The sequence below is a fragment of the Balaenoptera borealis genome (assembly GCF_965194805.1).
Source record: "Balaenoptera borealis genome assembly, chromosome: 1".
NCBI classification, from domain to species: domain Eukaryota; kingdom Metazoa; phylum Chordata; class Mammalia; order Artiodactyla; family Balaenopteridae; genus Balaenoptera; species Balaenoptera borealis.
Genome location: NC_138860.1, coordinates 65535917 through 65607572, shown reverse-complemented (window position 1 = coordinate 65607572; position 71656 = coordinate 65535917). Strand labels below are relative to the sequence as shown.

Sequence of the window (71656 nt, the reverse complement as noted above, 5' to 3'; positions counted from 1 at the left end):
GCAGGCGGATTCGTAACCACTGCGCCACCAGGGAAGGCCAAGAAGGTGTTTTTTAACGTGTAATTTGAGCAAGTGGTTCCGTGTTATTAACATGCCCGGGGCGGGGTGGGGGGTCGGTGTGACAGGCCTGCCCTCCTCTGCAGGTCTAGTTCCAGTCTCTGAAAGGCATTGAGGATTCTGTTTGAGGATTCTGTCTTCCTTTGTGTTTTCTGCTCCCCACGCTCCCTCCTGTAACCCCTTTCTGCCATCCCCACTCCCCCCACCCCCCCAGTCACACGTTGCAAACCCCAGACCCGTTTTTTCCGTTGTGATTAAACCGTCACCTGAAGCCGCCTCCAGGAGCCTCTGATCTGAACCCCCTAGTGGCATTAACGTGGCCCTTGTGCTATTAACTTCAGCCTCACAGACTTTCCCCGCTGAGAACAGCTTTGCTGGGCACTGAGGGTCTGTGACTTTTATCTCAGTTAGTCCGTTAAAAAACTGAAACATGGTTTAGATAAATAAATAACTCCTCCTTCCCTTCCTCCTGGCTCTGAGCTTGGAGCTGGTGAGCTGTCTGGGGAGAAGGTCACGGGATGGGGGCTGGGGGATGGGGAGAGAGGACAAGGTAACCGTGCCTGACACGGATCTGTAACTACACGTGGACAGAGCTCTATACTGAACGTGTCTGGTCCCTCCTTTGCTCCGAGGCGTTCCCGTTTTCTGGTTGGTGTGAGGGGTGGGGCAGAGTGGAAGGTGGACCAAGGTTGCAGTAGCTTTGTCTGACTCTAGGTCTGTGACATCCCCCTTCAAGCACATCCCTCTTCCCCACTGTCTCCCCATCTCTTCCCTCCGCCCCTTTCCGTGACTGTCTCCCTGTGTTTCCACCTTGTTGCTTTTCTGTGGTCCCTCTGTTTCTCTTTCACCCTCTACCTGTCTCCGCCTTTTGTCTCCTTCCGAACCTTCCAGCATCCCCTGTGCTGCGGTTGGCGCATGGTTTGGGGGATCGCCCTCCAACGCGGGCTGCAGGCGACTTGTCAGACTGCTTTGTGAAACCAAAAAATGTAGAAATCTTTCATTTCCTTGGCCTCTGAGGCTTCGCTGGGGTGGCGGGCAATTGGCAGGCCTGTCGGCTACACCCCACACTGGTCGTTGTTTCATATTCTTAGCTATAAAAGTGGGGATACAAATGGTACCTGCTTCATAAGGCCGTAGTGAGGATCCAGCAGGAAGTGGATGCGAAGCCCTGAGCACAGTGATTGATTCTCAGCAGATGCTCAATGAATGAAATCTCTTAAATGAAATCGTTTATTATAAAAATGTTTAGTCCGGGGTAAAAGTGGACCAGAACAATGAGCCCCCATGCATATACATCAGCCAGATTCGGTATGTTTCAACATTTTGTGTACCTGCTTTGTCCATCCCCTCTTCTTGTGGTTGCCGGAATATTTTAAAGCAATTAGCAAACCCCTCGTAGCATTTCAGCCCTATGTGCGTCTCTAAAAAATCTGAATGTTTTCTCATACAACCTTAAGACCTTTATGCCAACCAATGAAAATGATGATTCTTACTTTAATACTGAGTCCATATTCAGGTTTTTCTGATTAACTTTAAAATGTCCTTTTACTCTTGTGTTTTTTGAATCAGGATCCAAATATTGTTCTTGTATTGTAATTGGTAATAACATCCCATTAATCCAGAACAGCCCCCCACCCCACCCCCACCCCCACCCCCAGGTAATTGACGTATTGAAGAAACTGGGCCGGCTGTAGAGTGTTCCACATTCTGGATTTCTCTGTTTGCTTTTTCGTGGTGTCATTTAAATTGCACTTCTGCTTCCTAAATTTCCTATGAGCTGAAAGCCAGCTCCAACAGCTGGATTAGCGTGTTAGGTTCGGACTTTGTAGCAAGAGGCACATGACACGTAGGGGCCGCTCTGCCGTCCGTCACTTCTCTAAAGTGGGCTCAGGTGCGCTCAGCTCTCCGGCTCCTCACTCAGCTGTCATCTGCCATTCGTTTCATTTTCACTGACGATCTCTGCATAAATCGATTATTTTATTAGGAAGTTAGGAAGCGGTGAGTTTGCTAATCATGCCATTCCTTCCACGTTGACTGCTTTTTACTCATCCACTTGCGCTATATATTTGCCTGTAAAGACAGTCAGGTGCGGTTGGCAGATTTCTGCGACGTCTCCCGTGACTTTTAAAAGCCTCCAGGGGTTACTCCCAGGGGTAACCCGCTGAAAGAGATTTTGCAGATATAATTAAGGTTGTGTTCTGGGTGGGTTGAATTTGCTCACACCAGCCCTTTAAAAGCAGAGAATGTCCTCAGGCCGGCAGCAGAAGTCAGAGAGATTGAAGCAGGAGAAAGGTGGGACGCACCCTTGGCAACTTTGCAGGTGGAGGGGGCCCCATGAGAAGGATTGTGAGTGTGTCGAGGAGCTGAGGGTGACCCCTCCTCCTTGGCAGGCAGCAAGGGAACGGGGACCTCAGTCCTACAGCCCTCGGAACTGCATTCTGCCAACAGCATGAATGAGTTTGGGAGCAGATTCCTCCCTGGAGCCTCTAGATAAGAACCCAGGTTGCCAGCACCTTGATTCTGGCTTTGTGAGCCCCTAGGCAGAAAACCCAGCAGAGCCAGCCAGGACTTCTGACCTCCAGAACTGGGAGGTATTTATTAGCGGTGTTTTTAAGTCACTGAGTTTGTGGATGTTTGTTACACAGCAATAGAAGACTAATAGAGCAGGATCAATGCTTAACTTCTTTGTTTTTAATTGCCGGTTTCCAGAATAAAAAAGGTTAAGTAAATGACAGCTGCCTTTATCTTCCTCATCCTTACATAGAAACCATACGTCTTAACGGACATCAATGAAGTGGATTCCTAATTTGCTGTCAGTAAAACTTACTCATTTAGAGATTGACAAGTGTCCTGGGTTTGGCTCATTGAAAGAATGGTTTTAAAGGGATACTGGTTATCAAATAGACAGTAAAATCAATTTGTCGGTTAAAATCAATTTGTGTGGTTAAGATGTTTTGCTACCATTTTCTTCTGTGATATACTGAAATAATTTCATCATATGCAAGTGGGGCACATAACATTTGATAAATTCCATCTGTCTGTTGACAATCTACTCACTTCTCTGACTGCATACCCTCTCCTGTTAGAGAAGGATGTTTCCGATTATAAGGAGACTCCAAAATAGATGCTTAATTCATAAAGTATGCAAATGTTACTCTCATATATAAAGAACATCATGGTTAAAGTACTATGACGTCACATCATTATTGCCATGGAAGACATTTCATTTTCTCACACTGACTTCAGAGCTTAATCCAGAGTCTGAATATTGATCTTTTTGAATTCGTGTGAGAATTGGTGTCTTTGAAACATGGTTTTGGTCAAAACAAAATTTTGCAACTTTTACTCTTTGAAAAACAGCTTTATCGAGGCATGCTATTACATGTTATAAAATTCACTCACTATGAGTGTAAATTTGATGAGTTTTAGTAAACTCTGAGTTGTGCAGCCAGCACCACAGTCTAATTTTAAAACATTTCCATGTGTCAAAGAGACCCCCTGTGCCCACTTGTAGTCACTTCCTGCTCCCATCCCCAGGCAACCAATAATCTGCTTTCTGTCTCTATAGTAATTTTCCTTTTCTGAACATTTCATATGAGTGGAATCTTACAGGTTGTAGACTGTTTGTCTTTTGCACATGGCTTCTTTCATTTAACACCAGGTTTTGGAGGTTGATCCACGTTGTGTGTTCCGGTCTCTCGTTCCCTTTTGTTGCTGAATAATATTCCATTACGTGGATAGACCACATTTTGTTTATCCCTTCGCCAGTTGATGGACATTTGAATTATTCCCACTTTTGGTCTATTACAAACGATGCTGCTGTGTTCACATTCACGTACAAGTGTGGATGTATGTTTTCATTTCTCCTGGGTATGTAACTAGGAGTGGAATTGCTGGGCTGTATGGTGAATTCATGTTTAACTTTCTAAGGAATCACTAGTTGCTTTCTAAATTATACTACATTTACATTCTCACCATCATTTTATGAGAGTTCCGGGTTTGCCATAGCCTCATCAACACTTGCTGTTGTCTTTGATTCTAGCCTTCCTAGTGGGTGTGAAGTGGTGCTTCATTGGGGTCTTGATTTGCATTTCCCTAACAGTTAGTGATATTGGACATGTTTGTGGTGATTAGCCATTCTTATATCTTCTTTGGTGAAATATCTATTTAAATCTTATGCCCATTTAAAAAATTGATTGTCTTTATTTATGTTATTTATCATGTGTATAATTCACAAATACTTCCTCCCAGTCAGTGGCTTCTTTTTCATTTTCTTCATAGTGACTTTTGAAGTACAGAAGGTTTTAATTTTGAAGTCCAGTTTACAACTTTTTGGAATGAATTTTAGTGTCTTATCTAAGAACTTTTTGCCTAACTGAATTCCCCAAAGATTTTTTTCTCTTTTTCTTCTAGAAGTGTTTTAGCATTTTAGCTCTTAGGTCTTTGTTTGATTTTTGAGTTGTCATGTATAACGTGAGGTAAGGGTCTAAATTCATCTTTTTTTGCATGTGGCTATCTAGTTGTCTGAAAAATGTTTGTTTTTTTGTTTGAAGATAAAAACGTTTTCTTCCCCCGTTGGATTGTCTTGGCACCTTTGTTGAAAATTGATTGACCATAAACTTAAGGACTTATTTCTGGACTCTTAGTTTTGTTCTGTGGATGTATATGTCTGTCCTTATGCTGGTCCCACAGTGTCTTGATTACTGTAGCTTTATAGTAAGTTTTGAAATCAGGAAATAAAAATCTTCTCACTTTATTCTTTTCTTTCTTTTTTTTTTTTCAAACTTGTGTTTGGCTCTTCTGGATCCTTTGCATTTCCATATGAATTTTAGCATCAGTTTTTCAATTTCTGCCCCCCCTCAAAAAAAAGCCTACTCAGATTTTGGTAGGGATTTTGTTGAATGTATAGATTTGGAGACAACTGTCATTTTAACAACATTAAGTCTTCCAATCCATGAATGAAATGTCTCTACAGTTGTTTACGTCGTCCCTAATTTCTCTCAGCAGTGCTTTGTAGTTTTCAGTCTTATGTGTCTTCTTAAATTTATTCACAAATATTTTAATGTTTTTGATGCTATTATGGATGAAATTGTTTCTTTAATTTCATTTTTGGTTGTTCATTGCTAGTACATGGAAATAGAATTGGATTTTGTATGGTGATCTTGTATCCTACAATCTTGCTGAACTAATTTATTAGTTCTAGTAGATTTGTGTATGTGTGTATGTGTGTGAGTTCTTCAGGATTTTCTACATGTAAGATCCTGTCTCTGAATAAAAACAAATGTACTCCTTTCTTTCCAGTCTGGTGCCTTTTCTTTTCGATTTTTACTTTTCACTTTAATTTCTTAAATATTTATTAACGTTGGTCTCAAACATATTTAGCATGCTTTCAAAGAACATTCGGGTTGAAAGAATGCATAAATTATATTTGGCGTTTGGGGCTAAGGCATAAGAAATATACTTGCCATGGACTTTGAAAAAAAATGTATGTTTCATTATAAAAAGGATACATTGGAAAGACAAATTGCTATCTTACAAAGTTCTTTTTTTTAAAATTATTATTTATTTATTTATTTATTTATTTATTTTTGGCTGTGTTGGGTCTTCGTTTCTGTGCGAGGGCTTCCTCTAGCTGCGGCAAGTGGGAGCCACTCTTCATCGCGGTGCGTGGGCCTCACTATCGTGGCCTTTCGTTGCGGAGCACGGGCTCCAGACGCGCAGGCTCAGTAGTTGTGGCTCACGGGCCTAGTTGCTCCGCGGCATGCGGGATCTTCCCAGACCAGGGCTCGAACCCGTGTCCCCTGCATTGGCAGGCAGAGTCTCAACCACTGCGCCACCAGGGAAGCCCCAAAGTTCTTTTTAAAAGGATTTTCTAAGCAGGCCTGTAGAAAGAAAGATGGACACAGACATGACATAGAGACCTCTTTTTTTAATTTGGTAATTATATGCAAAATACAGGACCACAGAAGTACTGAAAAAAAAATAAGCGACACAGAGGAAAACATTTTAGGTTTACTTTTTTGTCAGTTTCAAGGAACAAAGTTACCAGCCTATTTTATGATTATAAAATTATTGCTCGAAGTGCTTTGTGCTTCAAAACATGGTAGGTGGCTAAAATCTGCAAATACTTAACCTCTGTGCAACTTCTGACTTGAAGAGCAGAGTTAAATGATAGAACATCGAGCCCTTTTGCTTGTGGTCGTAGAGAGGGAAATCTTAACCTGGGAACCCCCCTTCAGGCTTTGTTTTCTCTTTTGTTTCCACCTTTGTTTGGAAGAGTTTGTTTGTGTCCCTGTGCAGGGCCTTCCCCAGACAAACAGCCTCCCTGATTGACAGTCACAGATGGCCGCCGTCCCACCCTGTCTGACGTGTAAAACTTCCTCCAGCTGAGAGCCACCAGCCCCAAAAGGGAAGAAAACCTGAGGCCCCATTCAACCCTGCATCAATTATCCATGGCTTTGTGGAGACTTCTAGTGAGGGAAAGAGTTAAAGATCCATTTAAACTTTCAAACAGCAGAGGTAAACACTTGGCTAAGCACAGCTGATTGGATTTTCAATTGAAGAGGCCAGGCAGCCACAGGCAACGGGTGGTGAGGAACCCACAGAAATGATGGACACAGATTCTGCACTTTCAACTTGCATCTCTAGACAGAAATGCCGCCTAGAGAGGAAAGACACTGAAGAAGAGGGAAAGGCTGTGAGTCCAAACCCCACTGGTAGGCAGTCCTTTGGGCTGACTCCTTATCTGTGTTGGCTCCCACAAGCCTGGGTATTGGCGCCCCAGGTTGGAGACGCCACCTGCCCTGCCACGCAGCCTCTGCGGCTCTGAAAACTGGGGACATCTGAGAAAATTGTGGCAGCTTTCAAAGAGAGTAAAAAGGCTTAAACCAGTCCTATGAGAAATTTCGTTGTCTTTTTTGTTCGTTTATTTTAAACCAGTTTATTTGGGCCGGTTTTCCTCTTACAAGACATCATTCAGGTTCTAAGATCAGCCATGATTATCTCTTCCCAGAAAAATTCAGAAGAGCTACACTTCTGCTGGAATGGCACAATCCTTTAACATCTGCTAATCACTAGAACTATAGGAACCCTGGCATGTGACCACCAGACCCCTGATCTGCAGGCTGGCAACTCTCTCTCTGATCTTGTAGGTGGTTGCTATTTAATTTTCCCTGAGCTCTTCTGAGCCCGTGGTTGATGGGAATTACTGTTGGTTTAAGACAGTGATGGCCACCTGTGTACTAAACACAGCACTAGTATTTTCTATGCTAGTTAAAATAATGTGACCAAGTTTGCCCATCCCCCAAAAAGCAGAGCCTGAATAGGAGGTAGGCACTTCACAACTGCTATTTTCCGTCTGTCACCAGGAAAAGTTAGTGGGGAAATGAGCACGCCTCGGGGTTTTTTTTTTTAATTTTTTTCTTTAAATTTATTTATTTATATTTATTTTTGGCTGTGTTGGGTCTTTGTTTCTACGCGAGGGCTTTTCTCCAGTTGTGGCAAGCGGGGGCCACTCTTCATCGCGGTGCGCCGGCCTCTCACTCTCGCGGCCTCTCTTGTTGCGGAGCACAGGCTCCAGACGCGCAGGCTCAGTAGTTGTGGCTCACGGGCCTAGTTGCTCCGCGGCATGTGGGATCTTCCCAGACCAGGGCTCGAACCCGTGTCCCCTGCATTGGCAGGCAGATTCTCAACCACTGCGCCACCAGGGAAGCCCTGGGTTTTTTTTTAATTGAAGTATAGTTGATAGAATGTTGTGTTAGTTTCAGGTGTACAGCAAAGTGATTCAGCTATACATATATATATTGTTTTTCAGATTCTTTTCCATTATAGGTTATTACAAGATACTGAATGTAGTTCCCTGTGCCATACAGTAGGTCCTTGTGTTTATCTATTTTATATATAATGGTGTGTATCTGTTAATCCCAAACTCCTAATTTATCCCTCCCCACGTTTCTCCTTCGGTAGCCATAAGTTTGTTTTCTATGTCTGTGAGTCTATTTCTGTTTTGTAAATCAGTTCATTTGTATCATTTTTTTAGATTCCATGTATAAGTGATACCATGTAATATTTGTCTTTCTCTGTCTGACTCACTTCACTTAGTATGATCATCTCTAGGTCCGTCCATGTTGCTGCAAATGGCATTATTTCATTCTTTTTTATGGCTGCATAATATACCATTGTGTATATATTGATATATACCACATCATCTTTATCCATTCATCTGTGGACGGACATTTAGGCTGCTTCCATGTCTTGGCTATTGTAAGTAGTGCTGGAGTTTGTTTTTTAAAAAAGCATATAAACTATACAATTCCTAGTTAATATATCATGATACTAAAATCCAGAATTTGGGGGCAGTGCACAGGTCTCTGCTTTATGTGCTTTGTTGAATGAGACATTGAGAATCTAATATATATGAAGTGCTCCACTGGAAATGTCTTATTAAACAAAACAGCACATAGGGGAGACTAGAACAGCGTCAGGCCACAGAGGACTTTCCACCTGACACCAGCTCACTCTGCAAAAGGATGGATGTGAAACCCACAGACCTCTGGCATGCCAGTATCAGACAGCTGTAAGGAGTGTTTACTACTGCCCAGAAGTCTCCAAAATTCTTGGAAGGGGCTACTGGTGATGTTTCAGAGCCATGAGTTTAGATCCCACGGCAAGTGTGGGGAAACCACTCTTAGCCAAAAGGAAAGTCTAGCCAATCAGCCAACATCTGCAACTGACTCAACTTTGTAGCTGTCTCGTTGCCTGGGTCCACATAATTAAGGGAAAATGCTACATGCTCTAGCAATATTAGCAAAGCTGGGGTCTTAATATATATTCCTAGAGAGTTCTAAGGACCCAGGAAACATCACCTCTACTGGAAAAGTTGACCGTCAGCTTTTTGAACTGACAGTAGAGGGATGATTGGGCGGGTTTAGGACTTTAGGAGCCCCAAACGCCTGAAATTCCAGGTGGCAGTGCACTGTCATTAATATCCCCTGGTTTTAGCTCTTTGGGAGATACCTTTTCTGAGGGTTTTATACATTATTTTTGATTTATTTTAGTATTCCTACTTCTAGTCAAAGTCAAGACCAGGAAATGTAGAGATATGCTATGAGGTGGTTCTCGGGCTTTGTTTGAAATCTACTAAAAATTCCGTCATTCGTTCAGTGACTTTCACTGTGTACCATGCATCCGTGAGTAGTACTGCTATGGGTGCCCCTATGGAGCTGACATTCTTTGTTTAATATATTTATTTAATTATTTATTTGGCTGCGCTGGGTCTTAGTTGTGGCACGTGGGATCTTTTAGTTGCAGCATGCGAACTCTTAGTTGTGGCATGTGGGATCTAGTGCCCTGACCAGGGATCGAACCCGGGCCCCCCTGCACTTAGCCACTGGACCACCAGGGAAGTCCCTGGAGCTAACATTCTACCGGGGGGTTGGGGGGGGGGCGGGAGACAGACCAACGAATACACACTGTCCGCACAGTAGTAAATGTTGTGGAGAATTGTAGAGGCCAGAGGGGGGCAGGGCTTGCCGGTATGTGCGGCAGTTTCAAAAGGGTGTTTGGAGAAGGCACCACTTATAAAGGGACGGTTGAACAGCGTCCTGGGGAGGTGTGAGGGCTGAGCCCCTGTGTACTGGGGGGAAGTGGGTCCAGGCAGAGGGCTCAGCAGGGCAGAGACCCTAAGACTGGAACCACGTGGTGGAGGAAGAGCAAGGTGGCTGCAGCCAAGGGGCTGAGTGCGAGGGACCGCGAGACAGGTGGGGGGTGGTTGGCGAGGCTTTTTAGGCAATCACGAGGATCTCCACTTTTACTGGTCCTGGGATGGGGCACAGGAAAGTTTGAGCACTGGGGCGGCACACCCTGACTCAAGTGCTCATGCAGCATCGTCTCGGTGCTGTGGAAGCAAGAAGCAGGAGATGCTGCAGCGCTCAGCAAGAGATGATCCCGGCTTTGGGACCAGCGGCCAGCAGTGGAGGTGGTGAGAAGTCATCTGAAGATGGGAGGATAGATTTGCAGTGAATTGTGCTGTGGTACAAAAGCGGGTGGGAGGCACAGGGGCTTGCAGGGTACCATGTGCTTGGGTTCAGCTGGGGTCAGAAGGTGAAAGAAAGGCTCAGGCAAGAGCCTGAGGGTGTAGGGCGATGACTGTGTTCATGCATCTCGGAATTAAGGTGACTTGCTTGCTTTGCACAGTGGGCCGTCTGCTGAAGAGTATTGTCACACCCGCTCTGTGTTCTGCGTGATGCTTTTAGGTCAGCCTTAGAGTTCAGAGCTTTGTCCCAACTCTGCTCGCTGATGAACAGAGAAGATTCTTGTGATTTGGTGGTTTCCAAGAGAAATCCCAGCAAAGTGTGGATGGAGGTGGGGGCAGAGAGAATTGCTTTAGTCCCTCAAAGAGACTGTTTATAACAGTAGAACACAGTGAGAGCAACTAGGACAGCTTCTTCAAGAAGCACATATTCTTTCTTCCCTTGTAAGAGGCACTTACTCTCCAAAGAAATCTTTTTTTTTTTTCCTTACTGGAAATATTTCACTGCTTTGATTTTATTTTTTAATTCATTGTCTTCAAAGTTTGCTCTTTCAGAATTCATTTGCTTACCATATAATCTATGACTATTTCAGAAGATTGAAATTAGGTTTGTTTTGTGGCTTCTACTTTTAAACCAAGAAGTGGGTTCAGAATTGGTGATGGAAGAGAACTTGAAATAGGATAGCTTATTGGGAACATTGATTTGGGCCCTTTTCTTCTAGTGTTACTTTTTAGCTTATCTCTTTCAGAATATGCCTGATTTCCTTCTCGTGAGATACCACATGTCTAAGGATCCAGTTGTTACTTAATTTTTCTTTGTTTACTGATAAATATGCTGTATGCTTTTGTTCTTTTAAAAAGCAATTTTATTGAGGTATAAAACACTCACAATAAAATACATCCAATTTAAGTATAGAGTTTGAGTTTTGACAAAAGTGTGCACCCGCGTACCTGTTACCACGATCCATATATGGACCATTTCCATCACTTTAAAAAGTACACTCTGGGCCCGTTTCTAAATAGCTCATCCCACCCAGCCCCAGGCAAACACTGATCTGCTTCTGCTTCCAGTCACAATAGATTATATTTGCCTTTTCTAGAACATCCTATCAATAGAATCAAATCCTATGCACTCTTTTGGGTCTGGCCCCTTTGCCTCAGCACCATGTTCTTCCTTGAGGTTCATTATCATGTTGCTTGTGTTGGGATTTTTGTTTCTTTTATTGCTGAATAGTATTCCAATGTATGGACTTATTAACACACTTCACTTTTCATGGACATCGGGTTGTTTCCAGTTCAGGGAAATTATGAGTAAAGCTGCTATGGATATTTTTCATCAAGTCTTGTTGTGAACAAATGCTGTCATTTCTCTTTGGTAAGTGCCTAGGAGAGGCATTGTTGCATCTCCTGTGATAGGTACACACGGTATTTTTTTGTTTTTTGGTCGTACCATGCAGCTTGCGGGATCTTAGTCCCCCGACCAGAGATTGAACCTGTGCCCCCTGCAGTGGAAGCATGGACCCCTAACCACTTACCGCCAGGGAATTCCCAGTACACACACATTATGATTGTTATGTCATCTTGATGAATCTACCACTTTTATCATGATGAGAAGTCTGTCCTGGTAATAATATATTTGTTCTGACGTCTACTTTGTCTAATATTGTTATAATCACTCGAGCTTTCTTGATATTAGTGTTTGCATGGTATGTCTATTCTCTGACCTCTGCCTTGTAATTAGACTATTTAGACCATTTACACTTGAATAATTACCAATTTAGTTGGATTTAAATCTCGTATGTATTATTTGTTTCCTTGTTGCTTTTTTCTTCTCCAGTCTTCTTTTGGATTGAGTATATCCTAGTAAGTTGTCATCACCACTGGCTTATAATAGCTATATAGCTCTTCATTTCATTTATTTTTCTGGTGTTTCCAGGCACCTCGTCTTCCGTGAACTCCTGGTGCCTTTGCCTCGGCAGGACCACCATGGTCTGCTTGGGTCCCCCTCCCAGCACCACATTTCAGAAAGTGCCTCCAGGCGAAGAGCTGACGCAGCCTGGGGTCCTCCTAGTTTGCTTCCCTTCTTTCAGGGACTCTAGCCCCTTCTGTGTCTGAAAACAGTTACTTCATATACTTTGTCCAGTTTTCTGGTTGTTATTGTGGGAGCTTAGGTTCGGCTCTGGTTACCATATTATGTTCTGAAGTGTAATTTTATTTTTGAAATAAAGTATTTGGTTCTTGGCAGGGGAATGTGTTAAATATGTGAAATTGGGACTGCCTGTAAAACCCTAGATGCATAACACCATTGTTATGACTTCACAAAGTGATGTAAAGATGGTGATGATCAGTTTCCGGCTTACGCATAGCAGCACGTGTAAACCTCAGAAGCAGAAGCTTTGAAAAGTTCTGTATCAGTCCCGTTTGAATGATAACAGCCCATAATCGAGCCCTTAGGTGCTCAGTGTTCTACATACAGATCTTTTTTAAAAAAATCATCTTACGTGTGTGTTTTTTAAATTATTTATTTATTTATTTATTTATTTTTGGCTGCGTTGAGTCTTCGTTGCTGTGCACGGGTTTTCTCTAGTTGCGGCGAGCGGGGGCTGCTCTTCGTTGTGGTGTGAGGGCTTCTCACTGTGGTAGCTTCTCTTGTTGCAGAGCACGGGCTGTAGCACGCGGGCTTCAGTAGTTGTGGTGCGTGGGCTTCAGTAGTTGTGGCTCACCGGCTCTAGAGCGCAGGCTCAGTAGTTGTAGTGCACGGGCTTAGTTGCTCCGAGGCATGTGGGATCTTCCCGGACCAGGGCTTAAACCCGTGTCCCCTGCATTGACAGGCGGATTCTTAACCACTGTGCCACCAGGGAAGCCCCTGAGGTTTTAATTTAATTTTAATTCATTTAAATTGAAATAGCCCCATGTGGCTAGTGGCTGCCGTATTAGACAGCAAAACTCCAGGTAGCAAGGGAGCAGGGGTAGAAAGACAGCCCTGTGATGGAGCAGTCAGGGGAGCCTCCCAGCAAAAGACTGACCAGCCTCTTGCCTCACTGTGGCAGGGGAAGCCCCAGGCTGGAAATGGCAAATACTTGGCACAGGCACCACTCCGAACCATTCCTGCGCCCATGGCAGACATTGCTAGTCAATCACCACACACTTTCTTGCTAGTTCAGCCATAGCTCAGGATCCTTCTCAATACAACACTCCAGGCAGTCCCCAACTACAGATCAGTAGATGCTAGCATTTGAGAGAAATATTACTGGTCATCCCTAGGCCAGGAGGCCCATCTGGGAGGTCCAGGATCTCACCAGGCTGTAAGGTGGCTGGCAAGGGACGTGTGGCCAACCTGGGTCAGTGAGGCAACCACAAATATGGAGAGTGGAGAGGCAATGTGCTGGAGGAGCCAAGATTTTTCTATTTCTTCAAGAAACACTCAGAGCATGATTTAGGGAGAGAGGAAGGGGGTGGGGGGAGAGGTGAAGACTTGTCAAAGCCAGCTGATGTGCAAAGCATTTGGAGATTTTTATTGAGCTGGGTGCAATATTGTGATTTATGAAGAAAAATACATATTTGGTCATTCGGACCAAAAATATATATTTGGCCATCTCCCACGTGGCCCAAACCTTAAAATATTTACATTTTCGCCCTTTTTGGAAAAAAAAAATTTGCTGACCCTTATTCTAGAGAGGGTTCTGAATTGCCCACAAAAGTGGACTTGCTGGATTAAAGGAAATATGCATTGAAAATTTCAGCAGATGCTGCCCTTCATACTTGCACTAGCTAGCAGTGTATGAGATTGCCTGTTCCCCAGTATCCTCACCAACACAGAGTAATATCAAACTTTTCCATGTGGCCAATTGGATAGGTGAAAATGGTATTTCACTATCGTTTTAATTGTACTTACCTTATTAGCAGTAAGATTTAGTATTAGGCAGTAGGTATAATAAAATATATATTTGGTCTTTGTCCCTCATTCCTGGCACAAAACTTCTAAACCCCGTGGAATTTCCAGATAGGAGTGTCTTTTGATATTCATAACAAAACCCTTTCAACCACACCTGAGTTTGTGTTAATGAGGTGACTTTTGGAAAGCCCCTAAGGAAGGGGCTGGTTGCCAGGGGAACCAACCAGAATTAGAGGATTGGAACTTTCAGTCTCTTCCACCCTCCCCCCCACCCCCTTGAAGGGGAGAGGGGCTTGAGGTTGAATCAGTTAATCCTGTCTACATAACGAAGCTTCAGTGAAATTAAAAGAATGGAGTTTGGGGCTTCCCTGGTGGCGCAGTGGTTGAGAGTCTGCCTGCCAATGCAGGGGACGCGGGCTCGAGCCCTGGTCTGGGAAGATGCCACATGACACGGAGCAAGTGGGCCCGTGAGCCACAACTGCTGAGCCTGCGCGTCTGGAGCCTGTGCTCCGCAACAAGAGAGGCCGCGATGGTGAGAGACCCGCGCATCGCGATGAAGAGTGGCCCCCGCTTGCCACAACTAGAGAAAGCCCTTGCACAGAAACGAAGACCCAACACAACTAAAATAAATAAATAAATAAATAATTTTTAAAAAAAGTTCTTCAAAATTATTAAAAAAAAAAAAAAAAAGAATGGAGTTTGGAGAGCTTCTGGATTGGTGTACCCAGGGAGGTGCCAGGTGGGACAGCATGGAAGCTTTGCACCCCTTTCCCCATACCTTGCCCTGTGCGTCTCTTCCATATGGCTGTTCCTGAGTTAGATCTTTTTATAATAAACTGGTAATCTAGAAAGGAAAAAAAATATTATATATATATATATATTTGGTCATCTCATATATATTTGGCTTTCCAAAAGTCACCTCATTAACATAACAAAAGGCACCTTTTTAAAAAAATTAATTTTATTTGAGCGTAGTTCTGCTGTACAGCAAAGTGAATCAGCTATACATATACATATATCCCCTCTTTTTTGGATTTCCTTCCCATTTAGGTCACCACAGAGCATTGAGTAGAGTTCCCTGTGCTATACAGTAGGTTCTCATTAGCCTGGAAGGGCGACGCTGCACTCTCCCCTCCGTTGCCAGGCAGGCTGTGCTTCTGTTACTGCAGCCCAAGGCCCCGAGAGCCTGCTCTGGTTCCTTAGGGGCCCCTGGGAGGGGTGTTTGTCACAGGTCTCTCCGCAAGCCCAGTTCTCTCGACCGTGACTGTCCTCGATTGCGGCGTCTGCTACACGGCCTGGGTCAAAGAGCCTAAAAGTGCGGGGATTGGGACCCAACCTGGTAGGAGGAACTTGAGTCCCGTGATCCCCCTAAGCCCCTGTAACCCTGCGGTGGGCGTGGGTCCCCCTCAAGTCACGCTGCCTCCCACACCCACAGCTTCCTTCTGTCTTTGGCTGAGTCCCCTCTGGTTCCTCAAATGGCCACCAGGTGGGAGCAGAGACCTGCGGTGAGGCTGGGACTGAGGCCTCCTTGAAGATGGGCTAGGAGGGCTCCAGGCAGGGCTGGGGGCCTCTCTCACTGGGGGTCTGGGCTTGCCGGGTGGCTGGGAGCTGGGTGCGTGCCTGGGGGTGCAGGCCTCTTTTGGGGTGAGTGTGCTGTGACTGCGTGGGGTGTAGATGGGCACACCTGTGTGCAGAGGCCTCTGCAGCTGTTGGGTGCGTGTGCCCTTGAGCATGCCCGTGTGCAAGCATGCAGGGGGTACCTGTGTGTGACTGTGGGACCTGGGTCTGCAGAATCCTCCCTGTTCCCCTGCAGGCCTGAGAAGGCTGACGATTGGGATAGCCTGGCCCTTGAACTTTATGTTTCCAAAGCGGCAGGTGGCTCCGAGGCTCGGACCTCAGGACCCCCTGCCCGCTGCGTTCCCTTAGGCTGTGTCCAGCCAGTGTGGCGGCTTGTCCTACTTTGCCAGGTTTGGGGTCCTGCTGAGCCTTTTTTATTTATTTATTTATTTTAACATCTTTATTGGAGTATACTTGCTTTACAATGGTGTGTTAGTTTCTGCTGTGTAACAAAGTGAATCAGTTATACATATACGTATGTTCCCATATCTCTTCCCTCTTGCATCTCCCTCCCTCCCACCCTCCCTATCCCACCCCTCTAGGTGGTCACAAAGCACCAAGCTGATCTCCCTGTGCTCTGCGGCTGCTTCCCACTAGCTCTCTATTTGACGTTTGATAGTGTATATATGTCCATGCCACTGTCTCACTTTGTCACATCTTACCCTTCCCCCTCCCCATATCCTCAGGTCCATTCTCTAGTAGGTCTGTGAGCCTTTTGATTTGTGTCAGGATGGGGACTCATTGCTGTTCCTGGGGGCCTCGGGGTAGGAAAGGCCAACAGTGCACTGGGGGTGCTCCTTAGCCCCAGGCTGGGGGTTCGGGGAGGGGGAGGGCCGCCACACCGGAGTTTGTGCCCCTGGTCCTGCCAAGCCACTGGGAGGGTGGATGCTAGCCCACTTGTCACCCGCTTAGCATCCTGGGCTTCCAAGGTCCTCCTCCAGCCAGGCCCGTTTCCCTGCTCCCTTTGGTGCCTTTCTACTGCCCTCACTACCTCCACCGCCCTCTTCCGTTCTCCCTGAAAACCACGCTAAGCAGACATTTGTCAAGGTCACAGTGACCTCCATGCTGCCAAGCCCAGTGGACAATTCTCCGGCCTCCTCTGACTTGACCCTCAGCAGCACTTCAGGGGCTGGTCCTTCCCTCCTCCTGCCATCACTCCCTTCCGCAGCTCAGGAATTCCGCTCTCCTGGTTTTCCTTCTGTCCCGCTGGCCCTCCCTCTCAGCCTCCTTTGCTGGTCCCTGATCTCTCCAAGTCTGGGTGCCCCATCCCTACACCTCTTCTGTCTCCCTCTTTAAACGCCCACTTCCTTGGTGATCTCATCCAAGCTCATGGCTTTCAAATGACTCCTGTTCAGTATAATTTAATTAGTTGGTTTTTTATCATCTGTCTTCTCCCAAAGGAAAGCAAGCTCTACAGGCAGGGCTTTTTTTGTCTTAAGTCAGGTTTATTAAGGTATAATTTACATACAGTTAATGTCACCCTTTTTAGTGTTCACTTCTGTAAGTTTTTGACAAACACGTATAGTTGTGAAACTGTCTCTGCCGTCAATTACAGGACAGTTCCCATCACCCCCAAAAGTTCTCCATACCCTTGTGGTCATCCCCTCCCCCATGTCCCGCCCTGGGCAGCCACTAATCTGTTCTTTTGTCCCTTTTCCCTAGTTGTGCCTTTTCTGAAAAGTCATATAAATGGGATTGTACTGCGTGTAACCTTTGGAATCGGCTTCTTCCACTTATCACAATGCACAGCGCATTTGAGATTCACCCATATTGTTGCAGCTGTGAGCCGTTAGTTCTTTTATTCTATTGTATTTTATTGCACAGCTTTGTTTATCTGTTCGGAGGGGGACCAGTTGTCCTGGTTTCCGTGGGAGGGAATGGTTTTTCTGGGACATGGGACTTTCAGTGCTAAAACCAGGGTGGTTGGTTATCTTAGTTCTTTAGTTGAGGGACATTTGGGTTGTTTCTAGGTTGTTGATGATTTTGAATACCTACTCAATATAACCAGTGACAGAGGGTTTTTTGGTGAACACAAATGTCCATTTCTCTTGGGTAAATACCTAGGAGTGGGGTTGCTCAGTTGGATGACGAGTGTACGTATCACTGTAAAAGAGGCTGCCAAGCTGTTCTCCAGAGTGGCTGTATTGTGTAGCATTGTGGGAGAATTCCACTTGCTCTGCATCTTAACCAGAACTTGGTAGTGTGTCAAAAAAAATTAAAAACCGGTTTTTTAGCCATCTTAATAGGTGTATAATGATATCTCCTCACGGTTGGCAGAGATTTCCTTTATTCGCCTTGAGTAGTGTTGTGCCCCCAGTGCCTGGGTTAGTGCCTGCTATGTAGTAGACACTCAATGAATTTTTTTTTTTTTACTGAGTGAATGGATGTATGGATGGATGAATGAATGAAGTCAAAGGGGCTTCCGGTATCTAAATCTGTTATAGCAAATACATAGCACACGTACCGCCAATTCCCCCATGCCCCATTCTGTTTCCATGGCAGACGTCACTCATCAATTGAGCCATTTTATCCACCTGCTTCATTTCAGACAGGTACGATCCAGTCCTTTGTGTAGCAAGTGAGATGAGCCCCATGAGCTAATGCAGCTTTAGTTCAAGCCTCTCATTGGCTGAAGAAGAGGCCAGGTTCAGAGCAGGGTCCAAGGCTGCCCAAGGACTCACAGCGAGCCAGTGGCAGGACTAGATCTCCAGGCTGGGCTCTCCCCAGAAAAATGCACGACGTCTCTGACAAGGCTGGAGTAGGATGGGAGGCATGGACGTGGATCTGGGCCTGAGGCCGGGTTGGAGCATTGTGGAGTGCTCCCTGGGCCCCGGCTGGGTGGGAAGGCTGATGCCGGCGCTCTTCCTGCAGGTGCCCAGGAGCTGCTGGGATGGCCTACCCGCCCACGTTGGCTCCCTGGCCCAGCGGGCGTACTGGGCTCTGCTGAGCCAGCAGAGGGACCAGAGCATCGTGGCCCTGGGCCAGAGCGGTGCTGGCAAGACCACCTGCTGCGAGCAGGTCCTGGAGCACCTGGTGGGGATGGCAGGCAGTGTGGATGGCAGGGTCTCAGGTACAGTGGTCTCCAGGTGACGTGCAGCTGGGACGTGGTGGGGGCGGTGGCGTGGGGGAAGGGAAGGGAGAGTCAGAGGGGGTGCTGGGCGGCTCTTTCTTATATCTGCTCAGCTAGCGTTCACTGAGCACCTGTGTGCAGACCCTGTGCTGGCTTCTGGGCAGGGCCACCCCTAGTCTGTTGGGTACTTTTGTGTGAATTAGAAACAGGTACTCCTTGCCTAAGACACTCACTGCCACATGTGGAACCGTCGTCACGCATTGACATTGTTAGAACCAAACACTTGACCACCACGTTCTGGGCCATCATCCTAATAAGTATACAGGCCTATGGCTATCTGATATAAATGCTGTGCCCTTAGGTGTGGTGTCCTTGTGCAGCGCACAGCCCACTGGACTGTGCAGAGGACCCGATAAGTAAAAACAAAGACAAGGAGGCACTGACAGCCGGAAGGGAGACTCAGCTGCACATCTGTGCCAGACTCCAGTGCTCTGCACCGCTTGCTGGCCGAGCTGGGGAGGGGAGAGGCGGAGGGAGCACAGAGAAGGGGCCGGGGGGCTTCCTTGAGGAAATGATGTTTGAGCTGGGCATTAAAGAAAGAGTTTCAACATTGTAAATCAACTATACTTCAATAAAAAATAGTGTCAGTTGGTGATAATAATTACAATATTGATGGGGATCGTGGTAAATGCTTGCTGAGGACTTACGCGCCAGGCTCTATTCCAAGCAGGTTAACTTATTTATTATTTAAAACATCCCTATAAGGTAGACATTATTATTATTTGAATTTTATAGATGAGGCCATTAAAACGCAGGGAGGTTAACCAGCTTGCCCAAGGCCACACAGCTCATACATCCTAGCACCGAGATTCAAACACAGACAGTTTGGCTCCAGAGCTGTTACCCCTGGGCCAGTGTTCTCAATGTATTGTTGCCCCTCTGAGGAGCCTTTTTAGTTGTTCTTTCTCCTAATCGTCTCCCACCATGAAAAGTTAATGCCATAGATTCACCATATATTTGTTTATGCAGTGTGTGTGTATGTGTGTATATATATACAGACACACACAGACGTGTGTGTGTGTGTGTGTGTGTGTGTGTGTATCTGTGCTCTATTCTATACATAAGAAAGGAAAACTGCCCCCATCCTCAAGAATCAGTTTCTGCCCTCTTGGGGGCAGTATTCCCCCTGCTGAGAATATATGGCCCAGGCAGTATTGCTTTTCTAATAATAACAAACAATACTAACACCACCACATTTGGAGCATGTTCTGAGCACTTTACATTATTAAAGCTTTTAGTCTTTGTGGCAACCACATGAGGTAAGTAAGTACTATTATTACCCCCATCTTATAGATGGGGTATCTGAGGCACAGGGGGGTTAATTTATTCGCTCCAAATCAGGTGACTAACAACGGGGAGAGGCCATATTCAAGCTTGTTTAACCATTGTACTATCCTGCTTCTCCACTGGGCTTATTCCAATGCTTTATTGATCACCTGTTCTGCACCTGGCCCAGGTTAGAGCCCTGTGAGGAGCTGGGGATACAGCAAGGAGAGGCCCTCCCAGAATGTAGATCTGCTGAAAGTGTGTGTTGGGGGAGTGGGAGTCAGGCTAGGCTGTATCCAGGTGCCTAGCACATAGTGGGTGCTTGTTAAATAGTTATGTTAAAAAGCTTGGGACTGCTGGGCTTTTTGAGCTGGCTGTGATGGGCGTTCCCCGACAGCAGGTCCAAGAATGTTAATGCTCTGCCCTCCTCCTAGACTCCACCAGGCCCAGGAGGCCCTAGGGCAGCCCTTGTCACTCAGATCGTACCAATCCTAGGTGTGTGTATCTCCCCTTCTGGGCTCACTCTTGCTCACCCCGCGCCCCTGCTTGCAGCACAGGGCCAGCCCAGCAGCGGAAGAGGTGTGGCTTAGAGCTGAGTTGGGGGAGTGGAGGGGCCCCTGCTGGGGCCTGGGGCCAGAATGGGGTCCTGTGAGAGGTGGGGGTGGCAGCACCTGGGCCACGGGTGATGCCCTGTCTGTGCCCCACCAGTGGAGAAGATTCAAGCCACCTTCACTGTCCTCCGGGCCTTTGGCTCCGTGTTCACCGGCCACAGCCGCCGTGCCACCCGGTGCTCCATGGTGATGTCACTGGACTTGAACGCCACAGGCCGAGTCACGGCCGCCCAGCTCCAGGTGAGGCCTCTGGGTGGGAGGGAGAGGGGGCTCTTTAGGGCTGCAGTAGCCTCAGCCCCACTCAGCAGGGCCCACGCCTCCAGCTGGGACCCTGGAATGTGTCTAAATGGTCATCGCTCCCCAGGCCAAGGCCAGCTCCTCCCCACCTCACTCAGTGCCCAGACATCTCCTCCTGGAGCAGGCCAGCTCGTCTGTGCCTCGGAGTATCACAGGGATGAAATATTCATGAGTAGATACATAATTCAGCCGCTCATTAGCTGGGTCTTAAAAGCGTAAGCTGAAATTAAACAGGCGCTCGCTGGCCTTCTGCGGCAGCCCGTGTGTGACAGGCACATGGCCTGTTTGTTCCTCTCTCTGAAATCACCTGGCTCCTCCCCTTCCCCCCCCCCCCCCGCCCCCACCAACATTCTGTTTGAACAGAAAACAGGATTAGGTTATTAGAAGGGTTGTTTGTATGTGGAGCTAGGAGAATACCCAGACTCGCTGGTGCACAATAAATCCCTTTCTGTCCCGGCCCTGAAAGTCTACCGTGCATCACCATGTGGGTCAAGTTATTAAGGGCTTCGGTTGCATAAGAGTGTGTTGGAGGGCGGCTCTGGGTTAATTGTTAGTACCCTTGGATTCCTTCATCGGAATGAGCCCGTTGCATTCGTTGATTGCCTGCGTGGACTCTGAATCAGTGAGACAAAGGCCTGGCACGTTTTGATTTGGAGGCGTCCAGCCAAGTTGGGGCCTGAGGTGCTGCCTCGAAGAGTGGGCCTGGGGGTTGGTGGGGGTGTGCAGGCAGCCTAGCGGGGCCTCGTGCTGACCGGCGCCTGTCCTCTCCCCTGGCAGACGATGCTGTTGGAGAAGAGCCACGTGGCCCCGCAGCTGGAAGGGGAAGGCAATTTCGAGGTTTTCTCCCAGATGCTATCCGGATTGGACCTGGCTCTCAGGTGAGCGACTGGGCTGAGCAGGGACAGCCGAGGGCAGTGAGACAAAGGGCCTCCGCTCTCCAGGGCCCCAGCCCTGCCTCTGCCCAGAGGTGAGAGGCAGTGGAGCCCAGTGGTTAGGAATCTGGCCTCTGATTCTTGCTGCCTGGTACTGCTCCTGGGCTGGGTGAACCTGGCCAGGTGTCACCTGCTCTGAACCTCCGTTTCTTCCTCTGTAAAGTGGAAATAGTACCTTGACTGCTGACCTTACAGGATTAAGTGAGATAATTCACATATGGCTCTTTATACACGCTGGGGGGTGGTGGTGGGTGTCTGCTGTGACGGTGACATTTTGGTACAGGTTCTGACAGCAGCGTGGGAGGTGGGCAAGGAACAGCAGACCCCAAATCTTCCAGAAGCTCCTAAACTCTGTGAGAGCCTTGGGTGCACCTGAGGTAGCTCAGGGCGAGGAGGCACCAGGTGGAACAGCAGAGAAGCCACAAGACTCATCTGGGAGGGCCTTCTGGGGGAGGTGGCCCAGGGAGTCATCTCTGCCCCTCGCTGACTCCTGGGAATTCTTGGACATGTGGCTCCCTGTCTCTGAGCCTTGGTTTCCTCATCTGTTGAACGAATGAGTAAGGTTCTATCTAGTGAAGCTCCAGGGAGTGCTCACCCCAGGCGAGGGGTGATAATTTTCAATTTGCCTCTGCGTCCCCCATCATTTGTCTCCTGCCTTCCACCCCCATCTGAAGGGCAGGCCCAACCTGTCCTGAGCCTCTTGGCTAAGGCCAGAGGGGCACCTTACCCTTTGGAGAGAGGGCAGATTAGGGAGGAAACTCCCAGTTTTCAGAGCAGGGTAACTGAGGAGTAAGGAAGCTTCTGGAAGGCCTTCACTTAAGAAGGGCCCATTGAGGGCAGCAAGTGAGGAATATTCGGGAGGCAGGGCCAGGGCCTGAGGCAGACCCCGGGGCCACCTGGGGCACTCTGTGGAGCCCCGTGCCATGATGCCCACCTGCCCTGCCAGGCCACTGGTGTGGGTGGGTCCTCCCTTACTTCTGGTCCCTTCTCTGTTTCCAGGACAGAACTGTACCTGCACCAGCTGGCAGACAGCAGCTCCTTCGGCATGGGCGTGTGGCCTAAGGTAAAGAGGAGGTCCTTCTGGGTGTGAGTGGGTGTCTGTGTCCCCATGGCCAAGATGGGCGGGTCCCCTGTGTGGCTCGTCCCTCTGCCACTGGGGTAAGTAGTTGGCAAGGGCTGGTCACGTGGGGGAGGCAGGGTTGCCTTTATGGGGCCTGGGCTTGTCAGGGAAATGAGTCTTGTGCTAATAAAGGGAACCAGGAGGTGGTTTGTGTAGAGGTAAGGGCGCGGTCTCCGGGACAGGCTGTCTGGGTTCAAACCCCGGCTCTGACACTTACTGGATATGAGACCTCAGGCATGGACCCTAGCCTCTCTGAATGTCTGTGTCCTCTTTGGTAAAATAACAACAGAACGGGCGGGCAGGCTGAAGGGAGGACAGAGCGTGGCACGGCCTGCCCGCCTGGGCCACGGGGAGAAGGTCGGGGCGCCGCCCGCGCCCTCGTTCCGCTGCCTGGCGTCCTTTGTGGAGGCAGGGCTCCCAAGGAGCTCAAAGGCCAGGGAAGGACACACGGGACGGTCCAGAGCCACCCTACCGCTCCAGTGGTGCAGCACCCTCTCTGAATTCCTACTGCCACCAAAACACATCCCTAAGGCCTTTGGGAAGAATTGCTAGGACCCAGGAAGGCGGCCCCTTGCTGTGGTCCAGACTTCAGCAGCTGCCGATGACCAGAGGGAGCCAGCCAGCCGGCCGTGAGCAGGAGGACAGGACACGGGGACAGGGACAGCCACAGCCGGGCTTCCCGCAGCTGTGCCCACCGCCAGAACCAGCTCCAGCCAGTCACAGCCCCCGAGATGCCAAACAGTGACGGGCGAGAGGCCGGCAGGAAACTGACACCCCCTCACTGGAGAGCCTGCCCGGTCGGGGTGCGGGGCACCATCCCCGTCTGAACTCACCCCACAGCTCAGCCGTCTCCCAGTGACCCAGACGCGTCACCACGGCCCCAGGGCTGATCCCCGACCAAGGTCAGAACTCCCCCCAGTGTGACGGCCCCCATGCCACTCCTGTGGTGGAAGGGACGGCAGGCAGAGACCAGGAGTAGAGTCTTTTTTATTAATGGCTGCGTTTTCAAAGAACCGTTTTGTTACCAGGAAAGCTCCCCAGGAAGGGATTGCATTAGTGCAACAAGGGGGAGCCTTGATGCCAGGCTTTCCAGACACTTCCAGGTGGAGACTTTTGGCCTAGGCCGGCCGCCGGGGACTCGGGGGCTGGGAGGACACACGGCCCCTCCCCCGCCCCGACGGGGCGCTAAGGCACCCGGCCCGCCCGGGGGGGCAAAACCCCGTGCCGTCAGCAGGCCGGCGGCTTGCAGCCCTCAACCTGCAGCCCTTTGCTCAGGAGGAAGGCGTCCTGCATGGGGTCACAACCCAGGAAGAGCTTCACCATGCCCTTGGCATCCTCGGAGCCCCCTGGCCTCAGAATGCAGCTTCTGTAGTCCATGGCAACCTGAGGAGAGGGGGCGGGGCTGCAGGAGGGTGGAGCACCCCCTTCACAGAGGGTGTGGGTGTGGCCACCTCTGCTGTGACTCAACAAAGGGCAGGGGAGCAGGGGGTTCTGGGCAGGGCCCTCAGAGCCTGGCAGGCCCAGGCGGGCGGCACAAGCATCTAGGCCCAGGCCAAGGACCTCCGTGTTGGTCTGCACGGCAGGCCGGCCTCTCACCTTGCCACTCAGGACGCCCTCCTGCTTGAAACGAGTGTGTGGACCGTGTCCGCGGAGTACACCTCGCTGCACAGGTAGCCATAGGACTGGGCGTCGTAGCTTCCTGCCAGGTGGCCGAAGGTCGCAGGCAGGTGGGTCCCTGGGACACACGCGGAGAGGCTCCTGCCCGGCCCCCTGGCCGCTCCGTGCCCCTTCCCCAGAGCCCAGAGCTTGGGGCCTCAAAGCAGCCCTGTCTGAGTCCCCTGCCACTAGAGGGAGTATTGGCCCAACACTTCTAGAAAACGGGGACCTTGCTGGCAACTCAGTGGAGGGACACAATTCAATCTTTGCCGACTTTCTGCTGAAGCTCACGAGGGTTCACCCCTAAGCCTCTTACAGGGACAGCTGCCCGAGGCTCCGAGGGATGAGTCAGGGCTCGCCCTCCAGCACGGGGAGAGCGCGGGTTAAAGCGCTCACGAGGGAGTGAACTGCGTCTCCGCACCGACACGCACGGGCAAACCTCGTCGACGCGTTCCGTCCGGGGTATGAAGCCCTCTCCTGCCTCTTCCAGGCTCTCCAGAAAGCACGTGCAGATAGGCCCAGCCCACCCTCGGACTCCGCGCGCCACAGCTGGAGGGACCAGCCCAGGAACCCAGGCAGGAAGAGGCCAGAGGTCAGCGGGCCTCGACCAGAGCCCGTCAGTCGGTCCCCCTTCACACACCACCAGAGGATCCTCTTGAACTGGGCAGTAGCCGCCAACCGACCGCTAAGGTGGGCCCGGCGTGTGCTTGGCTACCTGGCGTGGCTGGGACCCTGAGGATCTCCTGGCAGAGGCGGGCATTGTCCTAGGCCGGGTCCGAGGGCGTCTGCATGTGCAGGGCCTGGTCCACCTTGGCCAGGACGATCTGGCGCAGGTTGAAGAGGCCTGGAGGGCGGGAGGAAGGAGACGGGGGCGCTGGCACTGTGTCCAGGCCGTGCTTTCCAGCCGGGCGGTCCGGGAGCCCCTTTCCTTTCCCTCGGCCCGGCCGCACGGGGGTTGGCCAGCCGGGACTTGATGAGCTTGTCCAGCAGCTCCTGGGGGACGGCGCTGCCCGTGCCCCGCCGAGACTGGCAGCAGCGCCAGGGCTTCACAGGGCGTGGCGCTCCCGGCCCCAGAGCCTACCCTCTGGTTCTCATCCCCGGCTGTCACCAGAGTCGCAGGCAATGTGCCCTTCTTTTCGTTTGTCTTTTTTCCGGCCCGCAGCCACGCAAAGCTGTGAAGCCCTGCCACTCGCTGCCACGTGGATGCACCCTGAGAACACGATGCTCAGCGAGAGAAGTCAGACACAGAAGGACACACAGGGTGTGACCCCACTGAGGGGAAACGTCCAGAACAGGTAGATCCACAGAGTCAGAGTGGGTTCCTGGTTGTCAGGGACAGGGGAGGGGAGGGAATGATAACTAAGGGCGTGAGGGACCTTTTTGGGGTGAGGGAAATGTTCCAGAACAGGGCAGTAGTGACGGCTGCACAGCTCAGTAAAGTGTCCCCACGCGCTCCGGTTGCAGTCTGTGAGAGCATCGCTCTCAGGACGAAGGGCTGACTGCAGGAAGACTGAACGAGCACTGGGTCCTGGGCCCAGACGCTCATCTGGGGACCCCCCCCACATTGGGAAGTCACTGGGACTTGCTGAGCCTCCACCGAGACTGGCAGCAGCCCCAGGGCCTCACAGGGCGTGGTGCTCCCGGCCCCAGAGCCTAACCTCTGGTTCTCATCACTGCCTGTCACCAGCCTTGCATGCAACGTTCCTTTCTTCTATTTTGTCTTTTTTAAAGGCAACTCTTGAATACCTGTATTTAACATGCAGGGAACCAGTCCTGACTCCTTGATCTGGGACTTCCAGCCTCCAGAGTCTCGAGGACATCCACTTCCGTTGTTTACGTGCCCAGTGCGTGGGGTTTGATGATGGAAACTGACACCGAGAGCGTCTCCTCGTGCGGGGTGACATCAGCGGAAGAATCCCGTGGCGAGGGCCTGCCTGAGGACCACGGGAGAGCCCGGGCCCTCCCCGCCCCCTGCCTTCAGCCCCTCGCCCGCACCCTCCTGGGAGCGGAGCTGGTGCATCGCTTGCCAGAACTCATGGAAGTAGGTCTCCAGCTCATCATGCTGCAACAGGGAGGGCGGGTTGGGCGTAGGCTTGGTGAAGTTGGCCACCATGGCCGCGATGGCAATCTGGCGCCTCCCGTCCTGCTGCAGGCAGCCCAGCTGCAGGCCAAAGCAGGCCATGTGCCCGGACTTCCCTTCCCTGGGGAGGGACGCGGGTGAGGCCCCGCTACCACAGAGGAGCCCCGGCCCACGGCCGACAGGTTCCCCCACGCATGCACCGAGGGTAGAGGTCCAGGTAGAACTTGCTGATGGATGACCTTGCCCGAGGCCGCGTCCCGGACCGTGTAGAGCCTCACATCTTCATCTTCGTGACGCATGTTGGCGCCTTCCTCCAGGTCGAAGGTCAGCCCCAGCAGCTCCTGGGAGATGCCCAGCCGCCCGCGCGTGACCACCTGCATGGGGAAGGACTCATTGAGCAGGTACTGGTCCACGTGGTAGCGCGTCTCCTCCCCCTGGTTCATGTAGTAGCGCAGGTCCTAGACGTTGATGGGCCCATCAAAGTGCAAGCCCCGGCTCTGGCACTCAGCCTTCTTTAGCTCCAGGATCAGGGCCGCTCCTGCTCCCCGAGGGGCTTCAGCTTCTGGGCCAGCTCATCTGCGGGCGGAGGGGAGAGGCTCAGCTATGTCCCTGTGGCAGCCGCCCAGCCGCCCCCCACCCCACGCCCCTCGAGGCAGAATGAAGGGTTGGGGAAGGCGACCCCCAAGGGCTGACACAGTGGGGTCTCAGGCAGCACCACGTCCAGTCAAGGTCCACCTGACCCCCGTCCCCACTGGGACTCGGGGAGGCGGGGTTACCTAGGAAAGTGGCCACCACCTGGCTGGTCTTGGCCATGTTCATCTCCAGCACAGAGTCGGCACGCGTGCTGAATCCCAGCAGGCGGGACTTCTGAGCCTGCAGCCTTACCAGCTCCCCGAGGATCGCGCAGTTCTCCTGGAACCCAGAGACAGCCAGCGCTGGGGACCGTGGGCCACGCCCTCCCCACAGGCCCCGGGCCAGGTCTCTGTGGGTGGGAGGGCTCTCAGGCCACTGGCAGGCACAGCCAAACCCCCTCCCTCCTCCTCCTGGCCTGGATTTCTAGACACTTTGGTGCTGTCCTAACATGTGGTCTTTATGAACACAGGTCCTTTTGGAACCAGAAACGGCGTGAACCATGATGAGCTCTAAGGCCAAGGGCAGGAAGAAATGTGACCAGGCTCTCCAGGAGCCACCCAGGGGCCTCCCCGGGCTCAACAATACAAACTTGGCTGCCGTGCAGACAGCAGCTCATCCCCACGGCGCCCGAACACCCAGCCCCTGGACGGCGAGAGACCTGTTGCTGCAGGTGCCCCGTGGTTGGCTGGTGAGGCCTGGCCCCAGGCGTACGCCACCTTCTCTGGGGCCACCTCTCTGGGTCTGCGGTGGGGTTCTCCTGGGAGCCCCCAGTCACCACAGGACCAACGTGGCCTGTCTGCAGCCCAAGAAGGTGGGGACACAGGTCTGTCCCCCGTGGACATCACCCGCGAGGCCGAGCAAGCACCAGTGGTGTCTGCGGGGAAGATGAAGGGCTCATGCACAGCCCCCATCTACTGAAGATGCTAAACGGGAGAAGCACAGACTGCAGCCACATGCGGTATGGACCAAACGCAAGTGTCCTTGCAGGAACCGATGTCTGAATGTCGAGGCTGTTCCCGGGCCACAGTGAGAAGGCCCAGGCCCCACGCAAGGCACAGAGAGGGGATGGGGGGAACATCTGCGAATCTGAGCTCATCGGGCATCACCCCAGAAGGAGAGGGAGAGAGCCAGAAGGAGATACGGAGGGAGAGGGAGAGAGAGGGAGGTACAGACGTCTCTCCTTTCCCTGGGGGTTCTCTAGTGCAGCCAAGCCTGAAAACCACTGCATTTCGGGAGATGGGTCCTCGTGGAAAAGTTAAATAGTAGCTCATGGCATTATCGACACATATTAAAATGGCCCCAAATCTTGGGGAGTCATGGAGGGGAGCTGGCGGCTGCCTCGTAAACGAGGAGAGATTGGGCGTCAGAGGAGGTGCCTGCCTCCACCACCTCCGCCGCCGCCGCCCCCCCCAGGGCCCCGCAGACTTCATCTCCCAGCTGTGGTCCTGGGCTGGAAGGTAGCGGGGAGGTCAGGCCGTCCCAAGCATCAACGTTGACTTCAGGGCTGATCTGAAAGGCGCCTGGTGTTTGTTGAAGCAGAAAAAAGAGAAAGCAGTGGGCAGAGGATGGGAGGGGGAGGGAGCCCCCATCAGCCCTTCTCCCTGTCTCCCTCTCTGTCTTCGTCTCTGTCTCCCTCCCTCCCTCCCTCCCTCTACCTCCCTGCCTCTCACTCTCCCTCCATCTCTCCCTCTGCCTCTCTCCCTCCCTCTCTCCCTCCCTCTCTCCCTGTCCCTCTTGCCCTGTCCTGTCCCTCTCTCCCTCCCTCCATCCCTGTCTCTCTTTCCCTGTCCCTCTCTCCCTCTCCCTCTATCCGTCCCTCCTCCCTTTCCCCGTTTCCATCTCCCTCTCTGCCTCCCTCTTTCCCTGTCCCTGTTTCCCTGCTCTGCTCTCCCTCTCCCTCTTTCCCTCTCCCTCTCTCCCTGTCCCCCTTTCCCTGTCCCTGTTTTCCTGTTCCGCTCTTCCTATACCTCTTTCCCTCTCCCTCTCTCCCTCTCGTGCTCCCTCTCCCTCCACCTCCTCCCCTCTCCAGAGAGGGAAGGAGGTGGAGGGAGAGGGACAGGGAGCAGGAGAGGGAGGGGGGAGAGGGATAGAGGGAGGGAGAGGGACAGGGAGCAGGAGAGGGAGGGGGGAGAGGGAGAGAGGGATAGAGGGAGGGAGGGAAAGACAAAGACATCTTTCCCTCCCTCCCTCTATCCCTCTCTCCCTCCCTCTCTCCCTCCCTCCCTCCCTCTCTCCCTCTTCCTCGCTCCCTCTCCTCCCTCTCCCTCCGTCTCTCCATCTCCCTCACTCCCTCCCAGAGACAGAGAGACGAAGAGGCAGAGACAAGGGAGAGGGAGAGGGAGAGAGAGGGAGAGAGAGGGAGAGACGGAGAGAGGGAGAGAGAGAGAGGTCTATTCCTCCCTTTCCCTCTCTCCTCCTTCTCTCCCTCTCTCCCCCCTCCCTCTCTCCCCCCTCCCTCTCTCCCTCTCCCCCTCTCCCTCGTCTCTCCCTCTCCCTCCATCTCTCCCTCTCTGGGAGGGAGTGAGGGAGAGGGAGAGACAGAGGGAGGGAGAGGGTGAGACAGAGGGAGAGAGAGGGAGAGAGGAAGGGAAAGGGCGAGGGAGGGAGAGGGAAGGAGGGCGACACGTCTCTCCCTCTCCGTCTCCCTCCCCCTCCCTCTCTCCCTCTCCCTCCCTTCCTCTCCCTCTCCCTCTCCTAGAGGGAGGGAGGGAGAGGGAGAGACAGAGGGAGAGGAGAGGGGGAGTCGGAGAAGGAGGTAGGGAGAGGGAGAAGGCGAGAGGGTGCCTGCTTCCCTCTCTGTCTCCCTCCCTCCCTCCCTCCCTCCCTCCCTCTCCGTGTCCCTGTCTCCCCCCTCTCCCTCTCCCTCTGTCTCTCCCTCTCTGGGAGGGAGAGAGGGAGAGGGAGAAGGAGGGAAAGTGATGGAGGGAGGTAGAGGGAGAGAGGGTGAGGGAGAGAGGGAGAGAAGGAGGAGAGAGGGAGAGGAAGGGAGGAAGAGAGCTCTCCCTCTCTCCCCCCTCTCTCTCCCCCTCCCTCTCTCCCTCTCCCCCTCTCTCTTGTCTTTGCCTCTCCCTCCGTCTCTCCCTCTCGAGAGGGAGTGAGGGAGACGGAGAGACGGAGGGAGAGGGAAAGGGAGGAGAGGGAGGGAGGGAGGGAGAGACGTTTCCTCCCTCCCTTTCCTCCCTCTTCTCCCTCTCCCTCTCACTCTCCGTCTAACTCTCCCGCTCCCTCCATCTCTCCATCTCCCTCACTCCCTCCCAGAGGGAGAGGGGAGGGAGAGAAGGAGAGGGAAAGAGGAGAGGGAAGAGGGAGAGGAAAGAGGCAGAGGAAATAGGCAGAGGGAAGAGGGAGAGAGGGAAGAGGGAGAGAGGGAGAGGGAGAGAGGGAGAGGAAAGAGGGAGAGGGAGGGAGAGGGAGAGAGGGAGGGATAGAGGAAGAGACAGAGAGGGAGAGAGAGGGGGAGTGGGAAAGAGGTAGAGGGAGAGCGGAACAGGGAAAGAGGTACAGGGAGAGAGGGAGGCAGAGAGGGAGGAGAGGAAGCAGGGAGAAAAGAGAGAAAGAACACACCGTCTACATTTCTGTCAAATGACACCGGGGATCCTTACACAACCAGGAGAAAGTAACACAGGGAGGCTCTTTCTCAGCTGGAGCTGGAACTGCAGACGGGGCCAAACACCACCAGGCTGGCCACACGCATCCAGCCACCGCTCCAGCCCCATCAGCCGTGAGTCCGGTCACCAGGGCTCTGAGTGTCTGCTCCAGGGAGCTGGGGTTCACCCTCTCACCCGGGAGGCCGGGCCAAGACAGCAGGGCCCCGGGCTGGACACATAGGGGGAAACGCATCCCCACAGGACAGCTTGTGCGAGCAGATTCAGCTACCAGATTCTAGAGGCCCGGGACCACTCTGTGGCCCGTGAAACCCAGGAGCCACGAGAGTCTTGCAACGTGATTCCTGTCCGTTGGACTGTAAAGTTTATGTAGGGAATCTTGGAAACAGTGGTAACAAGGCTGAATTGGAACGAGCTTTAGGCTATTATGGACCACTCTGAAGTGTGTGGGGTGCTAAAGACCCTCCCGGCTTCGCTCTCGTTGAATGTGAAGATCCCCGAGATGCAGCCGATGCTGTCCGAGAACTAGATGGGAGAACACTATGTGGCTGCCGAGTAAGAGTGGACCTGTCGAATGGGAAAAGAGAAGTCGAAATCGTGACTGCCTCCTTCTTGGGGTCGTCGCCCTCGAGATGATTATGGGAGGAGGAGTCCTCCACCTCCCACACATCTCCAAGATGGAGAGCCTTCTCCGTCAGCCAGAGCAGGTCCCTTTCTAGATATAGGAGAAGAGAGAGATCCCTGTCCCAAGAGAGAAATCACAAGCCGTCCTGATCTTTCTCTAGGTCTCCTAGCCGATCTAGGTCAGATGAAAGGAAATAGAAGACCACTTTGCAAGAGGAGTGGTGTACAGGCAATAACTTCATTTGGCAGGAGTATGTACAGAAAATTCAAGTTCTGTTTGAGACTTCCGAAGCTTGGTGCACTTTTTAAATGTTTTAGTTGTTCACATTTGTTTGTCTCTTGGGAGAGTGACACATAAAGGTGTCATTCTCTATGGTTTGAAATGGGTCCTGTGAGGCATGTAATATGAAGAATTGTTACCTTACAATGTTCCCTTAAGCAAAATTGAACTTGCTTTGAATTTTTGGTCTTGCCTAGACTGATAATAAAACTCTAACTCCTGCCCACCTAAAGTGTGATGTTTACTATTATGGAAACAACACTGGCAAACATTGAAAAGACTTTCTGTAGCTGGGATATGGTATGCAGCTGTAGTTAAGCAAGCAGTCTTTAAAAGGTGCTGTGAACCCAAGCCAGCAGGTAAAAATGAAAGCCGCACCCTTACCCTAGATTAGAGGTTTAAAAATTCCACTAGTCTTCACACCGGACAAGAGGTTGTCCAGGGAGTTTAAAATCTAAGAAGTTTCAAGGAAGTTAGTTTACCTTTGAGTTAGGTCATACATCCCCTCTGTGATTGCTGTACATGAATACATAGCTCTTTGTAATATTTTTTGGAAATTTGAGATTATCAAGATACCAATGTCCTGCCAGATTAAGAGTATATTGTAGAGCTGAACTTTGAGTTACTGTGCAATTTTTTTTTTCATGCTGTCATTTGTAATATGTTTTGTGAGAATCCTTGGGATTAAAGTTTTGGTTGCAAAAGAAAAAAAGAAAAGAAAAGAATCCGCCTGCCAATGCAGGGGACACAGGTTCAAGCCCTGGTCCGGGAAGATCCCAGGTGCCGCAGATCAACTAAGCCCGTGGGCCACAACTACTGAGCCTGCACTCTAGATCCTGGGAGCCAGAACTACTGAAGCCCACACGCAACGAAGACCCAACGCAGCAAGAAAAAAAAGACGATACTGGCCAGGTGATCAAGGGTAAAATCGTTTGTCATAAGTCCCGTTGATGGTGTGTATCCTTGATGTGACCTGAGGAGAATGGCATTTTTATCTCTGTCTGGGTCTTCCGCCCCAAACCCCATAACTCCAGACCAACCATAAGAAAACACCAGAAAACAAACAGACAAACAATTTGAGGGACAAAACACCTGACCAGTCCTCAAAACTTTCAAGGTATCAAAACCCAGCGACGTCTGAGAAATGTCACAGCCCAGAGGAGACTGGGACAGAAAAAGGATGTTAGGGGAACACTAGGGAAATTCTAATAAAGTGTGGACTTTAGTTAATAACAATGTATCCATCTTGGTTCCTTAGTTGGATAAACATCTCGTACTAAGGTACTAACGAGTTGGAAATAGGGGTACTGGGTCAGGGTCCACGGCACACTGTACAGATCTTTGCAACTTTTTTGTAACTCTAAGCTCTTGTAAAATTAAGCGAGTACTGAACAGAGCTAAGAATGTTATTTCCCTGATTTGAACATGCCTGAGTTTCTTTTCATGGTCACATTTTTGCTATTTGGATGTGTCTTGGAATCAGTAGCAAAGGAGAGTTGCCAGCCCCTGGGAAGATGTGGGTGGTTCGCAGGTGGCTTGCTCTGGAGCTGAAGACCACGGTGGGAAGTCTGCAGCCTCGGGCTGCACTTAGAACCATGGGAGGCGATGGGCCAGCTCAGTTAGGGATGGAACCTATAAATAAAACTTTTTTCTTTTCCGTTATGGCTTATCACAGGATACTGAATATAGTTCCCTGTGCTAGACAGTAGGACGTTGTAGTTTATCCATCCTATATTTAATAGTTTGCATCTGCTAACCCCAAACTCCCAATCCAACCCTCCCTCACTGTTTCTCCCCCTTGGCAACCACAAGTCTGTTCTCTATGTCTGTGAGTCTGTTTTTGTTTTGTAGACGAGTTCATTTGTGTCGTATTTTAGATTTCACATATAAGTGAGATCATATGATATTTGTCTTTCTCTTCTGACTTACTTCACTTAGTATGATAATCTCTAGGTCCATCCACGTTGCTGCAAATAGCATTATTTCATTCTTTTTATGGCTGAATAATATTCCATTGTATATATGTACCACATCTTCTTTATCCATTCATCCATCAGTGGACATTTAGGTAGCTTTCATGTCTTGGCTACTGTAAATAGTGCTGCAATGAACGTTGGGGTGCATGTATCTTTCTTTCTTCTTTCCTTCTTCCTTTCTTCCTTTCTTTCTTTCTCTCTCTCTCTTTTTCTTTCTTTCTTTCTTTCTCTCTCTTTCTCTCTTTCTCTCTTTCTTTCTTTCTTTTTTCTTTCTTCTTTTATTGTCACACGGCATGTGAGATCTTAGTTCCCTGACCAGAGATGGAACCCACGCCCCCTGCACTGGAAGCGTGGATTCTTAACCACTGGACCACCAGGGAAATGCCAGGGGTGTATGTATAGTTTTGAATTAGAGTTTTCTCCGGATCTATGCCCGGGAGTGGAATTGTGGGACCCTATGGCAGCTGTATCTGTTCCTGCACGCCTCACATCAACCACCTGCACTCCAATCCTTGCTCTCAACGTCATCTTCGGGGAACCCAACCTGCGACAGGGACCTTGACAAGAAGAAATGGCTCAGGGAAAAGCTACCTGCACGGGGAGGAGATAGAGACCATCGCCCCTGGGGTGCGGAGGGGAGAGTGGGTGCAGAGGTTTGTCATTTCACCCCTGATACTCATCTCAGCCCTCGTGGCTGCCCCACTCTAGGTCACCTCGGGATACAGAGGTGAGCCGGTTAGAGTCCCTGCCTGTGCAGGAATCGGGGCACCAGCGGGTCTGAATAATATTAGTGCAGGGTCTCCCCCGTGGCACTGGGGTTATTCGGGGCGGGTCATCCTCTGCTGAGGGCCCCTCCTGGGCACTGTGTGGGGTTTAGCAGCATCCCTGGCCTCACCCATTTGATTCCAGGGGCCCTCCCTCCCAGTTGTGACAACCACAGATTTTCCCCACACATCACGGAAGAACTGGGTGAGGCGGGGGCAGGATGGCTCTGGGCGAGGACAGCTGTGTTGAAGCAACCAGCCTGGCCCAGGGCAAGGTCTGCCCCAATCCCGTCAGCGCCTGCATTTAGAACTGCCCCTTTCCTCTCCCACCTCCCCTGCCCTGCAGTGGTCTCCGAGACATCATCCCCATGTAATAAATCACACCTTCTCAGTTTACTGTTTGCTGCCCTCGCTAGAACGTGAGCTCTTTGAGGACAGGGATGCTGTTATGTCCCCAGCACCTAGAAGAGTGTCTGCTGTGTAGTAGATGCTTCATAAATACTTGCTGAATAAAGGAGTTGAATAAAGGGATGAGTGGATGAATGAATGAAGGTTACAATGGAAGGAGGGGGGAGATTCCCTTTCTGGCTCTCGGGGGTTGGGAGATCAAGTGAAAGATCTGTCCTAAATAGGCTGACCAGCCTTCTGGGGTTCCCCGGGACTGAGAGTTTCCCCAGAGTTCCAGCGCTCAAACCTGAGCGGTCCTGGGCAAACTGGGGGCGGGTGTTGGTCACCCTATCTAAACACAGTAACAATTCCAGCTGCAATAGCAATGGCCAATGACCTCTACGGTCTTATTGACCATGCACAGTTCTCTACCTGGCGGGGAAGGGTGGGCCGGGATTGGAATTCTGGTGATCCAGGGCGGGTGAGGGCACACTCCGGGCTTGTGGAGGGGAGTCCAGGAAGGTTCTGGAGGAAGTGACAGTGACACAGGAGGGAGGGAGGAGTCTAAGGAAGAACATCCCACATGACAACCTGTGCCAATGGCCCTGGGCCCCAGGTCACACCTGACCAGGGCTTGCTTTTTTTTTTTTTCTAATTTACTTTTCCCCACATGGATATGCAATTGTCCTAATGCCATTTATTGAAAACTCCTTAATTTCCCCACTTTCTATCATATCAAGTTCTCATATATCTGTTTCTGGACCTTTTTTCTATACCATAGAGCTATACGTCCCATCCTTGCACCACTAGGGCTGTTTCATCACTATAACTTTATTTATTCATTTTGTTTTGGCCGTGCTGTGTGGCATGTGGGATCTTATGTCCCTGACCAGGGATCGAACCCGCGTCCCCTGCAGTGGAAGCTCGGAGTCTTAATCACTGGACCTCCAGGGAAGTCCCCAGGGCTTGCTTTGACATCCATGGAATGGTGGCAGGTGGGCACGGGGAGCAGCTGTCTGTGAGCCATCCTGTGTAGAAATGCAGGGTGGAGGGGAGGACAGAGGGAGCTGGAGGGGAAGAAGCGGAGGAGGGAGGGAGGAAGGGAGGGAGGCCGGGGGAGAGACAGACAGAGAGTTTCCGGAGACAATAGCTCTGGCCGTGTCCTAGGGCATGAAAGCTGAAAATAGCTCCTAGTGCCGGGAGCCTTGGAGCCGGAGGCTGGGAGCCAGGGTGACTGGCTCTCCTCCCTGGTGTGCGTGTGTTGCGGGGGGGTGGGTGGCTCTGGGCTTCTCAGGCTGGGAATGGGGTGCACAGAGCAGGAACGGAGCAGGGACCCTTCTCTCTGGAACCTCGTGGGCCATCCTCAGCTCACAAAGCTGAGCCACTCCTTGCCCTACGAGTGGGGGGCTTATCCTCCCTGTCCCCTGGATCATACCCCCTCACACACAACTTCCCCGTGTGTGTTCCCAGCAACCAAGAGAATCTGTTTTTAAAAGATTTGGGGGAGGGGGGTAACCATACAAACAAGAGCAGAATGGATACTTTTTCAGGATATGAATGGCTCTGTGTAAGCCCACCCCCAGGGTAACCACAGTCCTGACCTCTAACACTCTTGACGAGTCAGCCTTGGTCTGGGCTTGCGGACCCACGGAAGCTTCCTCATTCCCTCCTTCAGGTCCCGACTCTCCCTCGGCGTCTTTGTGAGAAGCACCCGGGGAAGTGGGACTGCTAGGCTGTACTGCTGCTAGAACTCCACCTGGGCTCCACCAGGCTCCAGCCCCCCGCCCTGTCCACCTAACTGACCCTGAGGCACCTCAACTGGTAGGAGCAGCATCACCTTCCCTCCTGGGACTCGTGATACTTAAGGGAGACACCGAAAGACAAGCCTTTGGCTCCCTGGCTGGCAAAGAGCAGGTACTCAATTGTCATAAGTGTCCGTATCAGTGAGGGTTCTCCAGACAAACAGAATCCATATGGGGTGTGTGTGTATATACACACACACGTACATATGTACAAGCATACAAAAATATACAGCTGTGTACATATGCAGTATGCATACACACATATACACATATAGTATATACAATACACACATACATATATACACTCATATAAAATGCAGTTTGTATATATACAGTATGTATACACACATACACACACAATATAGACAATACACACATACATATACACTATACATACACACATATAAAATGCATAGTTGGTATGTATACAGTATGTACACATACGTATAACATATGCAATATACACACCTAGGTACATATATAGCATACGTATATACACACATACAAAGATATTTAGGTGTGCATATAGACAGTATACATACATACACATATAATATATGCAATACATACACGTACGTACATATAGACACACATATACACCTACATATAAAAGCATATAGCATAAAAATATATATGTACTGTATATAGAAATTCATCGTATATATACATACATATATCATATATATAAGATATATACACATACATATATACAGTGTGTACACACACACCCCTATATGTAAATATGCGCATGTACATACACATATAAATTCATACGCAAGTGTGTATATAATAGTATATTCATATATACATATAATACCTAGAAACATATTGGGGGGGAGGTGTCACGGTACGTCAAGGGCGGGAGTCGAACCCGCCACCCCAGGCCCCGAGGGGTCTCCCCGGGTCTCCACTTCGGGCCGGTGGGTGTGGCCGGGGGGGCAGCTGAAGACGTGCGTGCGTGCTTGCGTGCGTACGTGCGTGCGTTCGTACGTGCGTGCGTGGGGGCGGGTCCACAGGGCGGGAGGCGCTCGCCGCGAGTGAGTGGTTCAGCTGGGCCCCGGCTCATTGTGCTTGCCTCACGCCGGCCCCAGTTGGCAGCAGCGCTGGAGGCCCCGGGCCTGTGACCACAAAGAGGGAGCCGGGGGCCGGACGGGAGCAGGCCGGCGGCGGCGGCGGCAGCGCCGGCTGAGGCCCAGGCCAGGCTCCCTCCCCTCAGCCTCCCGCCCGCCCGCCCGCCTGTCCCGCCCCCGCCGGCGGCGCCCCGCCCCTCCCCCAACCGCCAGACTAGCCTGGTGCGGGGGCCGCGCGCGAAAACGTGGGGGAGAAGCTGAGGCTGGAGTCGCCCGTGGTGGCCGAGCCCGCCGTCTACCCATGGCTGCTGCTGGTCTACGTGAGTGCCGCCCGTCCCCTCTTCCCGGACCTCCACCTCTCTTCCCCCACGGCGCGCGCTGAGCCCACCGAGTAACGGAGCGACTCGAGTCGCCAGACCCTCTTTGGAGCCCCCCTTCCCGCCCTGCCTGGTTCTCCGCGGCCGTTTCCAGCCCCCGCGCGCAGGGTGGGCAGAGGGGAGCCGGGGCCGGCCGGGGGCACAGACTCGGCCGCGGGGACCCCGCGCTTCCGAGGGGCGCCCGAGCCGGTCTGCCGTTGGCCCTGTAGGGCTGGGGACCCAGGTCCCCCCCTCCCCCGGCCTGGACTGCCGGCGGGCTTGCCCTTCCGTACTTTATGATCTGACACGTCGGGTTTCTTTTTCCTGGCCAGCTTTACCATTACCTGACCAGCTTTCCCAGCATCCCCTGATAATGTGTTAGATATTCAAGTTTTAGGGCCCGGTCCCAGCCCTATGGAATCAGCAACTCTGGTGGGGCTCAGTGATCTCTGTTACAACAGGCCCTCCAGATGATTTTTATTCACCTTAAAGTTTGAAAATATCTGCATTGTCAGCTGGCCGAAGCGTCCACCAGCAGGTGAAGGGGAGTGGCGCCTCGAAAAGATAGGGACTAGCCAAGGTAAGTACAGTAGCATTTGCCATGGTAGTAATGGAGAATGCCTTTTCTCCACTGGTTGGCACAGACTAGTATCTGGGAGCAGTGGCAGGGTTATTTAGGATGCTTTACATTGCAGTGTAGAGTGACCGCTGTCCTGGTTTGCCAGGGACTTCCCCTGTGTGAGCGCTTAAAATCTCATCCTGGCAAACCCCTTAGCCTTGGGTTTGAAAAACTTAGGGAATAACATGAAATTTAGGGGAAACATGATCTAGGTTTTGGGCAAGTCACAAGTGCTAATTAAAGCTAAGCAAGTATGGACAACATCTAGCCTTCTTTACCCCTTTGCGGGGAGGTAAATCTTGATTGGGTGAGAGGACTTATTGTTAAGAAATCTTTGTAGAAACATCCCCTTCTGCTTAGTCCGCTGGTTCTCCGTTCTGGCTAGACATTGGCATCGTCTGAGGAGAGTTAAAATGATTGTATTGGTCTAGCATGACCAACCGTCGGTGTGAGGGTTTTTAAAAAGTGCTTCAGAGGATTCTAATGTGCAGCCAAATTTAGGTGCCACTGCTTAAGCTTTTGAACCGCTGCTACGTATTTTCACCTCATCTTGCTGTGAGAATATCCAACTGTAGTTGAGGTTTGTTGTTTTTCTTTTTCTTTTTTTAACTGTCTTATTATAAGATTTACTGTCTTAAATAAGATTGAATGGACAGAAAATCCTGCTAGTCCATCTGGTATAGCTGGATACCCAGAGTAATATCGTTAAGATATGTACCATTTAAGTATTGTGACTGGCCTTTTAAAAATTAACATATGCATTAAATTAGTATTGATAGTATAGATCTCTTTCGAAGTTGTCATGTTGGGGAGCTATACCTCTAATCTGCTGCCATTGCTAAATATCTGGACACCTCTTATTAGGAATTGCTTTTAAAAATCTTTAGGGATTAAAACCAAGATTGCTGTATTATTTGTACTGGGACCACAAAAACCTCACAAAGTTCCCCCGCTGTACCTTCTACCCCCATCTCTAACCCTTGGCAACTTCTAATCTGTTCTCCATCTCCACAGTTTTGTTATTTTAAGAATAATATGTAAACATAATCATGAATTACTTAATCTTCGGAGATTGGCTTTTAAAAACTTTTCCCTCGGCATCATTCCCTTGAAGTTCATTTCAATTTTTGCATATATTAATAATTTGTTCCTTGTTGTTGCTCGGTAGTATTCTATCATAAGATTTTATCACAATCTGTTTCAACATTCACCCATTGAAAGACATTTGGGGAGTTGCCAGTTTGTGGCTATTAGAAATAAAACTGCTATGAACATTTATGTGTAAGTTTCTGTGGGAACTTCATTAAGTTTTTGTTTCTTTTGGATAAATGCTCAAGAGTACAATTACTGCATTGTAGGGTGAATCTACTTTTAGGATTAAAAGAGACTGTCAAGCTGTTTCTCAGAGTGGCTAAACCATTTTATTTTCCCACCAGTGATGTGATATAATTTTTCTACGTACTCGCTAGCATTTGATGTTGTCACTATACTTTAATTTTAGTTATTCTCTGATATCTCATTATGGTCTTAATTTGCATTTCCCTGATGGCTAACGATGTTGAACATCTTTTCGTGTGCTTCTTTGCCATGTGTATATTCTCTTCCATGAAATGTCTGTTCCTGTCTTCTGCCTATTCTCTAGTTGGATTTTTTTAAGTTGTTTGGAGAGTTCTTTGTATATTATAGATACAAGTCATTTGTCTCCTATGGGATTTTCAAATATGTTTTCCCACTGTGTAATTTGAGTTTTCATCCACTTAAAAGGATCTTCTATGAAGCATTTTAAACTCATTTTGATGAGATCCAATTGATCAGTTTTTGCTTTTATTGATCATACTTTCGGTGTCAAGTCTAAGAATTATTCACCTAGTTGTAGATGCCAAAGATTTTCTCCTATTTTTTTTCTCTAAAAATGTCCTGCTTTTACATTTAAGATTATGATCCACTTTGATTTAATTTTTGTGTAAGATGTGTAAGGTTTAGGTTAAGGTTCATTGTTTGTTTGTTTGTTTTTGTCGAGGGATGTCCAACTGTTTCAGTACCATTTTTTGAAAAGTCTATTCTTCCTTGATAGCTTTTGCACTGCTGTCAAAACCAAGTTAAATGTATTTGTGTCAGTCTATTGCTGGGTTCTCTGTTCTATTCCATTGATCTATGTGTCTACCCTCCATCATTACTGCGAAATCTTGAAATTGGGTAGATTAATTCCTCCCATTTTAATCTTCCTTTACAAATTGTTTTAGCTGTTCTTCAGCCTCTTCCTACCATATAAATCTTAGAATAAGCTTGTCTATATCCACAAAAACCTTGAGGGCATTTTAAGAGTAATTGTGTTAAGCCTCTTAACTTGGGGAGAATTGACAGCTTTATTATGTTGTGTTTTCTAATCTATGAACAAGGTATGTCTCCCTATTTGTTTGGGACTTTTAAAATTTTCTTCATCAGCATTTTGTAATTTTCAGTATAGAGGTCCTATAAATGTCTTATTGGGCTTCTATTTAAGTATTTATTTAGGTCAGTTGTAAATGGCATCACATATTTTTATTTAAGCTTCTACACATTTGTTATTAATATATAATTTGATAAAATTGTGTGGATCTTGTACTCTAAAACATTTACAAACTAATATTATTTCTCAAGCTTTATGTGGATTCCTTGGTATTTTCTCCATTTAGATTATCATCTCATCTTCAGATACAGACAGTTTTAGTTTTCCTTATTCAATATAATAGGATATATTACTATTCAACATTCAGGAGGATATATTCCTTCCTATTCAACATAGTAGGAATAGTTCTTTCATCTTTTAAATAAACTTTTTAAAAATTTAACTTTTAAATTTATCTGTTTATTTATTTTTGCTTTATTTTCTTACTAGAACCTCCAGTAATATATTTAATAAAAGTGGTGAGAGCAGATATCGGTGCCTTGTTTCTGATCTTACAGAGAAAGCGTTCAGTCTTTCACAGTTAAATATAATGTCGGTATAGGTTGTTTGTAGATCATCTTTATGAGTTTCAGTATGTTCCTTTTCTATTCCTAGTTTGCTTGGAGTTTCTTTTCTTCTTTTTTTGAAATCATGAATGGGATTGGATTTTGTCAAATGCTTTCTCTGCATTAATGATTAGGATCACATGACTTTTCCCCCTTAGTCTATTGGATATGGTAGATTACATTGTTTGATTTTCAAATATTTAACCAACTTTGCATAACTGGAATAAATACCACTTGGTCATGGTATATTATTCTTTTTATATATTTCTGGAGTTAATTTGCTCATATTTGGCTGAGGATTTTTACAGCCAATTTCATAAAAAATACTGGCCTGTAGTTTTCTTCTTTCTATACTATCCCAGTCTGGTTTTGGTATCAAGGTAATACTGGCTTCATAAAATTAATTAGGAACTGTTCCCTCTACTTCTGTTTCTTATCAAGTCATGTAAAATTGGTGTTAATTCTTTAAGTCTTGGGTAAAAGTGAAACATCTAAGCCTGAATATTTCTTTTGGGAGTTTTTAAATGAAAAATCAGTGTTTCTCATAGTTACAGGAAAATTGAGATTGTCTCTTTCATCTTGGCTGAGTTTTGGTAGTTTTGGGTGTAGACGCATTGGTCCATTTCATCCACATTTTTGAATTTATAGTGTAGACTTGTTCATAATAACTTGTCCCTTATTAACCTGCAGGATATGTCATGGTATCCCTGGTTGCATTTCTGATATCTGTGATTTGTGCCATCTCTCTTTTTATCTTTATCAGTCTTGCTACATCTTTCTTGATGAGATTGTTTATTTTGAAGAACCAGCCTTTTGTTTCATTGATTTCCTCCCCCCCCATTTTCCTGTTTTCAGTTTCATGGATTTTTGTTTCATCTTTATTATTTCCTTCTTTCTGCTTGTTTAGTGTTTTTTCCTCTTCCGTTTTTACTATTTTAATATAGAAAATTAGACTATTTCTTTGAAATATTTTCTTTCCCAATTTAGTGCTATAAACTTCCCTTTCAGCATTGCTTTCACTTTATTCCACAAATGTTGATCTGTTATATCTCCATTTTCTTTCATTCTATGCATTTAAAAATTTTTCCTTGACTTTTTACCCATGAGTTATTTGGAATTGTGATGTTTAGTTTTCATGTGATTGAAGATTTTCCTGTTGTCTTTCTGTTATTGATTTCTAGTCTGGTTCCATTATGGCTAGAGAACATACTCTCTATGATTTTAATTCTTTTAAATCTGCTAATGTTTTTTTTATCACCCAGTGTATGGTATATGAGTGAATGTTCCATGGACACTTGAATATGTATTCTGCTTTTATTGAGTGTGTTCTTTAAATGTCAGTTATATCCTGTTGATTGATGATGTTTTCAGTTCTTCCATACCCTTGCTGATTTTTGTCTCTGGGAGTTCTATAAATTGCTGTGTTGAAGTCTCAAATAATAATTGTGGATTTGAAATTCTCTCCTTTTACCTTTTTCAGTGTTTGCTTCATGTGTTTTGAAGTTCTGTTGTTTGGTGCACACACATTTAGTATCACTAGGTCATCTAGGTGGATTATTCCTGTTATCTTTATGTAATGACCCTCTTTGCCCCTAATAATTTCCTTTGCTCTGAAATCTACTTTATCTGATATTAATATAGCCATTCCTGCTTTTTCTGATGAATGTTCACATGATATACCTTTTTCATCCTTTTACTTTGAACTACCTATATCATGATGTTTAAAGTAAGCTTCTTATAGACAGTATAGAGTTGGATCATGCTTGTGATTTTTTCATCTACTCTTTCAATCTCTGTCTTTGACTTGGTTATTTAGATCATTTACAGTTAATGTAATTATTGCTATGTTAAAGATTAGGTCTACCATTTTATTTTTTGTTTTGTCTTTTACCTTAGTTTCTCAATCCTGTGTTTCTCTTATTTTGCCTTCTTGTGGGTTACTTAAACATTTTTTGGTAAGTCCATTTTAATCTAATTTATTTATAATCATTTGTGTATACTGTTTGTATAGTTTTCTTAGTGGTTGCTTTTGGCCTTACACTATACATATGTAACTTATCATAGCCTACTGGAATCTGTCTTTTATTACTTCAAGTGAAGTTTCAAAATTTTACTTCCATTTAGGTCTCTTAATAGTCCCCAGTTTTAAAGTATGATTTTCTGTAGTATTTCCTCTATATACATTGAGAACCACATCAGATGGTGTCATAATTTTTGCTTTGACCATCATAGGGAATTTAAGAAACTCATGAGACTAATGATAGTCTCTTATATTTATCCCACTTGTTTTCACCCATTCCATTGTTCGCCTTTTCTTTCTGAAGTTGCCAGTCTTCTGTTATTGTTTTTTATGTTTTCATAACAGTAGGTGATATCTGGGCTTTCCAGTGCCATTGGATATGAGTTTCAGGAAACACTGAGCCTGGCTCACTTAATGCTACTGAGTTGGAGGGTTTGTATACGTTGGGCCTGTTGGCACAGCAGATGCTAGCAGATTAGACTAATGCTGATGGGACTAGTGCCACAGGAGGATGCATTCCCATTCAGGCTATGCTGCTGCTACAGTAGATCAAATCCCCCTCTACCCCAAGTGTGGGGCAGTGACCTGCTGCTGTCACTGCTTCTTTATTAGGCTGCTTTCGCCTCAGGTGTGTGGTGGGATCCCTTGGAAGCTGCTGCTGCTGTGAATCACAGGGTTAAATTCATTTTAGAAATACTTAAATATAAATATATAGCCTGGCTCTTGTAGGACCTCTGTATTTGTTTTTTATTGCTTTCATACGAATTACCACAAATTGAGTGACTCAAAACATCGTAAATTTATTACCTTACAAGTCTGACATTGGTCTCAGTTGAGTAAAGTAAAAGTGTTGGCAGGATCGACAGATGAATGGATAAAGCTGTGGCACATATATACAATGGAATATTACTCAGCCATAAAAAGAAATGAAATTGAGTTATTTGTAGTGAGGTGGATTGACCTAGAGACTGTCATACAGAGTGAAGTAAGTCAGAAAGAGAAAAACAAATACCGTATGCTAACACATATATATGGAATCTAAAAAAAAAGAAAAAATGGTTATGAAGAACCTAGGGGCAGGACAGGAATAAAGACTCAGCCATAGAGAATGGACTTGAGGACACAGGGAGGGGGAAGGGTAATCTGGGATGAAGTGAGAGAGTGGCATGGACATATATACACTACCAAATGTAAACTAGATAGTTAGTGGGAAGCAGCCACAAAGCACAGGGAGTGGAATCCTGCAGTGTTTGCTGATGGGTCATTTTGGAAGAGCTGACTTTCAGTCTGAAGCTCTGCCTGTTTGCATCTGAAGAATCTGCATTTAAGGAGAGGGTGTATGAGGAAGGGGGTGTATGGGACAAAGGTGTCCTGGGTGCAGATGAGCCAGGACCTGACCAGCTGCCTTTTGTGTCCTCTGGTCCCATCTCTTGGTCTGTGCCTCATCTGCATCATCACTGTCCCCGCTGGCACCCCTGGGGTGTTGTTGTCTGAGTGAGATTCCCCTGGTGCCCCTGCTCTCCTCCCCTCCTCCTGCTGGTTGGGGAGGGAACTGCTTATTGTGTGGTCTGTACTCCTGAGGCACGAAGGACCCTGTAGCATGGACCTGCAGAGTGTGGGATGTGGTCCCAAGAGCATGGGGCCCACATAGGACACAACATCGGGGCATGACCAGTATTAGGGCTGCCTCATCACTGACAGGGAATGTTGTCCAGATCCTGCTTGGGAGGGTGTGGTGGGTGGCCTGGGACCCTAGAGGCCCCATTCCTATCCTGGAGCTTGGAAAGTGCATCCCCATGGGCTCCAGATTCACCCCATATCTCAGCCATATCCCTCTGTCCTGTCTTTGAACTCAGGAAAACGAGCTCTCTTGTCCACAACATAGGCCTGGTCCTGTTGGTATTAGGATTCTTTAAGTTAGGCATCCTGGGATAGCTCTTTTTAGGCCTGAGAAGGAACAACTCAGGAGTGTACAACAATTTCAGATGAAACTGATATTCAATGACTATCTCTAACTACTCGGTTGTTGACTTCTATTAGTCATTATTCTCCTGGTTTTAGCTCTGATGTGGGGATTACAGAGGAGTCAACATTTAAATCTTCATAATCTGTGTATTTGTAGCTTCAGTATCATTACTGACCCATAGTTTTTATGGTTTGGGAAGAGTTATTGATTTCATGTGTCATGTAAAGGATTCACAATGATGATAGGGCAATTAAGATTACAATAATGGCTAGTAAATTGTTCACATTTTCTCTACCTGTGCATCTATTCTATGCATATGAGTTAGTTTAGATGTCAATATTAGTGAAATGATATAGAGGACTAGAGAACTTATTTTAAAAATCACTATTAATGTGTGATGATGAAAATGTAAAAGTCCTTCCGTAATCGGTGATGTTGTATCTTGAGAGCCTAGATGAAACTGATATGCCTTAGTGATATACAGGATTTTAGCCTATGATTTAACTTTGACAAAGCTACATCACTTTTTACTTTTATCTCATTTATTGAGAAAGACATAATTGTTATGGTGTTGGCTTGAAACTGGTTGAGAAGGACTTGAGTCCTTCCTTATTTTACATTTACATAGGTAGGATCTTGAAACATAGGATATGGTGGAGGGCATTCGTGTAACCATTCTAGGTTAGGAGTAGCAATTTCCACTGCTAAGACTTCTTGTTTAGACGCAAATGCTTTTCAAAGTATGAAGATTATTAGCATTACTGCTGCTACTGAGATGAATGAGCCTAAAGATAAAATATTTCATGTTGTGTGTGCCTCAGGGTACTCAGACTAATGTAGTGACATCCCTGAGAGGCCAAGAAAGTGCTGCAGGAAGTCATATTTACTACTACAAATATACTTGTGAAGTGAATTTTTGCTCATGCTGAGTTAACTGTATAACCTGAGAATAGTGGGAATCAGTGTAGGAAGCCTCCTATAATAGTGAAGACTGCTCCCATGGACATTAGGTCATGGAAGTGTGCTACTACATAGTATGTATCCTGGAGGACAATGTCTGGGGATGAGTTGGCTAAGATGATTCCTGTCAAACCACCTACTGTAAAAAGAAAAACTAAAGCCTAAAACTCATAGTATAGTGGGAGGTCATATAATATTACCTCCGTGAACAGTTGCTAACCAGGGACTTCCCTGGTGACACAGTGGTTAAGAATTCGCCTGCCAATGCAGGGGACATGGGTTCGAGCCCTCGTCTGGGAAGATTCCGCATGCCGCGGAGCAAAAAGCCCGTGCACCACAACTACTGAGCTGCCCTCTAGAGCCCGCAAGCCACAACTACTGAAGCCCACGCGCCTAGAGGCTGTGCTCTGCAACAAGAGACGCCACTGCAATGAAAAGGCCGTGCACCGCAACCAGAGAAAGCCCACGTGCAGCAACCAAGACCCAACGCAGCCAAAAAAAAAAGAAACGAGAAAGAAAACTTAAATAAAGAGTTGCTAATCAGCTAGATACTTTTACTCCTGTAGGGATAGAAGTAATTACGGTAGCTGATGCAAAGTATGCTCCTGAGTCAACAGCTATCCCTATGGTAAACATATGATGGGCCCACAAGAGAAATCCTAAAAAGCCAGTGGACATGACTCATACTAGTCCCAAATAGCTGAAAGGCACTTTTTGTCCTAAATAGTATGTAATGATATGTGAGATTATAACAAAGCCTGGTAGGCCATGAATACAGACTTCAGGGTGACCAAAGAGTCAAAATAGCTGTTGGTATAGGATTCAGTCTCCTCCTGCAGGGTCAAAGAAAGTAGTGTTTAGATTTCTATCTCTTAACAATATGGCAATTCTGGCTGCTCAGACTGAGAGTGGTAATTATGTAATATGTCTATAGTTGGGAAAGATTAAACAAATACTGGTGTTTGGTATTGGGATATGACTGCTAGTTTTGTATTAAAGACTATAGTAATAAAAGTAATAGCACCAAGAATTGAAGAGACACCTGCTAAATGTAAGGAGAAAATGGTTAGGTCGACAGAGGCTCCTTCATGGGCCAGATTGCAGGCTAGAGCTGAATATAGGGTTCCACTTGTACCAGAACCAGCTTCTACTATTGGTGATATGAGTAGGAGTAAGAATGATGGGGGAAGTAGTCAAAAGTTTATATGATATATTGGGGGAAATGCTACCTCAGGTGCCCCAGTTATTAGTGGCCCAAGTCAGTTTTCAAACCCTGAAATCATAATGGGTACAACTATAAAGAAAATTATTACAAGTGCAGGGACTGTTATGACTACCTTACAGATTTGGGCATCTCCAAGTAGCGCTCCAGGTTAGCATAGCTCAGCCAGGATTAATATACTTAAGGCGCTGCCTGCTACTCCAGCTCAAGCACCAAATAGTAAAGATAAAATGCCGATATCTTTGTGATTTATTGAAGATAATCAGCAGTGTATGAACAGAGGTAAAATGACTGAGCTAGCATTCGACTGTAAATCTAAAGACAGAGATTGAGCCCTCTTTCTGGCAAACCCTGTGGTGAATCAACAGATTGAATTGTAACTTGAGAGAAGCAGCTTCAATTCTGCTGGTGATTTTCCTGCCTTTTTTTTTCTTCTTTTTTCTTTCTCAAAGGCAGGAGAAGTAGATTGAAGCCAGTTGACTAGAGGATTTGCCTGTTAACTAAAATTTCCTGGGGTTAAAACTCATCAATCTCGTAAGGATTTGGCTTAATTACAGTGTTTGCTTTGCATTCAATTGATATAGGAGAAAGTCCTGCAGTCCTTATTTTTAGAAATTAAGTAAATTGTACTTGTTTAGGGTTTTGAAAGCTCTTGGTCTAAACTAACCTAAATTCCTAGTCCAGCACTGATAGGATGGGTGTTATGGGTAGTAACCGTGTGGCTATTATGATGAGTAATGATAGGAAAGTTATTTGTTTTGTATGTTCAAATTGTTGTACTTTTGTGTTGTTTAATGAAGGGAATATAGTTAGTGATGTGGAGTATGTTAGCTGCAAGTAGAAATATATGCTGAGGACTGCTGTGATGGCTATTAGTGTTGGTAGAATGATGTTATCATTTTTGTTATCTCTTGGATAATTATTCATTTGGGTCAAAACCCTGATAATGGTGGGCGACCTCCTAATGACACTATAATGCTGAGGATAAGGATCCTGATGGGAGGTGTTTTATCTCATGTGTGTGATAATGATACCCTTGTAGTACATGCTCTGGGTATAAATAGGAAGAAGATAGTGTTGTTATGATATAAATTAGTATGTTTAGGATTGTTATACTTGGAATATACATTATAATAGCTGTTATTCATCCTATATGGGCAACTGATGAGGAGGCTGTAATTTTTTCCAGGTGAGTATGGCTAAGTCTGCCTCAGCGTCCAACTATGATTTATAATATCACTATGATTAACAGTATGTTTAGGTTGATGGATGGTGACATGTGGTATAAAACTGATAGGGGTGCAATTTTGTCATGTTGATAGCATCAGGCCTGCTGTTCATGGAATGCCTTGAGTTACTTCGGGCACTCAGAAGTGAAATGGGGAATGTCCTACTTTTGTGACAAGGACGATTGTCATGATAGTGGATGCTGCTGGATTAAAGATTTTTGTAATTCATTGTGTTCTTTGACCAGAGTATATTAGATTAATGATAATAGCCATTATAAGTAGTATTGATGTGGTGGATTGTTTTAGAAAATATTTGTTGGATGCTTCTGTAGCTTATGGGTTCATGTTTTTTATTAGAATGGGGATACCATTAACCAGTGTGAGCTTGTTACTACAATTATATTTCCTGAAATAATGGTCAGTAGAATGATAGTAAAAACAATGAGAGTTTATTAGTACAGGAAGGATATACAACAATATTTTGGGGGTATGGGCCTTGAAGCTTTCTTAGAGAACCTTACTATATAGCATTGTGGTGTAATGTGGTAGCATGGAGAATGTAAAATTCTTAGAAATAAGTTCAATTCCAGGAATAAGCGCATTTAAACCTCTATCATTTACTTTATCAAAGTAACTCTTTAGTCAAACATAATTCTTAAGTTTGCTGTGGGTTGCCTGGTATGATGACAGGTAGTGAAAACTCTCATATACATAGGGCTAATGTTAGTAGTAAAAAATATTTTTATAAGAGATGTATACGTTGATCATATCAAAATTGTGGGTAGGATGCTTGAATTCATAGAAAGGAGATTGTTAGATGTGTTTTAATGATGACTTGGGCTGTATATAATTCTGGCACGTAGGGATTGTCAAATGCTCCTAAAAATAGAATGTTGTGAAAATGTTTATTATAAGGAAATTGACATATTCTCTAGGAAGGACGGGGTGAATGGGCCTGCTACATTTTCTACATTGAAGACATATACAGGTTTTGATTCTACTTCTGTTAAATCAAGTGGGGCTTCATTGGATTTCTGCTACTGCGGAGATAATCAAATTCTGGGTAAGGGTCAGGAGAAAATTAGTCATAGGTGTTCTTGTGTAATAATTACTGTTGAAAGTGTAAATGATCCATTTAGCATTAGGACTGAGAATAGAATAACTGCCAGCAAGACTTCATATGAGATTGTCTGTGCTACTGTCCGTAGAGCTCCAGTGAGTGAGTATTTTGAATCTGAAGCTCAACCAGATCAGAGGATGGAATAAATGGCTAGGCTTGATATGGCTAACATAAATAGTATGCCTACATTTATATTAATTAGTGGATAAGATATGGGAAGAGGAATTCATGTTGTGAGAGCCATGGTTAAGGCTAGCATTGGGGCAATAATATATAAATTGATGATGTTGATGGTCATGGTGGTTCTTTAAGAAATAATTTTAATGTCTCAGTAATGGGTTGTAATAATCCATAGGGGCTGATGACTTTTGGCCCTTTCTGGATTTGTATATAGCCTAGGATTCTCCATTTAGTTAATATGAGGACTGCTATGGTGAATTAAATTGGGTACTTTGTGAAAGAATGTTGATTATAAACATATTCTTAGGAAGAGAACTTGAACCACTGCAGATAAATGTTTCAGTTTTACCTAATTACCGGGCTCTGCCACCGTAACAAACCCTGTTCTACAGTAGGGTATGTATAAATTAACTGAATGTAGATTATATCATCATTTGGTTTGAAGACATTTTGTAAAGTAAGCCGTATTGCTCTTGTCCTTTCATACTGGAAGAAATCTGCAATAGACAGAAACCAACCAGGATGACTCCAGTCTGAACTCAGATCACGTGAGACTTTAATCGTTGAACAAACAGACAATTAATAGCAGTTATGCCATTGAAATGTCGTGATCCAGCATCAAGGTCATAAAACATATTGCCGATATGAACTCCAGAATACAATTACTCTGTTATCCCTAGTAAAACTTGTTCCGTTGATCAGTGGTTTAGAAGAACAGGTGATAAAGCATTTTGACTAGCTGGTCTAGATTTTAATCACTCAGAGGCAGTTTTATTCTCCAAAAAATAAATGGCGCACGGGCTCAAGGCACACCATCTTCAGTACTTGTGGCACGCAGGCTCAGTAGTTGTGGCCCACTGGCTTAGTTGCTCCGTGGCACGTGGGAAATTCCCAGACCAGGGATCGAACCGGGTCCCCTGCATTGGCAGGCGAATTCTTAACCACTGCATCACCAGGGAAGTCCCAGAATCGCAGTCTCCCTTTTAATATACCTTAAGCCCAAAGAATCCATGGAAAATTGTTACAGAAAATAAGACAAAAAAATATTGTAAGGACTATAACAGAAGCATATAATACACAGTTCATATAGACACATCCCAAGCAGTTACAAAGTATATTAAAAGGGAGACTGCGATTTTAAAAAAATAAGATAAATTATACCCACAAACTCCTAGTCTTTCCTGAAACATTGCAATCTGAAACCCTATTGTAGGAAGCAGAAGATTCCAGGAGACATTCTACAAATGAAGGACTCTAAACCCTGTGGTTGGAAAAGGAATTCTGGAAGGAAGGTATCCTCACCCAAGGAGAGCAGGTTCCTATACTTCTCTAACATCACACCCCTGTACAATTCCCATTGATCTTGGTCCAGGCATTGTCACTCCTCTTGAGAGAAATCTATGGCCACATCCTGGAATGGCAGCAGTCCCTGAAATTAAAAGTACACATGCCATGTGGCCACGGGAAGAGTTCATAATGTGACCCAAGAAGAAAACAGCAAGTTAAGAGAAGTGCTTTTAATTTAGAAGACTGTCTTCAATTATCCACTAATATATATATATTTACAAAGTAACTTTCTCTACCTTATTTGTAACTACAAGAAAAGAGTATGGCATGTGATCCACAAAACCAGTGTAGAGACTATACTTATCTGGAAAAGAAATGATAAAATGATGGTTTCAACACAGGCATATGCATTTTTGAGTGTTTTATTTATATCAAACTGGATAAAATGTGTGTATTTCTCAGACAGAAAAGACATGTCGAGGTAGAAATGTACCTTTCAACTATTCATGGGTACCCAAGTACACTGGGGAGATTGTAAAAGTGCAGATCGTGATTCAGTAGGTCTGGTGGGCCTGAGTTCTATTTTTTCCTCAAGCTCATTTTTAACTAGTGATGCCACAGTCTCTGATTCATTAACCACAGTTGGGAATAGCAGAGACATAATTAGAAAGGTAAAAATTCGTATTTAACTTTGAACTTAAAGTGTTTTATGGATTTTACACCTTTAATAGAATAGTAAGCACAGCAGCAACAATCATTTGTGAATATTTACTATAGACTGTATCTTTCTTTCTTGTGTAGGATTCCAGGAAAAAGGCCTGGGCTGCGGCCACAGTGGGCGGGGCCCCCAGGCCGGGCCGCCCCTCCAGGACCCCCGGAAGGGCTCCTGGAGGCTCCAGGCGGCTCCTCCCCCGGCGCCGCCCTCCCTCCCGGAAGGCCTGGGGGCAGAGCGGTCCCACCTCCTCGCCCAGAACGATCCCGCGTTTCCGCAGAGCTGGAACTCCCGGCTCGGGGTCTCTTGCCTCCGCCGTCACTAAAGTGCCCCGGAGCCCGAGGGGAGGGCGGCCTCACTGAGGCTGCCGGCTCTGGAGGGGCCCCGGCCGCCAAAGCCGCGACAGTCCTGGGGACCGCGGGCCGGGTAAGTGGGCGCCAACCCTCCTCCTGGTCTGGTGCCCGGGCGTCAGTGCAAGACCAGCTTCTGAGGGGCAGGGGTTCGCTGCCACCCACCGCTGCTGTGCAGAAAGAGCAGCCCCTAGCGTTCTGGTCCCGGGGAACGTCGGTCCCTTCTCTCGCCCCTGCCCTCGGCCTGGCTCGCGGGGCCTGGTGGGCGTGGGGAGTGGGTCGGCCTGAGCGTCCTGAGGGGAAACGGGGAAAGGGAGGCGCAGGGTCCGGTTGGAGCGTCAGCGCCCCTCCTCCTGACTGCGGGGAAAGCGGCTGAAAACGCATCCCCAGGCTCGGAGGTCCCTTGTTCAGCCGAGTCTCTCTGCGCTCCTTCCTCCCTGAGCTAAAGTACTGGGGGGAGGGGACAGGGGAGGGGAATGGCGCAGGTAATGGGGAACATCAAAAGGTGATTGTTAACTAAGGAAAACCAGCTCTCCCAAGGTGAGGAATGTAGCGCTTTTCTTTGTATGGGAAGATGCAAGCGTCTGGGCTCACTGAAATCCTTCCTTTGATATGCACCTCAGCTCTCTGGGGCCAGCATTCTGTATTTGCATATCCTGAGTTCCTCAGGGCCCACCGGCTCACATTGGAGGGCTGCAAGTGCTGATGACTGTGACATCCTTTTTTTACTGATATGGCAAGAAATATTCCATTTCTTACAGGCTTGAGGGGCAGAGAGTGAAAAAGAGTAGGAGAATCTCACTCAGCATGTAATGTGGCATATATATATATATATATATATATATATATAAAATATTTATATTTAACTGTGCTAATAGAGGCTCTCAATTCCAATCAATTTGTACTACTGCCCTCTATGTATTAATTTCATCAATATCATATGATAAATGCCTATAAAGTTGACATAATCCATTTAAACAGGATAATGATTTTTAAAGGAAACATAATAGAAATATAACAACAAAACCCTTACCACCAAAGGCTGTGTGTGGAACAACCTAAATACATGTTCCATTGTTAAAATATTGAAAGATGTATTCAGTAGAAATATCAACAAAATGAAAAATAATAAGGGCAACGGAATGCTGAAATGTTGTATCTTTATCATTAAAGTGGCAGAAAATCATTTATTAGTAGGCAGTGAGGGCAGAGGATGCCTGATTTTTATATCTTTTTCATATTTGTGCAGTTGTTTCAGCAAGTAACTTAAAGACAAAATGGAAAAACAAGGAGGTTTGTGCCTGAGATCATGTTGATGTGAAACCAGGGATGGCCACCTTGTGCCAGGTGCGTGAAGTTTACCTGGCCAGGTAGACCGCAGAGCTCCTGAGAAGCCAGGGTTGGAATTCTTCTGCTGGGTGCCCCTTAGCTTCTGTGACTTGATTGATTTTGAGTCATGTTGGGGGATAGACCTGATCACAGGAAATGGGTGGAAATAGAGTGATTTGGGGAGCAGCTAACGACATTCATCACAGCTCATGGCCTGATTGAATTTTAAAGAAACAGGAAAACAAATGCTTCTTATGGAATCAGAGAATGTGAGGGCTGGACAATCCCAGAAAATGAGAAACACCCATCCCATTTTCCAGATGAGAAAACAGAGGCCCAGCAAGGTGAAATCCCTCACCTAAGTTGCACCTGTCTCTCCTCCCCACTACATGGTTCATGAAAGTAGGACTCTTCCTGTCTTGATCACTGCTGAACTCCAAACAGGGCCAGGCATCTAGCAGCTGCTTCAAAAATTTTGGTTGGGCTTCCCTGGTGGTGCGGTGGTTGAGAATCTGCCTGCCAATGCAGGGGACGCGGGTTCGAGCCCTGGTCTGGGAAGATCCCACATGCCGCGGAGCAACTCGGCCTGTGAGCCACAATTACTGAGCCTGCATGTCTGGAGCCTGTGCTTGGCAACGAGAGGCCACGATCGTGAGAGGCCCGCGCACCGCGATGAAGAGTGGCCCATGCTTGCCACAACTAGAGAAAGCCCTCGCACAGAAACGAGGACCCAACACAGCCATACATACATACATACATACATACATAAAAAGAATGTAAGCAGACAAGAATAGCATTAAAAAAATAAAAAATAAAAAAAAAATTTTGGTTGACTGGATGAACAACGCTATTTCTTTCTTTCTCACTCTTATTCAGGACTGTGCCAAGAACTCCCCAGGTTGCAATGTAATTTGATAAATGTAAATATTAATTGAGTTTTGTTGTGATGAGGGCTTAGGCTTTGAAGGTTACAGACTTGGTTCAGATCCTGGTTCTGCCACTCAATAGCTGTTTGGCTTTGGGAAAATTACTAAACCTCTCTGAGCTTACTTCCTCCTTTGTAAAGTGGGGATAAAACTATCTGAGCCAGCAGAGCACCTGCATCAGGGATGTGCACTAAGTATTGGTCTTTCTCACTCTCCCACTCCTTCCCTCTGTTCTTCCCCAAGAAGATGTATAGAAGGATATAGTAGTTTTTTAAAAAAATTAATTATTTTTGGCTGCGTTTGGTCTTCGTTGCTGCGTGTGGGCTTTCTCTAGTTGCAGTGAGCGGGGGTTACTGTTTGTTGCGGTGCGCGGGCTTCTCATTGTGGTGGATTCTCTTGTTGCGCTTGTTGTGGAGCACCGGCTTTAGGCGCGCAGGCTTCAGTAGTTGTGGCCTCCAGGCTCAGTAGTTGTGGCACATGGGCTTAGCTGCTCCGCAGCATTTGGGATCTTCCCTGACCAGGACTCGAGCCCAGGTCCCCTGCCTTGGCAGGCAGATTCTTAACCACTGCGCCACCAGGGAAGTCCAATATAGTACTTTTTAAAAAGGGGTTTTAATTTATTTCAGAAAATATACATTTTTCTTGTAGAAAAGTTTATTCCCCTATAGAAACATAAACACGCAAACCACTCCAAATGCTGTATTCTATGGGTTAGATATTATCAGTCACATTTTATAAGTAATTGGGCAAATGCCAAAGCACTAGCTACTGGGGAGTAAGAAGACTCAAATCTGGGGTGCCCCCCACCCCAATTTCAAGAGCATGGTGTGTTTTTCAAATCCATGTTTCATCTGGTCTTTGTTTCTCATCCATATTCTGTGTCTGCCTTTCTCCAGAAGGCTCAGATCCTCCTCTTTCACACCCTCCCGGCTGGCTGTGCCCCAGCTCCCGCCCTGGAACCTCTGCATGCCTGGGTGTGCCTGCTCCCCCTGTGCATCACCAGCTTTGCCAGGGAGCTGCTGTATCGTGCACTGCTTGCTGTGCCCAGAGTACCTGGACCCTTCTGGTACATGAAGTACACCCTCATCACCATGTGTGCACGCCCATCCCCTTACCTTATATCCTGCCTCTAAGCCAGGGTTGGGGGTGACTACAGTGTGCATTCAGCTGTGTGAGGTGCTGGGATCAAAGTGAAGTTCCCAACTTTTGAAGTTGCAGGCTTGAGGGGCATACAGTGATTTAAAATCAGGTCACCTGACTTAAAGGGGGGACTGATTGATTTAAAGCCAAGGCAGCTGACTTAAAGCCTGCGTCCCTCAGCTGCAAGACGAGACCAGCTTTGGCGGTGCACGGGTTCGCTCCAAGCCAGGACTGCTGTTCAGGAAGAGCTTCCAGTAGTGCCTTAGTGCAGGGGGACTTGGTCCGTGGTCTTGCCCCTGCCCTCAGAGGGGGGCCACCTGCTCTTCTGGAGAATCAGGGAGGGGGAAGTGCAGAGTCCCAGCTGGAGTTGCGTCACCCTTGTCTGATGGCAAGGAAAGGGGGGCGGGGCTGTGTGGTGTCCTGGGGCTGGACTCACCAGGTTGACTCAGCCTCTCAGCCCCCTAACCTCCCCTCACACACCCCACAAGAGTTTTCAGTAATATGTAATTGCGCCTTAGGTTCTCCGTCTTCAAACTCATACCCAGGCTCCCAGATCCCTTGATTCAGCCTATTCCTCTGTGCTCTTTCTTCTATTACATACAGTCCGAGAGGGAGGGGCTGGGGGATGGGACTGGAGCGATCCCGGCAGCACTGGCCTCAGCTGACTAAAGAGATCCGGGGCCTGCGCTATCACACGTGTGCGAGGACCCTTAAGGCGGAATCGAGGGGGCCAGTTAGAGGCAGTGCTTGCTGCCTCAAGTGAGTATGGATCACCGTCGGGTGGGGAGCACGCTGACCCCTGAGAAGTACTGTTAGGAGGATGTGTTCCTCCTTCGGCTTCAAGGACGTGGGTGGGCTTCAGGGCTCCAGTTCCTCTCCAGGCCTCCAGGTCCGACTGCACCGCAGCGGGCTTGCAGACCTGTCTTCCTGTCCCAGAACTTGCCAGGCTCCAGGAAGAATCCAGACTGCAGAAATGGTGCCTGAGCACTCCAGCGTAAGAAGTGCTGTCCCTGGGGACCCAACAGTGGAGGGAGGAAGGGTGAAGGGACTGGGGGTTAGGGTCGGGAGGGGTGGCTGCCCTGGGAGACATTGAGAGAGAAATATCGCCCCCCACACCCCTGCCCCTGCAACTGACCCATTGATGCCATAGGATCTCAGGGCCTTTTAGTCAGAGATGCCTCTGCTTCTTTACTCCTGTGTTCAAAACTATGCAAAACCAACTCTTCATCCTCTTGCTGCCTTGCCAGGACTTTTAAAGCACTGTTCTTTTGAAGCACTCGTTCCCTAAACTGCAGTTTGGAGCTGTCCCAGCTATTTAAAAGTGTTCTCCTTAAACTGAGACTAAATCCTACTCTTTTGGGAAAATGTCCTTAACTTCATTGGAGATCATCTTTTCTGCCCATTTCTTCCTTCTACTGCCCTCTTAAGAACCCCTGTGCTCAAAGAGCTTGGTGATTTATTTTTTGCTTGATGTCAAAAAGAAACCTTCCCCATGCACCCCAAAAAGCTTTCCTGGATCATAGGTGTTTCACAACCATGACAGTGTTTTGCAGTTAGTATACACTGGGTAGAGTGCCTAGCAATCCCTCCAAGAGCCAGAGGTGAGCAACACCTTTGCTTAGTTGATTGGATGTCCTTCAAGTTTAGGAAGGTACCATTCTTATGACCCAGGAGATAAGACAGAGCCCTGGATGGCTGTGGCTGTGATTAGATAACTTCTGATGATTTTATTTCCCTTACTGAGCTGCTGCTTCTAGGTTAATTTCATTTCATTACCTGTCCATTTTTAAAGAAAGACTGACAAAGTCACTGGAATAGGTCAGGAGTCTGAGCTCAGGGTTGGTCAAAGGTACTCACAGGGAGGAAGGTGGATAAAAATAGGTGGGTAAATAGGAGGGTTGGCAAGTACAGCCAGGACACCCGTGTTCATCGTGCATACTAATAAAGGCCAGAATCTCCTCATTTATCTCTGGTGGGAAGTTCTGATGGTTTCACAGGATCAAATTCAAGTCATATTCAAACTAGGGGCTTTCCCTGAGCATAAAAGGAAGTATCCATCCCTAGCAGGAGTCGCTGCAGAGGAATAAAGACGTAGCTGTAGAGAATGGACTTAAGGACACAGGGAGGGGCAAGGGTAAGCTGGGATGAAGTGAGAGAGTGGCATGGACATATATACACTACCAAAGGTGAAATAGATAGCTATTGGGAAGCAGCTGCATACAGCACAGGGAGATCAGCTCAGTGCTTTGTGACCACCTAGAGGGGTGGGTTAGGGAAGGTGGGAAGGAGACACAAGAGGGAGAGGATATGGGAATATATGTATACGAATAGTTGATTCACTTTGTTATACAGCAGAAGCTAACACAACAAGGTAAAGTAATTATACTCCAAGAAATATGTTAACAATAGCAACAACAAAAAAACCCAAATCTAAGTCAATCAAGCCAACGGAGACATTGTATGTGTTTATAGTTCAAGAAATCCACAAGAGAATCCTTTATTCTGTAGGCAATGAATTGTCCATTCGAAAAGAAAAAAACTTTCTAAAATGTTGTTTTTCCATTTATTGTTCAGAACATCCTTTTTATACCTCTGAATTTCTTACTATTCAAAGCCAAGTCACGTGAGTTACAGGGAAGCAGCTGATTGATTTAAAGTTGGGTCATGTGATTTAAAAACCAGTGGCAGTTGTTTGATTTAAATCCCAGTTAAATGACATGAGGAAGGGGTGCTAGAAACTGCTTTTTCATCTCTGGCTCAGAATATCATATTTACCTTGGTTCTTCTTATGATTTAGAAAACTTGTGCTGTCTCTCCTTGGAATCATCAGGGGAAAAATACAGTATTTCAGGTTCATTCTTGATACCAACTTCTCACAGTTAAGGTGTATTGACTAAAAGATCTTCCTTCTTCAAGAGATTCCAAACTTCTGTAAGACACTTCATTGTAATTGGAGAAAAAAGAAGAATGAAATCAGGCCAGCAGCTGCAGGAGACCAAGGCAGCCCTCATGACTAGGGAAGGAGAAGGAAGGGCTGAGAGTTGGCTTTAGAGCAGACAACCTCCAGAGGGCGCTGAAGCACGGGCAGAGCCCACCTGCCACTCCCAGTTTGGCACTCCAGGGTCAGATTTGGGTTTGGAGATGGGGTTGCTGTAACCCCAAGGAGGTGAGCAGAGAGGAGGAGTTGATTACCTCTGATTATCCTCTGACTCTCTGATTTGATTATCCTCTGACTCTCTGGCCCAAATTGCCTGACGTCACAGGGGGGGGGCAGAGTTTTGCTTTCAGCAACTGATGGGACACTTCCAGGCTGGTCGGGTCGCCCAGTGGCCCGACAGCCTGACAGGCTGACTGCGGTATGATCGCCCTTCTTTTCTCCAGAATCTGTACATCAGGAGGTGCATGGGTGTGGGAGCCCATTCACCGCCACCCCCCACCCCCAGGGGGGATGGCACCTTCCCTGGCTGTACCCTATGATCACCAGGTGCTTGAAATGAATGCAAGATTTTTGACTTCAAGGAAAAGCTCACGTAACCACTTCTGCCTCATAATGTGTGGGATTTACTATAATGGAAGGACATTATAAAGAACAGGTAGAAAACTCACCTGTTGGTCTCCATGTAGGAGTTAATTTTGCATGAATCCCTCCTACATGAGTAGATAGCAGAGGTTTATTTTTGTTCCCGTGTGTGTAGTTGTGTCAGAGGATGTAGGTATGGTGATTTGAAGCCGTCAAAGAAATATTCTCAGAACTCTCAAGACTTCTCTTGATTGGAACCGAAAGAGACCTGGAAAAGGAGGAAAAGAAAAGGAGGAGGGAGAAAGAATGACTGTTTCTCAGTAAATTCACCTTCCTGGTTGATTGTTCTCTCTTCTCATTTCTTTTAACTTCCATGTATGTCTAGTGGAATAATGTAGAAAGGCTGATTTTTATGCTTTAAAAGATTTTACATCACAAAGAAACTAGAAGTGGCTAACAGAACTTATTCAAATCAATTTTACCTAGAGACTTTGATATTAAATTTGTATACTGAAATGGGTTTATCCAAATTTTCTCTTTCTTTTTGAGTGAATATTTGTAACATATTTTTGTAGATAATAATTTATCCTAGATATACAAAATTGTGAGAATGGGTACCATTTTTTACCACTTAAATGATTTCTTTTAAATGAATAGATTGTACACTTTAAATGCCAATGTTGTGTCTTACATGTTGTGTTTTAATTCCTGATTTCCAAAACTTGTGTTTATTTAATTGATTTCTATCTAATAATCTGTCTCCCCTTTATTGTTTCTTACTTTATATTTTATTGATCTATAGTTAATTTACATTATTATATTAGTTTCAGAGGTACAACAGTGATTCATAAATGTTTAGGTTCTTCTCCATTTATAGTTATTATAAAAGAGTGGCTATATTCCCCATGCTATACAGTACACCACTGTAGATTATTGATTTTATACATAGTGGATTGTACCTCAAAATCTCCTACCACTATTTTGCTCCTCCACCCTATCTCTCCCTGCTGGTAACCACTAGTCTGTTCTTTAATCTGTGAGTCTGTTTTTTTGTTGTTGTTGTTTGTGTTGTATTCAAATTTTTAGATGCCACGTGTAAATGATAACATACCATGCTTGTTTTCTCATAACATACCATGCTTTTTTTCTCATAACATACCATGCTTGTTTTCTCTGTGGCTTATTTTACTAAGCATAATACCCTCCAAGTCCATCCATGTTCTTGCAAATGGCAAAATTTCATTTTTTGCTGAAGTCATCATAAAAAATCTTTTTTATCCACTAAGCTATTGATGAACACTTACTTTGACTCTGTATCTTGGCTATGGCAAATAACACTGTTATGAACATTGGGGTGCAGTTATTTTTTTGAAATAGTGTTTTTGTTTTCTTCTGATATACCCAAGAGTGAAACGGCTGGATATTATGGTAGTTCTATTTTTAGTTTTTTGTGGAACCTCCATTCTGCTTTCCACAGTAGCTGCACTAATTCACATTCAAATCAAGAGTGTACAAGAGTTTCCCTTTCTCCACATCCTCACTAACCTTTGTTACTTGTGATCTTTTTGATGACAGCCATTCTGACAAGACTGAGGTGATATATCTCATAGTTTTGATTTGCATTTTACTGCCGATTAGCTATGTTTAGCATCTTTGTGAGTTCTGGCTGTCTATCTGTATATTTTCCTTGGAAAAGTGTCTATTTAGGTCTTCTCATTTAAAAAAAAAGATTTTGGGTGTTTTTTTGATACTGAGTTGTATGTGCTCTTTCTGTAGTTTAGCTATGAACCCTTGCTTAGTCATCTTTTTGGTGTTAACCTCTTATCATGTGCAAATATTTTCTCTCCTTCAGCAGGTTGTCTTTTCATTTTGTCTTTGGTTACCTTTGCTGTGCAAAATCTTTTAAGTTTAGTGAAGTCCCATTTTTTTAGTTTTGCTTTTGTTTCATTTGCCTTAGTAGATTGAACTTAAAACTGTTGCTATCATTTATGTTGAAGAATGTTCTATATTTTCCTCTAGGGGTTTTATGGTTTCTGGTCCTACATTTAGGTGTTTATTCAGTTTTGCATTTATTTTATATATGGTGTTCTAAAATAATCTAATTTTATTCTTTTCCATGTAGCTGACCAGTTTTCCTAGTACCACTTATTGAAGAGACAGTTTTTTCTCCATATTGCCTGCTTTGTCATAAATCAATTAAATATAAGTGTGTGGGCTTATTTCTGGGATCTCTGTTCTCTTCCAGTGATCTTTGTGTCTGTTTTTGCTCTGGTACGATTCTCTCTGATTACTGTCACTTTGCAGTATAGTCTGAAGTCAAGGTGCGTGATGCCTCCAGCTCTGTTCTTTCTCAAGATTGTTTGGCTATTTGGGGCCTTTGTGTTTCTATACAAATTTTAAAATTACTTTTTCAAGTTCTGTGCAAATGCTTTGGTATTCTGATAGGGATTGCATTAAATCTGTTGCATTAAGACTGTCTTTGGTAGTATGGTTATTTTAAGAGTATTAATTCTTCCAGTCCATGCACATGCTATGTTTTTCCATCTTTTTGTGTTGCCTTCAACTTCTTTCACCAATGGCTGATAGATTTCTGAGCACATGTCTTTTTTTTATAGTGATTTCTTTAATTTATTTATTACTTATTTATTATTTATTTTTTGGCTGTGTTGGGTCTTCGTTTCTGTGCGAGGGCTTTCTCCAGCCGCGGCAAGCGGGGGCCACTCTTCATCGCGATGCGTGGGCCTCTCACTATCGTGGCCTCTCCTGTTGCGGAGCACAGGCTCCAGACGCGCAGGCTCAGTAGTTGTGGCTCACGGGCCCAGCTGTTCCGCAGAATGTGGGATCTTCCCAGACCAGGGCTCGAACCCGTGTCCCCTGCATTGGCAGGCAGACTCTCAACCACTGCGCCACCAGGGAAGCCCTGAGCACATGTCTTTTACCTGCTTAGGTGTGTTTATTCCTAGGTATCTTATTCTTTTTGATGTGATTGCATATGGCATAGTTTTCTTAATTTTTCTTTCTGACAGCTTTGGGTTTTGTTTTTTCTTCTTTTTCTAATTCCTTCAGGTGTAGTGTTAGGTTGTTTATTTGATATTTTTCTTGTTTCCTAAGAAAAAGCTTGTATCACTATAACTTCCCCCGTGAACTGCGTTGGCTGTGTCCCATAGATTTTGGATCATTGTGTGTTCATTTTCATTTGTCTTGGGTATTTTTAGAATCCCTCTTTAATTTCTTCAGTGTTCCTTTCTTCCCTGTTTATTCCCTTCATCTGTGACGTGAGGACTATCTTTAATATTATGTTTGGATTTCTTTCAGTTTTGTGTGAGTGTGTATGTGTGTGATTATTTAAGTTGCTGAGCTCTTAATTTCACATGGACACTACCAACCATGCATTGTTACTCTCCTCCCCCACAGTTACTGAATTTGACCTTATATTTTACATCTACTTGTTTTGTGTGTCCCTTAACTTCTTATTGTGAATATAGATGGTTTTATTGCTGTTTTCTTTCATCCTTCCTATTAGCTGTGTACATGGTTGATTTACTACCTTTGTTGAATATTTGCCTTAACCAATGAGGTTTTTCCTTTAGTAAGTTTCCTTTCCTAATTTTTATGTTTCAGTCGTGGCCTTTTCTTTTTCACTTAGAAAAGCCCCCTTAAGATTTCTCATAAAGCTGGTTTGGCGATGCTGAGCTCTTTTAGTTTTGCTTCTCTGTAAAACTTTAGATCTCTCCATCAAATCTGAAGGAGAGCCTTGCTGGGTAGAGTATTTTTGGTTATGGGCTTTTCCCTTTCATGACTTTAAATATACCATGCCACTCCCTTCTGGCATGCAGAGGTTATCCTGAAAAGTCAGCTGATAACTTTATGCAAGTTCCCATGTTTGTAACTTGTTGCTTTTCCTTTGCTCCTTTTAATAGTGTCTTTTTATCTTTATTTTTTTTGCCATTTTAATTACAGTGAGTCTTGGTGTGGTCCTCTTTGGGTTGATCCTGTTTTGGCCTTACTGTGTTTACTGGCCTTGGATGTCTGCTTTCTTTCCCAGGTTACGGAAGTTTTCAGCTCGTATGTCTTCAGGTAGGTTCTACACTGCTTTCTCTTCCCTTTTGCTTCTGGGACCAGTATAATGCAAATATTAGTACACTTGATGTTGTTTCACAAGTCTGTTCAACTTTCCTCATTTCATTTTAATCTATTGTTTTACCGTTCATCTTCAGTGATTGCCAGTACTCTGTCCTTCAGTTTTCTGATTCATTCCTCTGTATCATTTAGTCTACAGTAGTTTCCTTTTAGTGTATTTTTCATTTCAGTTATTGCATTCCTCATCTCTGTTTTGTTGTTCTTTAATGGTCTAACTCTTTTTTAAAAACTTCTAACTTCTTGCTCTGGTCGTCCATTCTTCTCCTGAGTTCTTTGATCATCTTTACCGTCATTACCTTGAACTCTTTCTTGAGTAGATTGGCTATCTCCACTTCACTTAGATCTTCTTCTGAGTTCTTATCTTGTTCCTTCATTTGGATCGTGTTTCTGTGTCACCTCATTTTTCTTAACTTGCTGTTTTTATTGCTATGTATGTAGTAGGTTCGTTACATTTCCTGACCTTGGAGAAGTGGCCTTTTGTAGGAGAGGTCCTATGTGTCCCAGCAACCCAGTGTCCCCTGGTCACTAGAACTATATGTTCTAGGTGTACCCCCTATGTGGGCTGCTTGGGCTCTTCTGTTGTGGTGGGCTGACTACTGTGGGTGGTCTGGTAGGCTTGGCTGCCCCCAGACTGCTCGTTTGCCAGGCTCTGCCTAGTATGGAGGCTGTCTGTGCTGCTTGGTGAGACTAAATCATAAGGCAGCTGGCTGCACAACTCTGGGGGACACCAAATCTAGTGCTGGTTCACTTATGGGTAGAACTGCAGTCCAGGTGATAATCAGGGCTAGTGCCCAGTCACTGGTCCTGGGGCTATGCTGGCTACTGGGAGGAAGAGACAGGTCCTGAGTTCTGGCTGCAGGGCCCAGGAGTCGCAAAGTTGGTGTTGGATCACTGTTCCTGACACAGCTATCTCCAGGGTCTGGGGTATCCCTAATCTTGTGTTGGCATTCTGGTGGGCAGGGTCAGGACCCAGCTGAGTCCATGGCTGCTTCTGGCCTGCAAGTGAGTGTTCTGGTCACACAGGCTGCTGAGCTGTGGTATTCCTGGAGCTGGTGTGTGCCTGTTGGTGTATGAGGCTGATCCCAATGCTAGAGCAGGTTTGCTGTTGGGTAGGTCCAAGCTCCATCCAGTCCCTGTGCAGTTATCACCTGCCGATGGTGAGGCTGACTCCAAGGCCAGAGTAGGCTCACTTGTCAGAGGGGCCAGGGACTCTGGGGCTGGTGCCTGTCCACTGAGGTGTGGAGGCTGGTCCTGGGGCTTTTGGTGGCTGGGCCCATGTCCAGGGGCAGCTGTGCATTGAGAGGGTCTGAAGGCAGCCTGTTTGCCGGTGGGTGGGGCTATGCCCCTGCTCAGTTAGTTGCTTGGCCTGCAGCATCCTAGTACTTGTGTCTCTAGTCTGGTGGAAATGGGTAGGGCTAGGTCTTGAGGCTAAAAAGATAGAGGGAGGATTCTGAAATTATGCTTGCTGGTACCAGTGTCCACGAGGTAGAAGGAGCTCCCCCGAATGGCTGCTGCCAGTGTCTCTGTCCCTGAGGCTGTGCTGTAGTTGCCTCTTGCCTCTCTGGGAGACTCTCCAAGATCAGGAGGTAGGTGTGACCCGGGATCCTTTCAAATGACTGCTTCTGTTCTGATTCTCGGATCATGTGGGATTTTGTGAGCATCTTTTAAGAGTGGAATCTCTATTTCCCACAACCCTCTGGCTCTCTGGAAAATAAGTACTACTGGTCTTCAAAGCCCAACTTTCTAGGAACTCTTCTTTCCAGAACAGGATCCCTGGGCTTGGGAGCCTGATGTTGGCTTCATACCCCTTGCTACCTGGGAGCACCTCTGAAATTGTAATTATTCTCCCATTTGTGGGCCACCCACCTGGTGGTATGGGTCTTGACTCTACTGAGATTTTGCCCTTCCTTCCTGTCTTGTCGAGGTGCCGTCCTTATGTCTTTAGCTGTAAAACATCTTTTACGGTAGGTCCCGGTTTTTTTCATCAATTGCTGTTCTGTAAACTGTTGTGACTTTGGTGTGCCCATGAGAGGCATCAAGCTCTGGGTCTTTGAATGCTACCATATTGGACAATCTGTCCACTTCATTCTTAAATCATATTATTTAATTTTTCTTAGTATCTTATTTGATTAGCGACAGTTTGAAATTTATTATCACTCATGTTTACTTCGCCTGTTTAAAGAAATTGAATAGTGCATTCATTCATTTTGAAATGAAGGTAGTGACCTGTGAATTTCCATACCTCAAAAATCAAGGATAGGACAAAAGCCTTTTCTACCTGTGTTACCCTCAAACTCTGCACCCCACCCCAGCCTGGGGATTAACCTCTTGCACCCATGCTCACTTTCTTTTTTTGGACCATTAACCATCATTGCATCTGTATGTGTGTTGACAAAGTGAACTCTAGTCTTTCGAGTTTTTGAGTTTTGTTTTTTGGTTTAGGGAAGAGTCCTACTATGAATGTACATTTAGTGGTCTGCTGGAGTTCATATATAAACCTGTCAAGCACATTACTAGAATTGGAATTGCTTGTATATACACTTTGATAAATTTTAGAGACAATGGTAGAACAGAAGTGAATTGTATTTCAAATCCCACAGTATTTTCACACCATGAAAACCCTTCCCTGTTTAATATATTTGTGTGTAGTTTATCTTTATGCCCATACTATATTTCCCAGAGATGGGTAAGTGTTATGTTTCTTGCTAGCACATTTACCGTATTGTTCAAAGTCAGGCGTTTAGTGGTTTTAGCATGATCCTATTTCCATGAACTCGCAAATACAAGACCTTCTCTCACACTGTCTTTTACTCCCTGCTGTTTTATATTGCCCTCCTAATTCTCAGTCCTGGTCTTTCTTTATGTTCTTCATCAACCTGGATAGGTTATACTATTTTCTCCCTTATTTAAGACCAATAGAATAGAATAGAACACCCAGAAATAAACCCTGATATATGGCCATATGATTTTTGACAAGTTGCCAAGACTTTTCAAAGTAGAAAGGATAGTATTTTCAACAAATGGTGCTGAGAAGTCATGTTGTCAACATGCAAAAGTAGGAAGATGGACCCATACCTAACATCATATGCAAAAATTAATGAAAACGTATCAAGAAACTAACTATAAGACCTAATAAAATAAAAAGTCTTATTAGAAGATACAGGACAAGGGCTTTACGACATTGGATTTGGCAGTGTTTTCCTCAATATGAAACGACGGAACAACAAAGGTACAGCTAACAAAACAATTAAAAATGTGCAGTACATAATTTAAAAAAAAAATGTGTATCAAAGAAATGTAAACAGAATAAAATGGCAACCCACAAGATGGGAGAAAATATTTGATAGCCATGTATCTGACAAGAGATTTCTATTCAGAATATACAGAGAATTCCTACATCTCAACAAAAAGCAAACACCCTGATTCAAAAATGGATAAAAGACTTGAATGGATGGTTCTTCAAAAAGATGTACAAATGACTAAGCACTTGAATAGATGCTCCATATCACTAAATGCATGTTTATATATTTGTGTGCATGCATACACACACAAGCACACACACGCATACACAAGCAGAAAGCAAGTATTGGTGAGGATGTGAGGGAGTTGGAACCATTGTGCTATGTCAGTGGGCATGTAGAATGATACAGCTGCTTTGCAAAAGAATATGGCAATTTTTCAGATATTGAAAAATAGAATTACTACATGATCCAAGAATTTTACTATGAGGTATACCCAAAGGAATTGAAATCAGAGTCTTAAATATTTGTACTCCAGTGTTTAGAGCAGTAATAATCACAGTAGCTAAAATATGAAAGCAACCTAAGTGTTCATCCACTAGTTCCTGGATAAGCAAAGTGTGGTATAACCATATAACACAATATTATTCAGCCTTAAGAAGGAAAAGATCTAGGAATATGCTACAACATGGATGAATCTTGAGGAAATTTAGCTACCAAAAATGCCATTTTTTGTGACTTTTAGTGAGTCATAACAATATAACTACTTATTTCAATTATATGGGGTACTTAGTGTAGTCAAAACCATAGAAATTGGGGGGGTAATGATGCTTTTCAGGTGGTTATGGAACAAAAAGGAAAGTTATGTTTAAAGGATACAGAGTTACAGTTTTAAAACGTAGAAAAGAATTAGAAAGATAAATGGTGATGTTGATCACCCAATAATATGAATGTATTTAATATAACTGAACGGTGCACTTTATAATAATTAACATGTTATATTTTATGTTATTTGATTTTACCAACATACACAATTGGGAAAGAATGTAATATCAGGAAAGGGAGTGGACCTGGGGTAGAGCAGAGAGTAATCAGAAGGGTGAGACCCTGCATATGTTGAAGAAGAAGAACTGAGAGTCTTCATTGGCCAGAAGAGACTTTATAAAAAAAAATTACTCTGAGGGTGTATTAAATAGATATCTATGGGTACACTGCTATCTCCCATGGGTTATCTTAAAGAGTCTTTAATAAAGTCCATAAGGCTTGCTGAGGCTTTTTTAAAAACTGGATTCCCTAGGAGATAATTAGATGGTGGTACTTAAGTCTATGTCTAGGTTGACAGATTTTGCAGGGAAGACGAACTTGAGAACAGTGAAGGTCCTGAGAGTGTAAGTACATGGAAATTAGAAAAAAATAATAAAGGGAATTAGGAAAACTGTGGACTTCGAAGGTCATGTATTAGTGAGTCAGACCTGAGGTTTCTAAGGAGTTATATACACAGTTGCTATTTGGATTACTTGTTGATAAAGATAAGTGGAAAAACTAGAGTCGTTTCCAAGTGTAGGTAAGATATAATGAGAGGATGGAGGTGGAAAGTAGGGAGGCCCAGAGAGAAGTGGGAAGGTCATATTGGGCCAAGATGGTGGTAATATCCAGCAGAACAGATGGTAGGGCAGACTATGGGTTCATCTTTTTCATTTCGGCCCCCCACCTCATCCGTAATAATTCTTTGGGAATATTTCATGGCTCTGTGATGCAGGTACAGAATTCGAGTGAGGAGACTACACCCTCAGTGTCCAGCTGTCTGAGTCCTCAGTGTGCTTCAAATGATGGAGAACTATTGTTTCTTTATGAGAAGAGTTAGTACCTCGTAGCTAAGCTTAAGCTGGAGCTTATGCAATATTGATTCCATTTTATATATACTGTTGGCATGGAGGTTCCTCCTCCTCTTTTCTTGACCATTATGAAATGAATCTATATTTCTCAATATTTGGGTATATCAGGTAAATACATTAAGTAAAGGAATCTTATATATTGCTCCCTGCATAATTTGCTCTTTCTTTTTTATTTTAAAGAAATTCACGTTATTAATTAATTAATTAATTAATTAATTAATTAATTATGACTGTGTTGAGTCTTTGTTTCCGTGCGAGGGCTTTCTCCAGTTGTGGCAAGTGGGGACCACTCTTCATCGCGGTGCGCGGGCCTCTCACCATCGCGTCCTCTCTTGTTGCGGAGCACAGGCTCCAGACGCGCAGGCTCAGTAATTGTGGCTCATGGGCCCAGTTACTCCGCGGCATGTGGGATCTTCACAGACCAGGGCTCAAACCCGCATCCCCTGCATTGGCAGGCAGACTCTCAACCACTGCGCCACCAGGGAAGCCCGTTTGCTCTTTCTTGTTTCTCTTTTACCTTTACTAAATTAGCACAGGGAGAGACCTTGAAATGTTCTAATCAGGAGACATTAGAACATCATATTTCTAGAGAGGTTGGTTGGACAGAGCAGGGGTCCCAGTGAAAATCAAAGCTTCTGTTTCTACTTAGAAGTGTACCTGTATAGAGTAGAGGGCTCCAGGAAATATCCTAGAATATTCCAATGTCCCTGCAGGAGATCATTAACAGAGGTAGGATCTGGTACCAGATCAGTGTACTATGACATGTTTGTCAGTCATCTGATGTGAGATTCTCAGAGCCAATCCCATATGGTAGGGCTGAGTGCAGAATGATGAAGAACCTGTGAAAGCCTTTGATTTCATGTTAAAGATGAAGCTCTGATTTCGGGTAGAATTTTCTTACCTGACTGAATGTCACCCTTCTGTGGTGATGAGATTCTGTGCTTTACCTCCGTTGGTGACCACTGACTGAAAATCATTAGAGAGTCATGTCTAGAAAGCATTCTTTATTTAATTTCTTAAAGAAGAAAACATAGAAAACATTTTTATCCACTTTCAAATTGAGGATCAAAGGGAATGACATCAGTGAAAATGTCAGAGTAAGGAGCTCTGGCTTGTGTCCACCCCCAGAAACACTAACATACGTGGTACAACCTGTCAAAATGATCTTATCAACACATGTAAGTTTTCTTTTCTTTTCGCCCTGTAGATTTATCTTTCATTGAAACTTTGCTTACTAGAGGATGTGGAGAATAAACAGGGAAGTAGAAACTGTATTTCCTGATGAGAGAATCACTAAGTCACATTAGCTGTTCTGAGCTACGTCTTACTCACCGTGACTGTAATTAAAACAAACAAACAAAACACTTTTTTTTGGTAAGTCAGTTCTGACATTTCCTCGTTAAAGACATGGTAACATGGTAACATGGTAACAGATACAGACTTAGACATTTGCCTGCCTCTGTCTTTCCGATTCTTGTGGTCTTAGGTAATAGGCCCAAAAGGTGCCCTGCCGCATCATCTGGTAGCTCAATTTTTACCTTTTCAAGCAGCTCCATTCAGTTTTTGTTAGTGCTGTTACCACTTTACATCCCAGCAGCAGCTAGAAGGTACAGAGTTCTCTAAAACCCCTTCAACATTTATAGTTTGTAGACTTTTGCTGATGGTCATTTGACTGGTGTGAGCTGAAACCTTTTTCGACATTGGATTTGCATATGGCTAATAATTCCTTATACTAAGCTTTAGGCATGTCCTTTTTTTCTTTTCCTTTTTTTTGAAGAGTGACTACAACTTCCCTCTTCTTATTGACTTCTTGAAAAATTTGTCTTGTGTTGAATTTTCTTGCGTATTCCCTACCGCAGAGCATTTTTTGAGGGCAGGTGTCATTTACAGCCCTGCAGTCCTTGTGACTATTAAGCAAACATTAGCACTTTGTTTAAAGCTGCTGTTGTGGGAAACAGCCACAAGGCGGCAGCATCATTACGTTCTCAACTCTTGTTACTAGTGCAAAAGAGTCTTCCTGGAGGTAGTGTTCCAAGGTTGTAAATTAGAGTGGAATGTGCTGGGACAAGCCCCCAGAAGTTTATTTCTCCTTACTTATGTTTGCTTTTTAAATTGAATTTCTATTTCTTATCGGAGTAAATTTGATTAGAGTTTTGTGATTGTCTGGCTGTACAGAATCTGCTCAATGATTCATACATATGTCGGTTCATGTTCGGATCCTGTTACCAGGTATGTTATTACAGAATGTTGAGTAGACCTCCCTTGGTATTTGGTAGGTGTTTTGTCATTATATATTTTATATGTATTGGTGACTATATAATTCATATAGTTTATATGTTACATGTTTATATATATTTAACATACATTAGTATATCTATGTTAGCCCCATAGTCTTAATTTATCCATCCTCCCACCTTTCATTTTGGCTAACCATTAGGTTGTTTTATAAGTCTGTGAGTGTCTGTTTCTGTGGAAATATGTTCATTGGTAGTAATCTTAGGATAACATGTACACATGATATCATAGGATATTTGTCATTCCCTTTTGACTTACTTAACCTAATATGATTATTTCTAGGCTCAACTGTAGTCCTGAAAACAGCATTGTTCATTTTTTTCCC

At 46.2% G+C, this 71656-nt stretch overlaps 1 protein-coding gene across 1 annotated transcript; it reads left to right on the top strand.

Annotated features, from left to right (window-relative positions):
* The first annotated feature begins 50646 nt into the window (after window positions 1–50646).
* Window positions 50647–56585, top strand: LOC309613793 (uncharacterized protein). The gene is made up of 3 exons (XM_082361169.1): window positions 50647–51813; window positions 52587–52923; window positions 54097–56585. Exons 1-3 carry the CDS (start codon window positions 51743–51745, stop codon window positions 54115–54117), a joined length of 429 nt encoding a protein of 142 aa, XP_082217295.1. The 5' UTR covers window positions 50647–51742; the 3' UTR covers window positions 54118–56585.
* Window positions 56586–71656: the final 15071 nt, after the last annotated feature.

Excerpts from the sequence above, each read along its gene's own strand:
- LOC309613793 (XM_082361169.1), top strand. The coding sequence starts at position 51,743 with ATGAAGGACTCTAAACCCTGTGGTTGGAAAAGGAATTCTGGAAGGAAG. Across the intron at positions 51,814-52,586 it reads TCCTCACCCAAGGAGAGCAG|GATTCCAGGAAAAAGGCCTG; the intron begins GTTCCTATACTT and ends TTTCTTGTGTAG. Across the intron at positions 52,924-54,096 it reads TCCTGGGGACCGCGGGCCGG|TTGTTTCAGCAAGTAACTTA; the intron begins GTAAGTGGGCGC and ends ATATTTGTGCAG.